Consider the following 60,948-nt stretch of genomic DNA (forward strand, 5'->3'; position numbering starts at 1 on the left):
AACGGCCGCGCAAATTGCAACCATATCATGAAAATGTTTGATCTACGGCCTTCGCTGGTATTACTTGCTCCGGACGACCTCTGTAACGTGAAGACGAGCCCAGATTGGTGTACTGTAAGACGCTATTATGTATTACTAGCTTTTGCCTGCCGCTTCGCCCGCGTGAAATTAAATTTTTCGCATATCGTCATTCCTGTATAGACAGGATTTCCCAAAAAGTAGTGTCAAGCCGAAGCCCACAGGTGGAGCATCACTAGGGCTACCCAGATCACCGAGTTATGGTTTTTTTTTACAACATACAGGATTTTAGTTTACATTCGTGTTATGGATGTAAACACTTTTGAATTAGCTAGGCCTAGTATTCATCTAATAATAATAAAAAAAAATCAAGCATGTAACTCTTGACTCTTCGCGCCACAGTGACCAAAAAAGTGCCTAAGCACAGAAATAATTAAAACAATCATAACTCGAAAACTATCAAAAATCGCTGAACATACATCATGGGGGTGATTTGGATAGTCCAAGTGATGCTCTACCTCTGGGCTTCGGCTTGACACTACTTTTTGGGACACACTGTATATTATTCTGCTGTTTAAACAATAAAACTGAAAACTTTCATCGAAATCCGTTCAGTAGCCTTGGCATGAAAGAGTTACAAACATCTTCACAAACTTTCACTTATAATACGAGTAGGTATTACTTACTAGTCTGTGGTATTATTCGTAACTTGGATTTCGGAGAATAAAAGTGCTTCGATAAATTTGTATGGTAAACAAATAAACACGATATCCACTCAACACTAAAAGGTTTCTGAAACATAATGAAACCTCTGATATTTTATTATTATTTTATAACATGGCTAAATAATATTCGAGATTTTTAGACCTTTACGATATAGTTGTAGTATACGTACTTACCGATGTAAATACAACGTGATTCACAACAATGGGAGTATTTTTCAAGTAATTTAACTCTTCTCAAATAAAGTTTAATTTTGAGTGAAATCTTTGTTAATTAACTGGGGCACAAACTTTTGTGAACATTTGTAGAACTGTCTCATACAATCCTTTTTGTTTGAAATGACCAAGTCATAAATATTTACTACAATCGGGTCCCGTTTTAATACACCTTGTGTCACTCTGGCGCTCATTTGCATAAATTGCAGTATATTTTGGTACATAAATTATGCAAAATCGTTTTGACGCAAGACTCGCTGGCACATTTAAGATGGGTACTCACGGCGGCATAAATATTCAGTTTAGGGGTACTCAGCTGACTTATGGACAAGACTGCCAGTAAAATTATGGGGACACATGAGTCACCGTCAATGATAAGGCTTATATTAATTTGAGGCATTAGCATAGTGCACTTCGACTCATAAGGGTATTTTGAGCTTCTTTTTGTATATTCCGTGTCATCAAAAACTATTTCTATAATTATGTATTTGAGGCCTTAGAGTACCTACCTACCTTCTTCAACTCATGAGGTTCTGTCACTTGTGGACTCTATCCATTTACGCCCGTTTCCCATATTCTATTCTTTTCCAAATCCGGATTTCAGCTGTCAAAGAATCTGTTTACGACCAAATATCCAGAATTTTGATGCGTTTACACTATAATATTGTTTAAATATTCTTATAAACAACTTGTGACCCGCCCTTACTTTGCACAGATCAATTGTACCTTTATTATCTTAAAAACCTTTCTCTTGAATCACTCTATCAATTTAAAAAAAAACACATCAAAATCCGTTGCGTAGTCTTAAAGATCTAAGCATACATAGGGACAGATGGACGGGAAAGCGACTTTATTTTATAATAGGTATGTATTGATATGTAAATATAAAATTAATGAACTATGTTGCTGGATGAAAGGTAGGTACTTACTGCCTTTCGGTACCAGATATGCCGACCCCAAAATACCCTTGTTCTAGCAAGCGCATCGTTAACATAGCAAGTGTTTCATGGACTCACATGGATTAAGATAATTTTGTGTGCTTTACCCTATGTAAATTCAGGGTATTATTTCAATAAGATCAACAAGAAAATATTTGATTTAAATATACTAATGTATAACCTGACTTATCGTCATAGCGACGCACTTTTACTTTTTGACATAAATAAATTTATTTCTAGCTTTAAGTTGACTGTAGATACAATGTATCTCTCTAAAAAATTAAAGAATAAATTAGCCTCTTTGATTGCATTCAATATTAAATGTAATCATATTCATAAAAATAATCATAATCAGGGTACTAATAATTTGATTTCTCACTATGTAAATAGTAATAATATTAAGACTGTACCTACTACTAATTGTTTAAACTGAGGCACTCGACAAAGGCCAAGTCTGGAACATTCAAGATTGTTCATCAAAATGTTCAAGGCTTGACCAGCAAAGTTTTAGAATTAGAGCTTTTCTTAAAAAGTTTTGACATTAATGTAATGTGTATTACTGAACACTGGCTTAAGAAATATGAAAGCTCTCTTTACATAGATAATTATCAGTTATGTAGCGCGTTTTACAGGAAGTCTGCCATTCACGGAGGCTCCTTAATATTTGTCAATAATAATATTAAATGTAAAGAACGCAAAGATGTAGTAGGGCTATCAGTTGAGCGTGTTATCGAAATTTCCTGTGTCGAGCTTGAGAGTTACATCATTGTATGTGTGTATAGACCCCCTTCTGGGGACTTTGGTATTTTTGAAGCGGCTATTGAGGATGCTCTTAATAAAACTTGTAACAGCAACAAAAAGGTCTTAGTTTGTGGAGATTTTAACGTCAATTTACTAGATAGCTCATCATCATATTCTGTAAGACTACTTTCCCTTTTTAAGTCATTTAATTTGTTTAGTCAATTTAAGGAGCCAACTAGAATTACGGAAACCACAGCTACTTGTCTAGATAATATTTTCTCTAGCTGTGTCCCTGACAAAAAAGCTGTCATACACAATCTTACGTCAGATCACTGTGGTATTAAAGTAGAATTTCTTTTTAATAATTCTAATAATACAAGTAACAAAAATGCCGTATGTAGACCTGTAACCATTAGTCGTCTAGAACGTTTTAAGAATAATCTTGGAAATAAATTGCATTTAGTGCCGTACGTGCAGGGAGACCCAGATGCTCTTTACAATAACCTTTTCGAATGTATTAAAACCGAACATGACAAAGTTTTTACTGTAAAGCCATTAAAACCAAATACCAAATCTAAGTTTAGTGACTGGGCTACTAAGGGAATATACAAAAGTCGAAATACGTTATATGAGCTTTATGGCATGAAAAAGTATAATAATAGTATATTTTCTTGAGCATGTGAAAAAGTATTCAAAAATTTTTAAGAAAGTTTGCTTCATGGCTAAGTCTTTTTATATTCGGGACAAGATAGGAAACGCCAGTAATAAAATAAAAGAAACTTGGAATGTTATCAACCGAGAGACTGGTAAACTAAAACCAAGAGATAATGACTTTTCTCTCAAAGTTCACGATAATTTGATATCTGCAGATAAAGATGTAGCGGAAGTTTTTAACAAATTTTTTGTTAATATAGCTTCAGCAACAACTGCCAACTTAAAGTCATCTCCCTCCGAGGCTGAAGAAATATTGAAAACCCACGTGACACCCTGTGACTCTCACTTCTCTTTTAAACATATTACTCCATTAGATATCACTAAAACTTTTAATCTTTTAAATGTAAAGAGTACAACTGATATCTGGGGCATCTCTGTCAAGATAGTCAAACACATTATTGATATAATTTCCCCACAGTTAGCGATAATATTCAATAATTGCATAGAGAAGGGAATCTTCCCCGACCTCATGAAACACAGTAGACTAATGCCATTATGTAAGTCTGGTAGCAAAACCGACCCTGGCAATTATAGACCCATTTCTATCTTGCCCGCTTTGAGCAAGATTTTTGAAAAAATCATACAGGAGCAACTTATGATTCACTTTGGCTCTAATAAACTATTTCATAGTGAACAATATGGTTTTACCAAGGGTCGTTCCACCACCGATGCCGGGGTTGCACTACTTAAACATATCTTCGAGGCTTGGGAAAATTCTCAAAATGCACTAGGGGTCTTCTGTGATCTCTCAAAAGCTTTTGACTGCGTAGAACATCAAACGCTAATTCGCAAACTGCACTATTATGGGGTAAAGGACTCGGCTTTGGATTTAATACAATCCTATTTAAACTTTAGAGTTCAAAAAGTCGACATAAATGGTGTTTTGTCTTCTGGGTCACCTGTGAAAATGGGAGTTCCGCAGGGGTCCATTCTGGGTCCATTCTTGTTTCTTATATACATTAATGATCTACCATATTTTGTTAAAGACTCTTGCGAAATCGTGTTATTTGCTGATGACACATCTTTGATTTTTAATATTGATAGAAGTAAAAATAACTTTGACGATGTAAATAATGCACTAACTAGAGTTTTAAGTTGGTTCACTACAAATAATCTACAACTGAATGCAAAGAAAACAAAATGTATAAAATTCTCTTTGCCTAACGTAAAAACAGTTAGTACCCAAATAGAACTTAATAATAATGCAATCGATCTGGTAGAATCTACTGTATTTCTGGGAATTACCCTGGATTCAAAACTCCAGTGGGGCTCCCATATAGAAACTCTGGCGGGAAAGCTCAGCTCAGCGGCTTTTGCAATAAAAAGGATACGGTCATTAACCGATGTTTCAACAGCTCGCTTAGTCTACTTTAGCTACTTTCATAGCCTAATGTCATATGGAATCATGCTATGGGGCAAAGCTGCAGATTTTGAAACAATATTTATTCTGCAAAAACGTGCCATAAGATACTTGTATAAAATGAAAGCAAGAGCGTCCCTTAGAGAATTGTTTAAAGAAATTGGCATTCTCACGGCCGCTTCACAATACATCTTAAACTGTATTCTATTTATTCAACAAAATATTAATGAATTCAAAAAGAAAAGTGATATTCACCAAATCAATACTAGAAATAAAAATAAATTGGCTATACCCGCTTTTAGACTTAATAAAGTGTTTGCCACCTTTATGGGACAAGGTATCCATTTTTATAACAAAGTCCCTGATAAATATAAAGAGCTACCGTACAATAAATTTAAAGGTATAGTTAAAGATCACATGCTTAAAAAAGCCTATTATACAACTCGAGATTTTCTTAATGATAAGTCATCCTGGGAGTAGGATTATGGTCCTCTCATGCTCGCACTAAAAAGAATTAAAATCGTGCTATGAAAAGTAATGTATAAACTAATCTAATTTTCTAAAATGTTATAGTGTCATGCTTCTCAATCTGGACTGTTACTTAACTTTATTATTGGTTTTTTTTTTCTCTAAGAGATAACTTGGTATTGTCATTCTCACTAAAATGTCTCTGGGGTGGTGGCGTAGTGAGGCGGGTCGTTACATTCCCTCTAATATGGTCGAGTGAAGCGATGGCTGGTTCACTCGTCATGTCTGTGAACAGGCGCTGCTTTCGGGGACTGGTCAATCCAAGTTATCCAACTTATGTATGCGAGTCATTTCTACTAGTATTTGGGTATGTAATCTGTAAGTCTAGATATTAGCACGTCACTACCTTGTTTAATACGCCACGCAATTTTGTATACCCATTCTTATAAGATACACTATACAAGAATGCATGGTAAATTCAGTGAACTGCTCCTGAATCGAATGTACCTGCTATTTCTATTTTTTTATATTAACCGGCAGACAGTGGTGACTGAGTTTGTTGCGGCGCTTCTTCTCAGCACTTGCCAAATGTTGGTCTCGAAGCGCTGGTAGGGTAAAAAGATTATGAGACATGTAGAGGCTCCTTAAGAGCAAAATGACGATTTGTAAGAACTATTTATTAGTCTAAACAAATAAAGAAATTTTGACTTTGACTTTGACTTTGACTCTACATATTTCTGTATTCTCATTAAGGTAACCTGTTAGTTGTTAAATCCAATTTCAGGATGACAACTCTTATACCCGTATTCACAAACGATACTGGCTTAAGTAAAGCAGCAAATCGAACGCACAGCGTTGAATAGAGCTCTGTGGTTGGTTTGTGTGTGACCCTGTGCGTCCACGCGTACTGTGAGACCTCATAGTATACGGACTTAACTTACTGAGAACATTAAAATAATACGATAAATTGTGGCAACATTAATTTTCTGGCTTTGCAGTTCTGATCAACGCGATCGGTGACGTCAATTTAACTTTTTCAGTGCTGAACTAACTTTGCTTGTTAAACCCAACTGGTAAAGTGTTAAACCTCTTTTATTCACTAGAAATTCGGAAAATCAGGAAACTAACCATCGTGTAAGCTCTAATAACTAAAGTCACTCTGGTATGGCTCAATCGAATTGATTATTAACGTGCTCTCTGAAGCTTAGAATGTATTTTCAATCAGTACAGGTTGATTTAAATCTGTATTATTATTATAACCAAATATGTAGAGCATTTAACAATGTGATTATTCAAATTGAACCACCTAGGTTAACTTTCCAACCACTTACTGACCTAATGAAGATTTTTAAGACCTTACTAACTTCACGAAGAACGTTCGCATCAATCAAAAGATTAAAAACTGTCTTCGAAGTGCAACTTGTGCTTCATTGCTTTCTGTTGAAGTAACTTCCTTTGCGAAACTCACTTTAGAACTGAAGTGAAATTAATTACGAAACTTTAAACCTTGTTGACGCGCTCCAAAAATATACTGAGGTGTTTCAACATACATAACATTGGAAAATATTAATATAATTTCTGTTAAAAGTTTTGAATAATATATTATTAATTTTATATCAAGTTAAAGTCTTATTATTTAGAACAGTATTAAGTAAGTGCTTATGTACTCAACTGTATTCCCATTTTAGTGATTTTATTCATTTCATTAAACAATTTAAATGAGTAGCTAAAGGGGAATTGTTTCGTATAGAAATATGTTAAGTACTATGTATTTTCTAGCCTAATAATATGTCAGCTAGATTCCAAAACGCTTAACCTGCTTATTTCACAAAAAAAATAAACTGTAGAGCACTTATTTTTGGTTTGGAATCAGATATTAGGTGTAATATAGAAAAATTATAATATCATCGTGAATAACTTCTAAAGCCCTCATAAAAACCACGTGAAGCTTAAGAGGCAATATAGAGCGCCCTATCTCATATGCGGTAAGATTTTTAAGAGAAAATTACTCTATAAACAGGTGTAAGGTCGATTTAAAAATAACATCCTAGGCTTGATGTCTTTATGGGATACCTTTTTATAGATACATAAATGTTTTAGTAGAGATACATCAATAGTTTGTTCAGAGTAAGCAATTCGAATAAACTTTCGCAAGTCATCCGACGGTCAGGCAACCATTTACCTCTCACCTGTAGCGCAACTTCCAAAAACTACAACAATTTCCAGCTTAACGCCACATTTTCCAAATTTTCACTTGATATTTAACGGATGAAACTCCATCCAGTGGCCGCAACTCATTTTGTAACACGAGAAGTTAATAATCTAACCAAAATCCTTTCATACTACAGTCTGTGTTATTTAATACTGGTAACGTGCATGATTAACACTACAGTACACGCGCCCCTTTTTTTACACCAATACACGCGCGGCCTACTCTGGTAAGCCAATTTAAAATCACTGTAAATCAGTTTGTAAGCAATTTATGAATAAAATTACTATGTAAATAATAAAAGTGTTTATTATAGTTCTTTTATAATCAAAGTTTCTTTATAATACTATTTGGGATCAAACATTATAAACGGATTTAAAATTTGTAAATTTTTTGAACCAAAATTGCACTCTGAGATCCATGTTTGCAAAAAAATTATTTACTGAAAAAATATGATTTGTTTTTTATTTTTCATAGTATTCAAGACTTTCTACTACCTGATACATGGGGTAAATCCATTTTTGCAAGTCTTCCATATTTTTTTTGTCGAGTGATTTCGGGCTTTTGAGTATACCCGCAGTTTTGATGGCCAATTTTAGAAAAATGCGCAGACGCTAGCGACCCAAGCTTTACTGGCTTATTGACAAATTTAGTAAACGAGGCTTTCCTGGAATGCCAGCTCTCTGGCGCAAGTTTTTAAAAAGTTATAGCGTAAAATGTTACCCTGGTCTACTATAGTAGGCCACGCGTGTACTCTAGTGTTAAAACTCCTTTTTTGACAAATTGTTTTTAAATTTCAGGTCTATTTTAATATAATCACAATTTATATTTGCGATTCGACGTTTATACAACTACCACGATCAATAAATCTCCAGTTAAGTATACGAAGTTAGTATTGACCATCAAACAAATTTCGGTCTATTGTAAGTTTAGGCTCTAGAGTCCATTAGCAAAGCTCCTATATTAACTTTACAAGAACTCAGGCGCCTCAGTTACAATTTCACTTGCTTACAAGGTCAAGTTGATAATTCGAATGCCATATCAGCGCTTATTCTCACCATCAATCAAAACAGAAACTGTCTGCAAACTCTGCCTAAACTATTATCACTATTGTAATAACACGAAACTGTATCTGGCAAATAACATAAACACATGTGGCAATATCCCGATTTGTACCGCGATTTGCATATAGCTTAGGGGCTCGGATTACATCGAGGTAGGAGTAAACTTCCTCCATAACTCTCATAGCCGATGTCGGTAAATAAGTAACTCCAAGTTTGAGGGAAACGCTATTAACTGTTTAGTAGTTGAAGAAACGGGCTCAATCCCTAACCATAATCTAGTTTGTGCTTAATCAAAATTCTGGGTCAGGTTCAATATGGTAAGGGCGGGATGTACTTCAATGAAATACAGTAGGTATTTTATGTTTCCCTAGAGACTGCGTAAAAGTACACACTTTTTCACCACAGGCAGTCGAGTCATTGTCGAGTGGTGGTGACCAAACACTGTTGGCGATATAGCACACCGTTGCTATATTCGCTAGTGGCTATCGGCTATGCGTAACGCGGTACACGATTTACTATGCTCGCTAAAGACTATGCGCAACGTAATACAATGCAAGGGTTAATGTTGCTTGTGTCGTTACTGACAAGTTTCGTTTAGACCACATACTCGTATCAAGTGGAAGAAACTGGCAACAAAAAGTTTCTATGTGTGCGCAGGGATTGGCTGAATTTCATATCATATTCACTGGTGGTTTGTATCCAACATAAGACACAAAAGTGTCTTCGTTTGCTCTTAACTCAAAAGCATATCTGCCTAACACTTGACTCAGGTGTAGGTTTCATTGACCGTCAATCTTTGATCCTGGTCGTAAAGAAGTTGAAACGGTGGGAACGAGAGGTGGGAACAGTCTCGTTTAACTCGGCAAAGTACTGCTCCCATTAAGTTTGCTTATTGATACTTAATAAGTCCATAAAACGGTGCACAACGACCTTAGTTTTGTACAGTCAGCGTTTAACCAGCTTTTCATGTTGGTCATTCACCCAACCATTGACGCCCTAATTCCCATTTCTATTACAAGCGATTTTCAAAGTATTTACTGACTTTTTCACAAATTAACGAAATAACATCTGCAATTGACTGCTAGCAGTAATAATCTGATTGACCTGTAAGGCTGAGTTGCACCATCTTACTTTAACTTTAAAAATCTGTCAAAATACATACAAAAAAGTACCAGTAATTGCTATTGTTACGGTTAAAATAAGGTGGTACAACTCAGCTTAAGGAGATACGCGCTACTATAAGATTTTATCGCGCCATTTATCGATTTTTCACGATAAGCCCATACGTTTGTCGTCTAAAATCATCGATAAGATATTGTCACGACGCGCATCCTGGTAGAATACTTTAACTTTTTTACCGGAGCGGATCTTCTGTCCCTTTCTGCCTATGCGTATAGGTACTTCAACGTATACAGGTAACACCTACGCATATATTATTCCCGTATCTACATACCCCGTTGTATAACATTTGAGGCCGTCGAGTTTATCCGTGAGTTATGTCCAAACAAAAAACCTTGTTAAACATTGTAATTTCTACTTTTTCGTTTGCATTAAAGTTAAGGAATTTGACAAACATAGTGAAAAATTCAAAAGTCCTTCTTTTTTTCTAGCCAATTTTTTTTAGATATGCATCTAAAAGATAAATCTTCACACTAACTATTATTCAACGTATTATCTGAATCGTGTCACTGGGTGTAAATTATAGCGCCAACAACGTAATTAATTATGCTAATAACAAAATGTGGTTATCTAATGAAATTCAAACCAATCAGGTCCATTGATGCGGAGCACAATCAGTGCAAATAACATTAATTATTTATTAGGTGCACTAAATCATCAAGTATTAGGGTTAGACAATGCCTCCGTGGTGTACCTAGTGGCATTTTTCTTTCGGTGCCGGGTATTCTCCAAGATATAATAATTGATTTATATCTGATAAAAAGTACTTACATGAACGAAATGTCATTATAAATAATTCTTCCTCATTTGATACGGACATTGGAATCAACTACGACATCACACAAAAATAGGCACCTTAAGAAGAATCGTGTCTTTAGTAAATAATACAACCCACACGATGGAGGCGAGGGACAACAAAGCTACGGAAAAAGTTTGTTTATCCTCAAGACAGGAATAAAGCGCTTATGTAGAGCAGCATCAGACTCGTTTTGACGTATTCATGTCTAAAAAGCATTGATTCGCCCAAAAGTCAAGATGTGTAACGCCGCCTAAAAAATTCAGCGCTTGCACAGTAGCGGGCGGTGTTTAAAATTTCAAGAGCGGGGCGCGGGCACCTCCGCTGAAGTATCACGAGTTCATAAATTAGTTACTTTACGAGGGAAAGGTCGCGCCCCCATAGAGAGGGGCCCGTGTATAATTTTCATTTAAACACGCGCAGCCACAGGTCCTCGCAGTAAATCAGCTCTCGCCCTTTGAGCCAGACCCAGTGACGTGTGAGGCCGTCGACGCGCGCGCCGCAACAATGTAAAGACATTTCCATTGTACCGTAATAGGGCATTGTTTGTGACGTAAATTTTACTGCTGAATATGCAAATTCCGCTTTCCGTCGACCCCCGGGAGAAATATTGCGAAAGTTTAGCGAAAAATTAAAATCACGAATCGTGAACAAGTTTTTAATAACGATTTGTAATTGCTTCGGCGGAATTGTCGCGTCTATACATAATGAAGGCTGGAGGCGTTTGTAATTAGAATAGTTGAGATTGGAAGTGTTGAAGCTTTCCAATGTAGCTTAACTGTTTCAGATACCGAAATACAATTTCAGTTGAAAATATTAATGAAATTTCACAAGTAGAAACTTTTAATGTATGTTTTAAAATACTTTGCCTTTCCGATGTTAATGTTAGAGACACTGACATACTCGTACATAGCAGGTATACGTTCCTTGTTACAAAATTAGCGCGACAGAAACCGAGGTACCTACAATAAATTCTTGCGTCAACCGCGCGTCAGATTAAACGCTTTAATGAGTGACGTTTACATATTGAATCATAAATATTCATGCCGAAGGTTCGCGCACATCTGCGGGGGTGGTTCCCAAACACGACGTAACTCCGTATTTGTTTGTCGCTTAATTACGCATTACTCCGGAAACAACCTGGTACGTCTCGATGACAATTTGCGAAAACATGCTGGAACACCAATTTGTTACCCGCAGTACCTTGAATTATACACAGCAAGGATTTGTGTTGTGGGCGTAACGAACTAAAAGATATTCGTTCCGACATAAACAATCGTATGGGATTTCGACGCTTGCAAAAGTAATTTAAATTCGTTAACTTTGGGAATTGAGTAAATATATTCATTGAGTTTTTGACAAGGTTTTCGTATTTTAAATTGAATCTGAAGACAATTCAAATAACTCACTTTGTTTGCTATTAAAACAAAATTAAGCAATCCATGAGGATAATATCATTAAATTTTTATAACTCTTAGATCAGCCACTGACCCCAAATAGTGCAGTGGTACCTGATGATTGCTTAGCATAACGGCTATAGCAGCAGCTGCATATTTATAAAACTTCATATAATATGAATCGCCGAGACCACCTTTATAATTAAGTGGTGGCTTAACGATGCGCCGTAAACGTAAATTCGCATAAACCCAACACCGGGGTATAACTGACCGAGTTACGGCCACTAAATCTTTAATAAATAACTATATGAAACTCATTATTAGGATATAAGAAACCTCATTACAGTGGCAGTGGAGCGATCTCGTTATCCACAAATAAAAAGCCTTTTGGGGAGGCTGAGAGAGGTTGGGTGTTAATATTTAAAGCAGCGAGCTGAGATGGCTCCTCTAATGTGCTATTAGCCCGCAACCGCGGCTGACTCTCGCACCTTAGTGTTGCCAGGTGCTTCTGTTTACCATGGGACAATTAACCCTTTATCAAGCTCCAAATTTTCATTGCAGTTTTCTACGATATTAAACTGACTGTGCTAGTGGTGTCTCAACTAAATAGATGCAAAGTGAGACTAACGCCCGTATTCACAAATGATGCTTGCTGTGAAGCAGCAAATCGAACGCACAGCGTTGAATAGAGCTCTGTGATTGGTTCGTGTGTCACCCAGTGTGCGTCCACGCGCACTGGCGTTGCAAATGGTCACGGTTTATTCATTGTATCTTTTAACAGTTTTAACAAGCTTTTTATTATTGACACAATGAACCTAAAATTCCGAGGCTACTTCTCTAATAAAACATTCATGTTATCCTTGGAACGCCGATTAGTTTCCATTGTCGGTCAAATTAGATTTTTCGTTGCTTTAAAATTTATAACTTGTTAAGGGAGAATTACGTTTTAAAAGCTTATAAAAAGTGGGTATGTATCGACATACCTATTATTATTTATAATCACAATTGATTATAGTGGTATCAAATACTAGGCATAGCTTGTTTTATTAAACCTGCCTTGTTCTGCATAAATTATAGGGCCTTATGACAAAAAGTTAAACGCACATTGAACACTAGTACCTAAATTTTCATGTAGTACAGAAATGTCATTTTAAACAAGTGTGTTTACCTTTTTGTAATAAGGCCCATAATGTATACTGTATTTCGAATAGGTATTCATACAAGTATTAGTCGTATAACTAAATTCCCGAATTTTCCCACACTTGGCATAACTCACAGTGTTTCTAGTAGACTTTAACCACACAACGCGTTCCCATCCGATGCAGCAACCACTAGAGTGCTGCATTTTTTCTATAGGCACCGCCAAACACTTTAAAGCCGGCATATTTTATTTAAGTTAAGCTCCTCTTTGCTTTCCTCGTGTTCGTAAAATATAAAATCTGAAGAGAGAAAAACGAAACAGTCTTAAGGCGATGGTAAACATTGCTTAGTTATGCTAACATTTTGAGATCTCGGTCTTTTACAGGAGTAAACGTTTGAAGCTATAAAAATGACTTTGCCATTGAATTTGGGTAGTGATTTACTTTTTATAATAAAAGTGTGCTATGTATAGAACAAGGTACTTTCGTTATTATAATTGAGAGGCTTTTATTTATAAACTTCTAAAGAATTACTGATTTGAAGACTTATTTTTGCTATAGAATGTGTTTTGAATAAGTAAAGGTTTCTATTAAAATCACGGCTACAGGCACGCAACTCGTAATTATAGGTTTATTTGTATCGTTTTAACAAGTGTACTTACAGATAGAATATGGAAATATATTTTAAATACTCTTTACAAAAATAAAAATGTCTCATAAAAATCAGACGCAACACGCTTTTCTCTTCCCTTCAAGATGCACTACGCTCCTATTTTAAAGAAAAGTATAAGTTGTATTACATCCAAGCATTCCAAGCTATTCGAAAGTGCGTCTCAAAAACTCTACCCAACCACCACCGTGCCACAATGCCATTCAGCCGTCATTATCACAGTATTATTGTACCAATGCAAACGAGTAGGAACTAATGTTACCTGCTTTAACATGCACAAAGCAGGTGCGAGGTTCATGTAACGCTTCCTACGTACGTAGATTTAGTACAGTTTAACCTTTTTTGCGCCCTGACCTCTAACCTCCCTCGTTCTTTATGTATTATGCTCTGTGGTTTATACATCGCTCGCCTTTGTTTGAAACGTTAGAACTGGTTATTTTATAGGCTTAAGTCACCTCGATACTTACATCACATACTTATTTAACTCGTATACTTGTATACTTACTTAGGGGATATGAACGTGTCTGTACGAGTATAATAATACATTATAAAACATTTTGGGAATGGTTACCCATCCCAGTTCTCACACGAGTAGGTACGAGTATATCCAAATTTCTATGGAAAGGATAGCTACTAGCTCGAACTTGTACTTCTCAGAATGGATCAGCAGTGTCTAAGACAAAAGTGAGGAACAAATGCTAAAATATTAAAGGCCTGACTCATATTTGACAAGTATTTGACGGCAATCAAAACTGATGTTAAATGAGACGCAGTCTAGGATGGTACATGACTATCCTGTATGTAGTGAATAAGCACTCTATTCACTCTCAACAGGTGCGATTACGGTCAAATACCTGCCTTGTCTAGCATAAAAAAAAAAAAAAAAAAAAAAAAAAATACCTACCTTGTATTGCATTAAAAAAACTTATAATGGCCTGGCTTATAGTGTTCAGGACAGACAGCAGCAAGCAGCAAATTGAAGTCCCTAGCTGTCTGCATTATAAAAGAGTTAGCAAAACTCTTAAAGCGAGCTGGTGAGATGTCGACATAGCGTACCATACGCTAACCTGCGTCTGATTTTCCGGTGATGAAATAATCTCACATCGGAAAGTATCTAATCTAATAAAAAGACTCGCACAATTTTGAATTTAATATCTCCAGCGTAGAAGCAGTTAATTGTTTTCGTAATTACTGAACACCAAGCTCGTTTCAGTTACAAAAACATTTTATCTCCGTTCATATTAGCTGTAGTTAACTGAAATAACAGAGGCTTTTTGTGGCAACACTCAGTTCTGAGTATTATAAAATATTTTACTGACAAAGAATGATGCAGTAATTCCGCCTATGTGTACGTACGTATCGCAGACATTTATATAAATTCTTTTGTGGATTCAAATGAAAGTTCAATTTGAATACCATTTCATCAGAGCGGGCGCTCTGAAAGATAGGTACCTACCTACAAAATATTTCGTTACTGATACCTGTATTTTAAAAATGATATTGTAAAATATAAACTACTATAGTCATTTATACAGGGTGTTAGGTAAATGGGTATATGAGCCGACACTAGCCCATGTTAACATGGACATATAAATGGTATGGTGAAGTCAGAAATTTGATATCTTCATTTTAATTATTTTAATTTTCATACAAATCGGATATTATAAAATTTATTTTGTATGAAAATAAAAATAAAAAAATGATGATATCAAATTTCTGACTTCACCATACCATTTATATGCCCATGTTAACATGGGCTAGTGTCGGCTCATATACCCATTTACCTAACACCCTGTATATTTATAAGTTACCATAATCAGCGAAAATAAACTTTGGCAATTTTGCTGAAAACTAAAACAAACTGAACTGTAATAGTAACTTTATTATTACTTCGCAGTCGAAGATAGATTTTAGTCAAGTAGATGACTATGAGTATAGTTACCTAATAAGTCGGCAGAAAGTTCAGTATTAATCTTAGATATTGGTTTAAAATCGTTTAAGATTATAGATTTATTTTCCAGCAAAGTAATTAGTAGAGAGAGCATACATTTTAGTAGGTATTATTCAATAAGTTTCAATATAAACACACTGACGTATTTACGGACTGACGCGTTATGCGATACGGCTCCGTTGACATAGGCGAGTGTGGGTGAGTGTCGCCCTAATAGCCATTCCCAACATTAAGGTCACGTTCAACTAATATTTGAGTGTCCACTATGCCAAAATATTGGCACACTACGTATAATCGGATCCTGTGTGAAAACAACGCGTAGGTATAAAGTCGAATCTGGGCGAACATGAATCGCATATTTATATTGGTAGAGATATTTTAATCGAGTGTACAGCAAAAAAGACCATTTCTGAAAAGCGATTCGACTGGTTTGTCGTGGACTAATATTCTGTTTGGAAACCAAATAAACATGAATAAAAGTCGCTGTAAGAACATAACTTTAACTACAGGCTCATAATGCAGAAAATAGCTCAAAGTTAATGCCGAAATAAAACACTTGTTCGACCAAATTTTATAGAGCAGCTGATTTATTTCTGTAGGGGACCGTAATGCGCACATAAAACTCTAAACTAATGCATACGAAATAAAACACTTGCTTGACCAAATTTTTATATAGCTTTAAACATTTTGATTTCAGTATTATTTTCAGTCATAAGTCTCTTTTTAAGAGGCATACGGTATAAGCAGTTAGGCAATAACTACTTACCCAGCAAACGAAGTTTTACTGAAGAAAATTAGTTTAGTTTAAAAGTAGGTAGCTAAGTTTGCTGCCTATCTACCTTGAATTACAAAGCCCGGGTCACCCTGTATATAGACTTAATCTGTTTCTCTTCTGTTCAATCCCGATTATTTATAAACTTCCATATTCATATTCCACATTCTGTCACTGAAAACTTTAGATAAAATAATCCCGAACCCGTCTAGTTTCAAAGTAAAATATGTGCGGAGTAAAATCAAAGGTGGCCTCCGGGCGAATAAAGTATGTAAAAAATCTCACGCTCTTTTTCGGATTCTCTTACATCCGTTGCCTATATTTATCCCCCTTAGATCGAGTCAAGACGGTGCGGAAATTTTCACAGGTATGAGAATGTCAGTTCATTGAAGTGACGTCAAACGGTTTCCGTACCCGTTAGAGTTTTTGTCATCTTATCATACGCTGTGATGAATAAGACACTGGGAACGTCTGATTATACGGCTGTTTATAAATAAACAGTTGTTTCTTTCATATGCGGCATGTCAGGCACCGGTACGTATGAAGTGTAGGTGGGTACCTACCTACCTTTTGTTTTTATTTAACTAAGAGTGTTCCGTCGACTGACCGTCGCTGTTAACTGGACCTACGTTTCCAGTAACTGGATTCTGTTAATTTACTAATCCAATAAAGATTTTTTTCCTATCAAAAAAACAATCCGGTAACTGGAACCTGGCGTTCAGTTCAAAGCGGGGTCAGTTGATGAAAGACTTGCATTAAAAGTGTATTATATAATCTGATGTCATGTCGACTGTATTTCAGTTTTAAACGTCTCAATGTATTTCAAAAAAATTAAATTCTCAGGACCTTTCTCTTTATAGTATCCCCGTGAATGATGGTCATAATGGAATTCTAATACCGCCGCCAAACACAAGCCAGTAATTGAAGCAAAATAAAATTTCCTCTCATCAACGAACGTTTTCCGAACTATTTTCCGAACAGTTTTTTCCTCGTCGACCAAATAATAAGTTGTTTTTACTCACGATTTTTTCCCGGCAACCTGCAATAAGAAACCCTATTCTACCTCAGCCATTTCATAACTTCGGCATAAACTAGTTATTCTATTTTTAAGTTTCCAATTACAGTTTCTAAGAGGAGAAAATATTCAAGAAATTCTCTTTTTTAACTGAAATCGTAATAAATATCAGCTTTCTAGTGATTTGAAAACCTAGACAAATCCATCGCTATTATTGTTTTAAGAATTTAGCAGTTTAAATAAAATTACTTTGAAGTTTTTCCACTAAGTGGTCTTTTTCGTTTAACAAGGCCTTGTTTATGAAAGATTTGTTAGTAAGTACTTATTTTATAAATATTTGCGAAGCTTTACTTACATTATTTTGATACAAACTACTTTTCTCTTAGGTAATAACTTATAATAAAATTGTTCATATTGGATATTATAATTGGATTTTTTTACAAAGTACCTTTCAACAAGTAATTTTTGATGTTAGAGAACAATTAATTTGTAAGAATTATATTAAGTGTGCGATAATATAATACCTATACATAGGTACTTACATATAAAATACCTATACCTTAAATGTTATTCTGAACTTTGTTACATCTTGTTTGAATAGTGTAATTGGTACTACCATTCTATTCATGAATAAATAAATAAATATAGCTGAGAGCCCACTGATAACGTCGTTTACAAAATAATAATAACAATTTGGTGTTCACTATTGCCTTTCATATAATTTGAAAGTCGAGGAGATTCCTATCTTACGTACTAATTTAAATAATTTTTGGGACTTATAAACATAGTCTTTAAAATCTCATTAGTATAAACTAAAAATATTTTAAGTATTACTTAATACCTCCTACCCGTGCCCTAAATAACACGAGCCATATATTACTTGTAGTCGTAGTTATGTAGCATAGTGGTTATTAACCTAGTAAGTTTGGGAAACACGACTTAAACTAAGCCTTTGCTTAATTGTGGGATTATAGCTAAGTTGGCTCACTTATCGTATTTACCCGACCCGACCAAACCACTGTGTTATCACTTAATTACACCTATTTTGTTATTTTGGGGCGCAGAATTTGAAAAGTATAATGAGCTTTTATTAATACAACTTTAATTGGGCCCTAGTTTGTAAACGCTAAAACTAATGACTTGCGTGTACCTATCAGTTTCATCATTGGTTTATTTATAACATAATTAAGAATACATACATACAACATATGCAATGATACCGAGCATATTAAAATCTATAGTGTAGACTAAAGTGAATCATGCGTAGATAGGTAAACATTCATAAGCATCCAGCTCTACTTTCGCTCCTAGTAGGATGACTACAAGACCGCAACTGTAACTGAATTTCAGAATGCAATCATTTTGAAGTTTACGGAAAGATTTGCTGAATAGATTTTACATTCCACATTGACATAATGCTATGTTACTGCATAAATATATTATTTCCCTCTTACCCATCATTACGCCTCTCACCCTATGGACTCTACATCCAAAATTTGGGTAAGTATTGAGAAATAAAACACAGATATAACGAGCAATTGATGAGAAGAGACTCTTGACTGTCTACGAATGCGCTCTCTTTCGTATGTGAAAAAATACTTCTCTACCAACTGAAATTCTAATGTTTCATGCATAATCAAAGGTTCCTCGCGAAACCAGCATTTTCCGTGTTTGTGAAAATACGTCTAATCCAGAGAAGTATTTTTACATTTCGTCGCTCGCACAGGAACTCATTTCGCAATTTCGCAAAAACTAATTTGCCTTAAAATTGCGATGAAGTTCCTTGAGTGGGGCACTTTGGTGTACATTCTATATAATCCTCCAACTCTGCTTAGGATCTTATTCAATTTCATAGAGACGGTGCACTAAAGATACCCTAAGGACTGACGCTGCAAACTTCGATCTTTGAGATATTGAGACCGACAATATAATGCTCGGATCTAGTGCCGATGTCCGACAAGACCCATGTACATCATCCTTTGTTGACAAAGCAAGATTTAACGATAGCTTTGAAAATTAATAACTCATGAAAAGTCAATTACTTAACAATATCATTAGACATTTTAAAAAGTATAAATGTTATACAGTTCCGTAACTGCACCTAAGTTATATTTTTGATGCCGTCTGTACATGACTAGTCATAATAGCAGCTAGTCATTATTTGGCTAGCCTTGCCGTAACACGAAGATTCCCTAAATGCAGTTCCAGGTAAATTATTATTTTAAATCGTAGTAGAATGCAAAACCTAACTTATGTTACTTGCCGAGTTTTTATGGCCGTGTAAAAACACGGCAGGATAATTACTTTTGTAAAACTAACTTAAATCTAGGGCTGTGCCAAAATATATCAGAAAATAGAGGCTCAACACTAAACTCCCGCCATTTTGTGTTCACGCCACGATAAAACTAGCTGCTTTTTCGAAGAGACATGACAATTTAGCCATATTGGTACATTTATCAGAAAGCAATTACCATTTTTTACTCTCAAAACGGGTGACGTCAAGACCAATATTGTCTCAAGCCGGTTCGGCTGCGGAGTTAATCCATCATTCAGGCGAACGCAGAGTGCCCTAAGTCGGCTGCGGGTCATGTTTCAACGTCACACCGCAAGTGACGGTTCCATGAATTTCAGAGTTACCTTAGTGCTGCTTCTATGAGTAAAACAATTGACAATCCACATCTTATGTCACGATATTCTGCCAACATTTCCAAGGATTACCAATTTTCACTCTCAGATGGATGACGTCAAAAATTGTCTCAAATAAGCTAATCTAACGTTCAGGTTAGGGCGTAGTGCCCTAGGTTGGCGGCAATTTATGTTTAATCATCATCTTAGTGCCGCTTCTAAGTCAAACAATTGACGATCAAGGTCAAACTCATGCTCATGCATGCTCTCATAATTTCCAACAAATTTTTTTTATCCACAACGAGGAAGCTCTTGGCCTGTATCTCACCTGATGGTAAGTGATGATAATTACCAATATTCACTCTCAAAAGGGTGAAGTCACAACCAATATTGTCTCAAGCCGGTTGGGCCGCGGAGTTAATCCATCGTCCAGGCGGCTGTGCCGTAAGTCGGCAGCAGGCCATGTTTCATCGTCACACCGCAAGTGACAGCTCCATGAGTTTCAGTATCTCCTGAATGCAGCTCGAGCCAGTGAATAATGCTCCGAAGCATTAACTTGTTATGTATTTGCATATGAATATGCGAGTGGCACCTTCAACATCGTTAATAACGCGCATTTTAAATGACTGAATCCTGACAATGTTGCACATTTTAATGACTATTGTGTGATTAATGTGTTATAAGAGCATTTGTTTTTGCAACTATGAATATTAAGTGTGATGTACTTATTAGGACGGTTACTGTTGTACTGTACTGTGACGTAGTTATACACATTTTCGTATAATAAGGCTGGGTTACGCCATCTTACTTTAACTTTGACAAACGCCAAAAATCTGTCAAACTCCATACAAAATACACCGGTTATCGGTATAGTTACGGTTAAAGTTGAGATGTTTTATTGTACCACTTCTTATTTAGAGTTTGGTGTCACTTTTTGAATACTAATTTATCTGCTTATTTTTAAAAAGAATTTATACTTGCATGTTTTATATTATGTATTTTAAGGCATGCAAATAAATGTTAGTTTTTAATTCAACTTATCTAAGTCACATTAAAATATAATGAGAGCAGACTCACTCAGCCTCTAAACATTATAAAAGCAGTCTGAACGACGGCTTAGTGTTTAATTAACAGTTATAATTGTGGCTTGAACAAAGCAAATGTTTTATTTATTTTTTACTTAACCCTGACTGGCTAGCAACAAGCATTATGCTAAACAAGATGATGAGTCTAATATTTTTACTTGAACTGTTTACTTGAACAGCGATTATAGGTAAATGTGTGTTCATACCCACGTGGAAGCTTACTTTAAATGGATTTTCATTGTAAATGAATTACGTGTCAGACATTTTTCCTGGCTGAGATGAAATTCTAATTTATTTTTTACCGAAATTGTAGACTGTTGAACTGTGTTGTTCAAATTGGTCAAGTTCGAATAAAAAATAAATTCAAGCGTTTCGGATTCACGCCATCCATTCAATTGGCATTAAAGTAATCAGTTAAATGTTTAAGCACTCCTGAAAATAATCTGCTGACATCAACATAAACGGATCGTTACCACCGCGCTTTAAAAGTTACGTAAAAAGATCTTGATAAATCGCTTTAAGTCGGCTATAGATCGCTTATCTTATTCTACTAAAGGTGCTAATAGCGTGCGGCATGTGTTAAGCACCTGATTCCGGATTGCGTTTTTGTCTAATTTACAAAGCGGGGATTTATGAGGGCCTGATGGAGGGGAATAAGGTCACGCAACGTCTGTTGCGGTTCTATTGGATACGTGCTCAGATACGTGGGTCCTCTAACACGTAGAGCGACGATTTTTCTCGAGTTTGACTAATCTCGAACTGTTACGAAGCGTTTTTTATTGCAAGACTGCAAAAGATGTAGAGGAAAATGTGCCATTTGATTCTAACACTTTTGTGTCAGCACAGAATAATAATGTACTGTATCAGGTAATGTATATCGTAGCCCGTAGCAATTGATAAAATAAAGACTCAAAGCCTTTGTAGTCCTATGACTTGCAGCGTGTAATTCAGCAAAACGATTGTAATAGAATAAACACTCCTGCATTTATTAAGTACCTACCTACATTTTATTACCTATTTTATGACAATTCCATAATACATAACTTGTTTTATTATTCTCTGCGTTGCAGCACAAATTACAACTGCAAACATAACCTAGCACAACATTTCAAACATGAAAACGTTTTTCACGCTTCGACACGAAACAGAAGACTTTAAAATACAAGAAAACATCTGATAACGTATAAAAACCTTTTCTCTGTAAATAAAAGTACCCACTCTGGGTTACAATAAAAAATATTCTCAATGGCTTTACATTTAAAAGCGAGTGCAACTGAACACTTCACCGTGCGCTAATGTAAGCAAGCAACGTCACCTCGCGGGAGGCACAGCTTTATTTCGTTCACACGTCGAAATAAAATAAATAAAACTCGTATTATCACTACAAATACGATCGTACATCTGGCGACAGTGTTTTATTTTTCTCTCAACCGTTTTAAGTGCTCTAGACTCTTGAAATAAAACTGTTGAAACGGAGCATTTGATACGTACGTAGTTACCTACTCGTGATTTTTTGTATGTTTTACTCAGTAATTCGTGAAAACCTTCCATATGTATAATCTGGCTTCTTTATTTATTATATTCAAGCATCAAGATCAGAAGCATCAAGTATCATTCAAGCAAGATGAACATCTTAAAAAAAAATGCTATTAAAAATGTAACACATTTTACCTAAATAAAGTCAAATAAAATGAAAAGTAGTAAGAGGAAACGACTTAGCGAAATACATTACGATTAAATAAGTCAAAAGAAATGTCCAAAATGTATTTAATCATTACATTAATAAGTTGTGAGACTAACTTTTGGGTTTCCGAAAGGAAAAATATTAATTGACACGAATTTAAAGTTGAAGCTGGCCGGCGCTCGGGCCAAATGAAATGTTGATTTTACGTCGCGCTCTACGGTTGTACAGACGAAACAAAATACACGTTCATTAGCGCAGACCGGGAAATTATATTACTTACAGTCAGTACTTGATTATGAAATCACCGGGCCGCCTCATATTGCGAGTTTAAGTACTTTCGGTGCATGTGCTCGCTTAACATCGCTATGACTGCACTCCACGTTGCTCGGATGCAAACGTTATCATGCATATTTTGGACTTTTACTGTACATGATTGCTTCATTTAAAGTACAAGTTAAGGCACTTTTTACATTTCCATGTAACCTAAATAAAGAGGTAGGTACTCGTTCATTTTACCACTTTACTTTCTTATAAAGAGTCTCATGGCTACTTATAATTTTGACCTTAAAATACTATTTATTGGGCTTGTTGTTTTTTGGAGAATCAACTCGGAAAGGGATCAACACCGTATCGCCTTTTGCGAGCTGTCATCGCCTTTCGCACGCTGTCAATCGCGAGGCGAGGCGTTTACGTTAGGATGCGGATAAGTCGTGTGCGTTGAAGTATGGAGTTTCATACAAATAATACTGACCTCGTGTTGCATTACGTTGAACATTACGATCCCTATCCGGGTTGATAAATGTGCTACGGCCTTTACATTTCGTTAAGCTATGAAGTTTTTTATTGAAATCATTGGTTTCTTTGTAGCGTGTAGGTGAATAAGGAATACTATTGAGCGTTAAAATATAAAGGTATTTAACTAACTTTGCAGAAATCCAGACATTACGGTCAGGTAACGTAATAACGTAATGAGATGATAATGAATTAAGGACGCCTCGTAATTCTGAGGTCATGCTCGCACGGTTCAAATTTAAAATTACGCACTCCAGTTATAACTGGCGGGTTACATTAGGCTGGAGTTGGCGACATGAAACAGAATCCACGGTATGCATGCCGACTTAATCCCAGGTAATGGGGCGTAATAAAATGTAAGAGCCACGACGTAACGACAGACGTGCGCGCGTGACCTGTTATCTTTTGCTCTTACGAGACTTAAGAAAACACAAATCCTTGTTTTGGCCGCTTACAAGGATGTATTACGGGCAAGTGGAGAGAATTTATTTCGCTAAACTGTTTTTTAGCCTGCAGGCGGCGCTCGGCGCCCGTATTCGTCACCATCAGAGCGAACTCACGTCGCTACTTAGAGACAGTCTTTGTGCAAAATAGCGTACTAGACGTCTTATTTTACATTTGATAAAACTTAAGGCAGCTTAAATAGTAAAACCTACTCCACTTACTGCTAAAGCTATTCTGAAAGGAATTTGTAGGTGCGTATTTGTACGTAGATTTAATAAAGCATTTTTATTGTAGCATTGTAGTACGTTTTTCCTTAAGGTACCTAAGTAGTAACTTAAGTAACGTGAGTTACAATCTGTATTTATGGAGGTTTCAATGAAATGTGTTGATTTATCAGTTGTTGATGTTGATACTTTCATGTTGGACTTTGATGGACATTTTGTCACTTTGTATAAACAGTGACGTCATCTGTTTTTACCGGTCAGTAAACTCTTTGTTGTCATTTTGTAGCGCCATTAACATTTTGACGGGCTCAGCAAGTCCCATATTTTCATTTCATAGAATATGGTGGCAACTCAGAAGTGTGTTTAAAATGTAATCTCTACTTTGTATAAGGTTAACTGAAGACACATATTTTATTCGTTGATTAAAATAATAAAACTAACAAAGCAGGTATTACCATCTTAGACTGCTAATATCACCTAACATCAGGTGAGATTTTAGAGTTGATTGATGTGAGGCATAAAAAAAATAGTTGGTACGTACGATAGCATTAATATCATGGTAAGACTTAGGTCATCTCACGTAGACGTAATAGGTGTGATTTAGAAACAAAAATGACAAATTTAATGTAACTGACTGAACATTAAGGCTGGGTTGCACCATTTTTACTTTAACTTTAACAAACGTCAAAAGTCTGTCAAAAAAAACACCGGCTATTGTTAAAGTTACGGTTCAAATAAGGTGGTGCAACTAAGCCTAAACAGCTTACTGTTAAAAAAGTTTGCCCCAGAGTAAAAGGCCTATTCGAACCCTAACTTCTTTACGGCGGGTTTTGACAAACGAACCGTCATCGGTCCACCGCGCAGCCGTCAATATCGGCGCGACGGCCATTACTCACCATCGCTCGGGTGGAACTGCCCAATTTACAGCTACATTTAACTGATTTGATTGAATCCGCTCAAGTTATCGCCTCAGCCGTCAATGGGCGTGTGGGACGATTTAACATTATATGATTACTTATGCTGAAATGAGAATTTGTTTAGGTTACCTTTAAGATGGTTACAAAAAGTGCACATTTTTGAGAATCTCACTCCAGAATCACTGTTCACAAACGAGATATTGATACATCTATAACTGTGAAATGAGTAATAGTTATCATAATTATCAGTTAGATATCAATACTGACATAAAACTTTCACAATAATTGAAAAAAATCTTTAGAATACCTTTACCAATATAAATGTGAAAGTAACTTAGTAGTGGTGCTTTTTCGTGCATATTTAAACCAATTATGATCAAATTGTATTACAAAATTGACTGTTATAGTAAATGCAGAATAGAATTGGGAAAGACAGTTCGGAGAACCCATCATTTCCAAATGGAAACTCTATTTGTCTCTATTACAAAATGAAATCTACAGACAAAGCCGCCAGCAAAAGCTAGTACCTATTTCTCTATAAATTGGTTCGTTAAATTTGAATTACATCAGTAATGTCGAAAAGTAAGTATAAATGTACTTATTGTTGCCGGTTCTGCTGAAATCTTCTAACTCAAAAGAAATAATAATGTTACTTGCTCAAAACTTTCTTGTGATTCCTAACTTACGAGCAGCTGTGAAGTTTTTATTGCATAAAAAGTTTTCACGACAACCGTTTATGAAGCGTCTCCACAAGATATTTATGAAGAATGATTACGTCATGTCGTATCTAAGGGTAATAACAGACACGCTAATATCGGCATCGGCTAATTTTGCGATTGAATCGATAGTTCATCGCGTTTTTGTGACTCTGCATCGGATTGCGGCATCGCAATCGTACGTTTGTGAGTCGATCAATGCTGTAATCGCATTTTTTGTGATCGAAAACTCATCATCTGAAGCTTCCGAAAAGCTAATAGAGTGAAGTGTTTGGTCAGTGCATCTATTTACTTTCCAAAAAAATGGCTAAGGGCTAGTTTCTTTGGTTCTTGATAGAGTTGTAAGATAGTTATCTAACAAATAGTGGTTGCTATTAATCTAATTTATTGTCCGTGGTGCATAATCTTTTTCTTAAAGGTTTTAAACCTTTGTTTGTCACCTGTCATCCGCTTTGCAATGGAGGGAAGTCGAACCTTAATTTCGAACTCCTCCTATGTTCTTCTGATTAATTTCGTTGCGGGTCCAATGACAGTTTAACTTTCCCCAGGGACAAACTTGACCTTCATTGGTTGGGTTTTTGTGGCGGTCAAGCTGTAGATCCTGGCTACACAGGAGTTGCAGTGGTGGGAACGAGAGGTGGGAAAATAGTGGTTGCTGCTTATCACTCAAAAGTATGTTTCTCGACTAAACCAGTAAAACTAAAAGTAACTAATGCCCGTATTCACAAACACTACTATGACGTCTCACCATGCGCGTGGACGCACAGGGTGACACACGAACCAATCACAGAGCTCTTACGCTGCGCGCTGTGCGTTCGATTTGCTGCTTCACTTAAGCAAGCATCGTTTATGAATACAGGCGTAAAAGTTATTGTTTATCCGACAATAACTTCACCAGGAACAATAGGGAAACTGGTCATAAATCAGAATTATAATTTTAGAATTAGAATTTAAGAATCGTATCACAAGTTGCTTAAAGAATCATGAATGTGTGTTATATCCCTATCTCAAATTTCAGCTTTTGACAGTGAAAAACTCATTAAATTTCAGAATGAGAGCACTCTCAACCCATTCTGTGTATAATTAAAGATTTTATTATTGCTTCGCTTCCATGTATTGTGCGACGTGTACTCGTGGGATATCGTCGTGTAATAAAATTGAATTTAAAGCTTCAGCAATTGTTTGACAAAGGCAAACAAAATTATGTGCTTAATTTTGCTCTTGCTTGAAAATAATAAATGTCCCATTTGTTATGTATTTTCCAACAATAATCTCCTTTTCCCAGAATGTTCTTATTTAAAAACTTAATCTCACTTCAATTTTCTTTCTCAGCTAATTAAGGCTGAGTTGCACCACCTAACTTTGACCGTAACTATAACGGTAACCAGCGTTTTTGTCTAGAGTTTGACAGAATTTTGACGTTTGTTATAGTTAAAGTAAAATGGTGCAACTGAACATAATCTACAAAATTAACTAGCAGAAAGAGAACAATTAGTTGTAATAATTGCTAGTTTAAATATTCATAGTTAGTACATTTACTTTCATAAAGCATTAAACAATAACAATAATACACTTGTTTCAAAAAGATTACTTAAGTACCTAAAAATGTAAAGCCGAGAATCGCACAAGTATATAGAGCCTTATATCTGCTCGCATAGAATCAATGCTCGTATCCAAACATCTATCTGCTTAATTTCTAACGTCTGAACAAGCAAGCGTTATTAAAATTCAAAGATAACAGACTAAAACATCTCATTTGGCACCTATTACAACAGTCAAATATAACGAACTTTATTTTTAGTGTAAACAAAGCTCGGGTTAGATTTGTACATTAATAACGCCCCCGAGTGATGTCACCAAGCGTACATAATTTCCGGCTCAACGTGGTTCTGTTTAAATTTAATTTCTAGTGGCGTGGCGGGTTAAACACGGCGAAATATCCGGGCCGTAAGGATGGACCTAGTGATGTGCACGATGGGTATTGACTCCAGGTATAAGTTCGAAACTTGACTCAACTTGGCTAATTGCCTCGTGCGTCAAAGCATAAACAGTGGATTGAGACGGATGAGAATTCAGTCACGAGCTATTGGCACACTAAACTAAGTAATATTAGCGTTTGTACTATTTGCAAATGAATTCGATTCGATTTGAGCTTAGTTTTTTATAAATGCCTCACTGTTGTTCCCTTGACAGCGAAGTTTTAATTTCAACAATTTGGTCAACTTTTTTTAACTTTAGGACTTCAGATAGTTTCCTCGAGCTCTCGGCTGAAAATCTAAGTAACTATCTTGCTTAACGTGGCATAGTTAAAAAAGACAATGTTGACAATCAACGGGAAAGAACACAGTGCTTTTTAAACGAAAGCTTTTCGTGAGTTTGTTTAGCGAGCTTCACAAATGTATTACGAGTAGATTGAAATCGCACTAGATGTTTTAGCTGCGATTCGTGCTCCTAATACTATTGTTTGATTTGATTTTAAAATCAATGGGCATATCACTGGATGCATACGATACAGTGCGTAGGCGACGCGACTTTGATGTATCGCGGCCTGTGTTGACCCTACATATTTACGAGCTGGGAGGATCACTGGCTCATCTCCTTCCAGCCAATGATCCTACCAGCTAAACATTATTCACCAATAACAACAAAAAAGAAGAAAATAATTACAATTTTATTTCATTTCGCACAAACACTTATTTGTGGGGTGTTAATGTTCATTGTTAATGTTCATTCCATTTTGCTTGAAAATTAACAGTATGTTTTCAGGACTCTGCTATTTTAAATTAAGCACAGATTCACAACCAGTTGAGTAGCGTAAATCCGAAACTCGTAACTGTATTTTGTTGTTGAAATGCTCTATTTAAATGTCAGCGAAATAGGATACGACTGGACGCACGAAAACGATCTAGTATGAAAGGTGACAAGAATAAAGTACATGCTAAAGTCATTATTTATATTTTTGTTTCTAAATTATAGACAAATGCTGTTGAACCCCATTTAAATTAAACATAAAAAAATTAGTTAGGTACATTCTTGTAACGGTGCTTGAACAGGTTAAGTAGAAAGACGTAAGTAAGCACAGATATACACCCAAGAGACACAACTCCGGTATGTTGTTTGAGGTTTCGATTTAAAAATCATCGAGTCAGCACATCACTGGATGCACACGATCTAGTATGAGAGGCGACGCGACTTTGATGTATCGCGGCGCGTCGTGGACCCTGAATATTTACGAGCTGGAAGGATCACTGGCTCACCTCGACGGTCACCCGCCCACATTATTCATGAATAGCAACTTTACAATACAACTGACTAAACGTGGAAGAGATTGTAATTTCGCTTACGGATGGGTGCGCAGGTTATTTCGGGGTGCTTAAACTTTAACGGTGTTATATTGACCTTTGAAAGTTCGGTTTAAATATTGATTCTGAATTCAAATTAAATTGTGCTCCTACTTATGGATTTTTGTCAAATAAAAAGTGTTTCGTAACTCTCAATTTTGGTTACCTAATCCAATGTTTTGTAATGTTCGGACGATAGAACATAAATCGTTCACAGTTTGAAGTTATAAATTAGTTATAAAAGATATCGAAACTCCCTGCTCTACTAGGTAGACTGAATAGCCTACCAACCGACGCGGCAACGCTCTATTTTTATTTCAGTGTTTTTTTATGTCAAAAGGGTTGATTAAATTAAAAAATATAAGTAATCAGTGGTTTTTTATTTTTTATCTTAATTACAATCATAATTCATCGACACTGAAATATAATTCAACACTTTCATAGACATCTTATTACTTTGTAGTGAGTACTTATTAACAAATCCCTTCAAAGGTACCTGACTATAAAGAGAAAGTAATTACGAAATCAAGGATAAAGTTGTCAAAGCGAGTCTTTAATTAAGTAAGAACTTAAAGAGTTCTTTCAGGTAAATTACAAATGCGCGATACAGCTCATGTAGTATTTAATTAACCAACATTTATTTAGCTGTCGAGCAGATTATCTGAAGCTTACTTTGCGAAAGTTTTTGCGCAAGTCATAAAGTCTTGTATAGAATTACCTAAATTACCTTTATTATTTCTATTCATGTCAAATAGCCTTGGCCTCCAGACAAATTGAACACCATTTCGAAATCGCTTCACGAACTGAATTATCTATAAAGAAACTGAAGCGAATAAATGTTAGAATTAAAACTGTCACGAATGCTACGTCCTTGTCTAGAAATACTATTTGCAAATATGTTATTTAATAGTTTCAATAGAAATTTAGCTGTACTTCACTTCTAATATTACCTGTGGGCTTTCTAATCTTAAAGAATTTACCTATCACATCAAAATGAAAGATGGAGATCCCTCAATATGGGGACCCTCAATTCTGCTGAACTCAAAATCGTATCAAAATTACAACATCAACGGGGTTGAGTTAAAGTTGTGTGTAACCAAAGTTAAGTTAAGGTGGGATCCCAAATAAATGAATAGACAAACTTTACGGTGCAGGATGCAAGTTAGACGGATAATCTTGGGAGAACATATTGCTGGTAAACAAAAGACGACGTATCGTTAACGATACAGGACGGTACTGATCCGCAGTGCAGTACAACTTTCGGATGAAGGATAGTTTCTTGCAGCGATTTTAGCAACTGATATGCAGCCATTAGTGTTACTGAGTTTTAGCTTTTTTTTTAGTGCACAAAATGTTACTTCTTTCATGATTCAGCATTCCAAAAATTTCGTAGCTCCCTAACTAACTAGAAAGCAACTTTGATTGATTATAACAGACAATTTACATCCATATGGCTTAGTGAATTTCGTATTCAAATCGACCAAAGTCCATTTAATTAGGCTCTTATAAATTTCATTTATGAATTGGGAAGAATTTAGTTTGATGTCCACTACTAAACATAGGTCTACCCCAATGATTTCCAGATTGGTCGTTTGGGAGCGGCCTGCATCCAAAGCTTCCCGCAACCTTTATAAGGTCATCCGTCCATCTTGTGGGTGGATGATCTTATTACTAGGGACTATGATAAATGTGCTACGGAGTTACGCTGCTGACATTGAAATAACTTTGTCTTACATAGAAAAGGCCCTAAGTAATAAGTCATACCTATTAGCCATGCGTAATAATGTATGAAGAAGACGCAAAAAAGCGATTGCGCAGTGCGGCCTAAAATAATGTCGACCCTCTAGAAGAGTTTAGGGATCGAGTATATTTTATTACTCTATTACTCACCCGGTATTTCCGGGATCAAACCCACATTATAGCTGTTATTCGTGTAACTAGTGAATTTACACAAACTGTTAAGGTGAGTATAGACTAGAATATTCGCGGCGCTCTATTCGGCGTAATGCTCGCAGCGAGTATGCATTTACCCATAACACTTCGTTGTACCTTCCGTTCACTCTTTGTTGAAATGTTCATCGCCCGCGCTCGTGCAAACGCATAAACGTCAATACGCTCGTTGATTTCTACAATTACCCCCTTGTTAAGTAATAAAAAGTTACACCCGGAATAAACACTGGATTAAAATGACATTTCCATACTAAATGAAAATTTAAACTAGAGTTCAACTAGGATGTAACTTTTATTAATAAGGGTATTTATTAATTGTAACAGAACGGTGAGCATGCTCGACGTTTGGTTCATGAAAGGGTGATACACTAGAAATGTCATAGAGCGGCTCGTTGTTCTGTTACAAGTAAATGCTCTAGTCTGTATTCACCTTTATATTACTATTTATATATTATAGATGCTATTTATGTCATGCGCTAGGACAAAGCTATTAACATGTCTAATGATCGCCACCACGCCCCATCCTTTGTTTTTCCTAAGTATCTTGACAACTAATGCTTTGCTGTGTTGTTATTTCACAAAATATACGTGATTATTCGAGCACTGTCATATTTTATAACGATACTCAAGTTTAGTAGTTTTGGTATGACAGACTTATTAATATTATTCAAGCTTTTACCTGCCGTTTTACACACATACGGGATGTCTCTATTTTAGTGCATTATAAAGAGCTCATATACAGGGTGTCCCGTAATGTAACGTCAAGCCGGAACTGGGTGTTGAGGCAAGTTGTGCTGGTTATCAGAAAAATATAAAAAAAAATCTATGTGGCATATTTTAAAAATAATAGGCATTTAAAAAAAATCAAAAAATTCTACTCCAGGTGACGGTCCTTTTACTCGTGTTGCCACAAATCTTCACTTTTTCCAAATTTTTTTTTTGTTATGTAACCCTGAATAATGCTTCTCTAAATTGTTATCAAAATTACAAAACCAGCTGCTCCAACTTGGATGAAAAAAATACATTATTCCCAAAAAAAATATCAAAATAAAAATTTTGCCTAGTTTAAACTGACTGTACTGAAAAAAAAATGTACTACGCGAGTGTGGCAAGTGACGTCATAATTTGGCGCATTTAGTAAGGATTCCAAAATGGTATAACACTTTGTAAAATCTTGCTGTAATTGTCGACAATTTTTGTTTATTGGAAATAATCCCGTTTTTAACTTTATCTACCTTGGTTAAAAATATTACTCTAATGTGCCCAAAATTCAAGTTTCGGGCTTAAGTGAGGTGGAGAAGCCATTTTAAAAGGTATGAGCGGGACGGAGAGGGCCATCTTACCAAGCAGGGAAGTTATGGATATCCGTAACCGTAACCGAAACTATCGGATATCCGAAATAAAAAAATGTACATACCTAACCGTAACCGAAACTGATTCAAAAGTTACGGATAGTTTCGGATAAAGGCCAAACTGCAAAACTCTATGAAATCTGCAGTATACACGCCGCAGCTGCAATGCCGCGCTGCCGATTTCATAGTTTTGCAGTTTGCGGTCTGCGGCCCGTCTTGGAATTGTACATTAAATCTTAATATTTGTTACCAACTTGTCTGGCATTCGCTGGCACCATCTAATATGCCAGCCTGTTTTACCTTTATCATACATAGGTGTCGTCTTAGTTGGTACATAAAGTAGCTATGTGGGTCACGCTCACGCAGCATCTTGCTATTTGTATTATACCTACATTTTTGAAATTCTAATAATTCCGTAACCGAAATTATCCGAGACTTTCGGATAATCTGAAATGATTTCATATCCGTGACCGTAACCGAAACCGGTATAATATTATTCTAATATCCGTAACCGTATCCATAACCGAAACTTCATATCCTTATTATCCCTGTTACCAAGTACAAGTGCAGGCAGAGCAGGTAGTAAAGGCGCGCGCGCACGGGTGACTTTTGTCACAGTATGTCAACTACTAATTACTGTCATGGTGACAAAAGTTTCTGTGACTGACTGTACGGTAGTCGGTCACAGAAACTTGAATTTTGGGCACATTAGAATAATATTTTTTAACCAAGGTAGATAAAGTTAAAAACGGGACTATTTCCAAAAAAAACAAAAATTGTCGACAATTACAGCAAAAATTTACCAAGTGTTATACCATTTTGGAATCCTTACTAAATGCGCCAAATTATGACGTCGCTTGCCACACTCGCGTAGTACTTTTTTTTTCAGTACAGTCAGTTTAAACTAGGCAAAATTTTTATTTTGAAATTTTTTTTGGGAATAATGTATTTTTTTCATCCAAGCTGGAGCAGCTGGTTTTGTAATTTTGATAACAATTTAGAGAAGCATTATTCAGGGTTACTTAACAAAAAAAACATTTGGAAAAAGTGAAGATTTGTGGCAACACGAGCAAAAGGACCGTCACCTGGAGTAGAATTTTTTGATTTTTTTTAAATGCCTATTATTTTTAAAATATGCCACATAGATTTTTTTTTATATTTTTCTGATAACCAGCACAACTTGCCTCAACACCCAGTTCCGGCTTGACGTTACATTACGGGACACCCTGTATATGATTTTTATGCACATAAGTAAGTATTGAGTTATTGTATTTTATATGTATAACAGTAGAACTTTAACTAAAAAGCATAATAAATTATTAGTATGATTCCTGAAATCTAAATATGTTTGCAGAATATGTTCGACCGCTATGAACATATTATAGGTGGCCCATAAACAACATTACCTATTACAAAGCGCAAGCTATGACTTCAACTATGGACAATACCACTTGGAATATGCAATATTATCAGTTGTCTTTTTACTTTATGTATCTTTTTATTTTATACATTTCGCTTTATGTAATTAATAACTGACATCGTTATTAAATAAAAACAAAAACACCATTTATAAACGTTCATATTTTAATTTAATTAACGTGCTACGTTCTGATTAACTAAAGTTCCCGAATTTAACTTAAACCTTCAGTGCTATGCAAGTGTACAAGTCTCGTACTACCTAGTAAAACACCGAATTAGAGTTGACGCACACCACGTGCAAGACAATATATTTCCATGCGGATTCCGGGGGGCAAGTGGGTCATTGGGTCAAAATACCCACCATTATGTTTACGGGACGATGTCCGGGTGTTTTGGAATTTTAATAAAGTAACCTGTGCAAAGGGTTTAATTGCAGATTGTTTTGGATTGGAATAAATAAATGAAGAGATGATGAAGTCAATTGTGAACCTTTTTAGAGAAGGGTCCATCACATTGGCAGTGATTTAAGAGGCGTTAAAATAAAATTTATTCATTAGTTTTAGCGTAAAAGAATAAAAATAATATTTTTTCCTGACATCTCATGATACCATGATACGAGTGGGGCGAGCGATAGGTATCATACCTCATGAGTTAGGTACTACTAGCAACTGTAATCTTCGAATCGGTAGCCCAAAAACCAAAAAGTTAAGATTCTTTGATGCTTCTCGTGGCTTCTCAATCATACAACCAAACAAAACGCTTTGCATAACAATGATTTACGTAGAAAATAAAATTCCAAGTAATTTAATACGAGAAGGTAAGTCAGAGAAACCAGAATAATGCCGTCCTTGGACATTTTGTTTTCCTTTATTGGTCATATTTATCAATGTGGGCCCGCGGCGTGCGGTCTGTAAATCGTTGCCTGTTTCATCCGAATCTCTTATTTTTCTCGCCCGCAATAAATAAACAAAGAATTTACACTGTTTATAGCGTTTACACCGCATTTGCGTTCCTTTGTTTTGGTTATCACGTTTCTGATGGGAATTCAGTACCTATTGTGATATACCTACCAAATTTTTTGTCTGTTAGACATTAAGGCTGAGTTGCACCACCTAACTTTAACGGTAACTATGACGAGTTTGACAGATTTTTGACGTTTGTCAAAGCTAAAGTAAGATGGTGCAACCCAGCCATGTATTGATTTATTAGAAGCTTTCTAAGTGGTTCAATCATTCTTTTAAAATACAAAAATCACTTATTATTTTTACCTTAATACCTTCATGCACTGAGTACGAGTTGGAACTCTGTCTGGCAGTTCGAGTTTATTCAAATTATAGGCCCAAACTTCACAGGTGCCGTTGCATAATTTTCGGATTTAATTTAGTAGAGTGAAATGATATGAAATGTACATTATGCATGCACAAAACCCCAATGGCTCCATCGCGCAGAGAAAAAGTAGGTTTCGCTATAACCACTTGGGAAATCAAATAAATACGGTAAGTAATATTTGATATAACTTAACCCTTCAATTCTGCAACAATTTTAAATATTGAAAAATGTCCCTGATATGACTACGAGTCACTCCAAAAATACTTAATTGAACTAAGTACTTATTGTTTTTTATAAAGTTTGTAAACTTTTTATTGCCATGCGAAGTTGTGTACAATTATCCTTGTCTCTTTTATATGACATTAAATCACAAAATATTAATTATTAAGCATCAAAGCATCAAGGACTGTGTTATCCATGATTAGCATATTACTTAGAAGCATAGTTTGTGGCATAGTTCCTCTCGCTCGTGCTCTACCTTTAGATTTATAGCAATCACAGCCTTGGTAAGTCACAATTTTATTCTGAACAGATTTTGCCCGCGGCTTCACCCGCGTGAATTTCGTTTGTAACAGATCGTCATAAATTATAGCCTATATGTTATTTTGGGTTATAAACAATAATACTGTAATGTTTCATCAAAATCCGTTCAGTAGTTTTTGCGTGAAAGAGTAACAAACATCCAGACATCCAAACTTTCGCATTTATAATATTAGTAGGATAGCTTGTCTAATTAGTCTACTATACGTACGAGCAAAAGTATGGAATGCCCCCTTGTGTTTTATTCTGAGCGATCTTAAGAACTGAATGACTATGACAATGTATCTATGGTATCAATTTAAAGTTTTTAATATTTCCTTTATAACTAAGGGTATTTTTTTTATTTATCTTCTTTTACTCATTTAGCTTATGATCGCTTGAATCAAATAGTCACCCTATTTCATTCCATAAATCTTTGATTCTGGCACATTTATTCCAGTAGTGTAAACACTACAGCAGCCAGTCTGGTCGGCGAGTAAGCGTCACCTCCGTCTTCCTCGCCAATGCCACCCGATCGAATTATGAGTTAAATCGAGTCACCGTCGCCGTCGAGCCCTCACGGTGAGCTCAGCCGGTAAATAAGAAATAAATTTCTCCTAAAATAAATTCTTCGCTGATGACGAGAACACGTTCAAGAGGAAAATTAGAACAACACACCTTATTGATACGCTGAAGGTATAAACGTTATTTGATTCAGAAATCATTCTGTCGTTCAAATGGCTGAGGAATAATTTGATTTGACGAAAAAATATCTCAGACAATGCGAAGCAGTAGTACAGTGAGCGTCAAAATAAATAGTTTGTAACAGTGACTTCAAAGTTGGCAACGCAACCTTATTCCAATTGAAACAAAGACGTGTTGAACTTTCTTGTCTAATTTAGGTGTCACGAACTATTTGACGCTGATTGCACTCATACCTATTAAAATTTCTTAGCGAATAGAGTCGCTTCTCAAACTAAATTTTAAATAAACAACTTGAAAAAATCGAGAGAAAAAAGCTCAGTTGGAAGAGCAGTCGCCCGGCAAGCGGAAGGTCGTGGGTTCGAGTCCCGCCTTAGGCAGTTTCGATTTTTTCAAGTTGTTTATTTATAAAATGTAATCGTATTGTAACATCTGAATCATCATGAATTATTTATTATTAGCTTCTGTCAGCGGTGTCAGTCTCGTGAAAATTGTAAAATGGTATGTTTACTTAGTAGTTCAATGGTGTACCTAAATTAAAGAAACCAATAAGTACCTTTGGTATTTGTAACATTTGAATGTTTTCCTTAAATCGTTTTTTATTGATCCGACTGATCCTTAAATAGTAATGACTACCGGTCTTATTCATAATCATTTTTCACATTTTATCAAATGCTTATTAGAGGTTTATAAAACGTTTGATAAAAATTGTTATTCATAATCGTCATTTAGCGCTAAAATCCTCTTATAACTGTGTGATAAGTTATCGAGAGCTCGGGCCTTGTTTAAAGCTCTAATAAACCTATTTTAACCTAACTTTTATAAATGTCATTTCATATGAATGTCACTTCGTTGGTTTATTTATTCAAAATATCCTTGCTGTGATCCTTGCTTGTGAAAATGAATGCTATAAATGCAATTGTGCATTTAGCCAATAATGCCGACCCAGCGCGACGTAGAAAGCTCTACCGCCAACGAAGCAACCCATTCGATTTGCGGGACCTAAATTTTAAAATAAAATATAGGTTCAATAAGGACACAGTGCGCACCATCATAGATTTGGTGGAAGATGATCTGGTTCAGAGCGCTAGAGGTGGTGGCACGTGTCCTGAACTGCAAGTTTTAGTGGCCATAAGATGTTGGGGACGTCGTGAGGTAAGCACAAAAAAGTGTTTTATTTTATCCCTTTGTCGTGGCTGCTATAATTATTTTCATACATTTTCAGGTACAAGATGATGCTGGTGACCTCCATGGCCTAAGTCAGCCGACAGTGAGCCGGATATGCGCCAGAGTCGCGCATGCAATCGCGAATAAGGCAAATTCCTTCATCAAAATGCCTATCACTATAGGAGAGCAGGAAAGAATTAGTGCCAAATTTAGAGCAATTAAAAATTTTCCTGGGGTGATAGGAGCCATAGATTGCACCCACATTAAAATTAAAAAAACCGGAGGTGACATGGCCCAGTACTATATTAATAGAAAAGGCTATTATTCCCTGAATGTTCAGGTAAAATATATTTTGATTTTATACAGTTTACAACAGAGAAAGATTTGTTTTAATAATGTCTATAATTTTTACTTTGTATGATCTAAATTTTAGCAACATTCAACACTATATTATTGGATGGATTACCTACAGGATACTGTTTTTTTTATTTTAGGTTGTCTGTGATGCTGACCTCAAAATAATGGATATAGTGGCTAGATGGCGAGGCAGTACACATGACAGTCGAATTTTTATGGAGAGCAATATAAAACAACGATTTGAGGATAGGCAGTTTAGAGGACGCCTTATTGGCGATTCGGGCTACCCTCTTCTGCCATATCTATTTACACCTATTTTAAGGCCTAGTCGTCCAGAAGAAGAAGCATACAATAATGCTCACATCTCAACTAGGAACACTGTTGAAAGGTGTTTTGGGGTGTGGAAGCAGCGGTTCCAATGCCTACTCCATGGCTTACCAGTAAGCCTCCAAAATGGAAAAGCTGTGATCATAGCATTGGCTGTATTACATAATATAGCCATTGATATGAATGACACATTGTTAGGTAAATGTTATCAATTTGACTGTACATAAGGAATACAAATCTTTATGACAAAATGTTAACAAATTCATAATATTTTTCAGAACAACATATGGAGCAGGTCCCTGTAACTCCGCAACTTTCGACGGAGAACAGTGTTCACGACAACCGACCTTCATTGTTGAGGCGTAGGTCGCAGTTGATACTACAAAATTTTATAAATCAACATTTTTGAATGGTACTAAAATACATTTTGATAAATTCCAACGATTTACTTTTATGTAATGTCATTTGAGTTCATGAAAATGTTGTATTTTAATTTTTCAGATACTGTTCCTGGCATCTTAATGAAAATAAAAAGAATATTTGATTGAAAAATACCTGTATTTCAATTTTCAGTCCAATTTGTTACTATCACAAAAACAAAACCTGTAGTTCTCTTTAAAAAAGCAATTATTCTGCAAAAATTCAAAACAAATTACTTTATATCACTAATTTAAGTACAATTAGTTTCAACAAACTTACTTATTAAAAATCACAGTTCAATTCTTTAAAACAAAGAAATTGCTTAAGTATAAACGTTTCTATTCGGAGGTTATCAACCTTCTACATTTAAAACAAAATAACCATAATTTACACTATTATTATAAAGGCGAATGTTTGTGACTAGGCATATGTGTATTTACTTTATATCACTAATTTAAGTACAATTATTAAACTTACTTACTAAAAATCACAGTTCAATTCTTATAAACAAATTAATTGCTAAAACAGATAGATTATATAGTCTCGAATAACATATAGGCTTCTTTTTATCCTGGAAAAATGCACAGATCCTGTAGGTTACAGAAATAGTAGTCTACGCAGGCGGAGTCGTGGGCAACAGCTAGTTAATAGTAATCTCAAACTCTTATTAAGTTATGACTAGTAAACATATTCATAGCCGTCTAAATATATTGCAGAAACACAATCAAAATGCGGATTGGAACTGCATAAAATACAAATTAAAAACAAACAGAAGTAAGGGAGGAACTAACTTATTATTTAGAATCTGTTAGTACTTGAAAAACTTTAACATCAAAAGACTTATTATTCTTTATTAATGTGAGTGTAATATTTAAGTTTTTCCTGTAATAATTGATGCTCAAGATCCAAGTTTCTCCCTTTCTTCCGTTCGTTTTCCATTTGAACTTCATGCAGTTCAATCCGGCATTTTGATTCTGTTTCTGCAATTTCGGAAATCCTAACTTTGCTTAAATCAATTAAGCCTTCTTTGTTTAACAGTTTCCTTTTTTTTTTGATTGCTGGTGCTTTAAAATTAGGTTTTGCTTTATTTTCTTTTGCCTCTACTTTTTTATTTTCTTTATCTTCCAATATGCCTCTAGTAGTACAAGCATGTGTATCTTCTATTTCTTCATCAAGTACCACCAATTCATATTGGATTTCTTCATTATTTATCAATTCCTGATCTTGCGTATTTTGAGTTGATTCCTCCTCTTGAATGTTAATTAATTCACTTTTATTTGAGTCCGAGTCAAATCTGTTAACATCGACTACAAATTCATTGGGCAACCAAGATGCTATATCATCAGCCCTATCGTCAGGCACTGATAATGGTGGACCACCGCCAGTTTTAATTTGAGCCTGCCTAGCAATGGTCTTGTCTTTCTTCGCACTGATTTTTATGAGGCTCCATTGCGATTTTAACTGGGTAATGGAGCGGTTCATACCAGCGCACATTGAATTAAACCTGAAAAAGAAATGACAGGATTTTGAATTACAGGTAAAGGCAAAATTTTATATTGAAGGCAGAAATCAAAAGATGTACCAACGTTGTTTGTAAATCAGCCCAAGCCGCAACCTTCCGTTTATTCGTGTTAGTGTCTGTATTTTTATTTTCGATTGCATTTACTCTTTCTTTCACCAACTCTTTCAGCAAATACTGAAAAGCAAACACTAGGCGTCAAACATAAATAAAACCATGCTACAAAAATTAGTAGGCACTTTATCAGGCTAAAAATAAGTACTACCTTATCTTCCTCCAACCAGTTTTCTGATCGTTGCCTTTTAGGCGGTCTGTTCTCCTTCGTCATGGACATAATTAGTATCCGATGTAACTAGCCGGGTCGTCGTAAGAGCTTATTGCAGAGTACAGGGTAAGAGGTACAGAATCCAGAACATACAATCCCAAGTTTTATAAAAGTTTGATAAAACTTGGGAGTTGATCGAAAAAAACCGAAAACTTTATTAAATTTTCGTGCCAAATGTCAATGTCAGTAAGTAAAACGTCACAGCTGCCAATTTTTTGTTTTTTTTTTTCTGCGATTTGTCTATGATTTTACATGGTCCATCAAGTTAAATCACCAAAAAAGCTGTTTTCGTTCATTCTTTTTGTATAGTCTGTGGAAAGAAAATATTAAACTCTGTTTTAGCTATCAAAGGTTTATAAACGATTATGAATAACGTTTTTTATCAGAGGTTTATAAGAGTGTTTTAAGCCTATCAAACGTTTTAGCTAATGTAGGTTTTAAACCTATATTAGCATTTTATTATGAATAAGACCGTTAGATAATAACGTTAAAAACCATTTAAAATTCCTATGAGAACTTTTTCGACTTCTACACGGACGAAGTCGCGGGCAAAAGCTATTTGTAAAATCATCATCATCATCATCATCATCATCATTTCAGCCATAGGACGTCCACTGCTGAACATAGGCCTTTGTAAAATAATTAGACTAAATTATTAAAAGTGCCTACCCAAAGTCATTATTCCACGCGGACGAAGTCGCGGGCACAGCTAGTTCCTTATAAGAATGAAACCTGGAAGAGCGTAGGCCGCGGACTCGAGGCAAGTATTGTGCCCTCGAAAGTTCTAACTTACGAATTATTACTTTCTAGGGCACAAATTACATAGTAGAAGTAATTAGGTGTTACGATGTTGGTCTACACGTACGGTCTTATTCATAATAAAATGCTAATATAGGTTTAAAACCTACATTAGCTAAAACGTTTGATAGGCTTAAAACACTCTTATAAACCTCTGATAAAAAACGTTATTCATAATCGTTTATAAACCTTTGATAGCTAAAACAGAGTTTAATATTTTCTTTCCACAGACTATACAAAAAGAATGAACGAAAACAGCTTTTTTGGTGATTTAACTTGATGGACCATGTAAAATCATAGACAAATCGCAGAAAAAAAAAACAAAAAATTGGCAGCTGTGACGTTTTACTTACTGACATTGACATTTGGCACGAAAATTTAATAAAGTTTTCGGTTTTTTCGATCAACTCCCAAGTTTTATCAAACTTTTATAAAACTTGGGATTGTATGTTCTGGATTCTGTACCTCTTACCCTTACTCTGCAATAAGCTCTTACGACGACCCGGCTAGTTACATCGGATACTAATTATGTCCATGACGAAGGAGAACAGACCGCCTAAAAGGCAACGATCAGAAAACTGGTTGGAGGAAGATAAGGTAGTACTTATTTTTAGCCTGATAAAGTGCCTACTAATTTTTGTAGCATGGTTTTATTTATGTTTGACGCCTAGTGTTTGCTTTTCAGTATTTGCTGAAAGAGTTGGTGAAAGAAAGAGTAAATGCAATCGAAAATAAAAATACAGACACTAACACGAATAAACGGAAGGTTGCGGCTTGGGCTGATTTACAAACAACGTTGGTACATCTTTTGATTTCTGCCTTCAATATAAAATTTTGCCTTTACCTGTAATTCAAAATCCTGTCATTTCTTTTTCAGGTTTAATTCAATGTGCGCTGGTATGAACCGCTCCATTACCCAGTTAAAATCGCAATGGAGCCTCATAAAAATCAGTGCGAAGAAAGACAAGACCATTGCTAGGCAGGCTCAAATTAAAACTGGCGGTGGTCCACCATTATCAGTGCCTGACGATAGGGCTGATGATATAGCATCTTGGTTGCCCAATGAATTTGTAGTCGATGTTAACAGATTTGACTCGGACTCAAATAAAAGTGAATTAATTAACATTCAAGAGGAGGAATCAACTCAAAATACGCAAGATCAGGAATTGATAAATAATGAAGAAATCCAATATGAATTGGTGGTACTTGATGAAGAAATAGAAGATACACATGCTTGTACTACTAGAGGCATATTGGAAGATAAAGAAAATAAAAAAGTAGAGGCAAAAGAAAATAAAGCAAAACCTAATTTTAAAGCACCAGCAATCAAAAAAAAAAGGAAACTGTTAAACAAAGAAGGCTTAATTGATTTAAGCAAAGTTAGGATTTCCGAAATTGCAGAAACAGAATCAAAATGCCGGATTGAACTGCATGAAGTTCAAATGGAAAACGAACGGAAGAAAGGGAGAAACTTGGATCTTGAGCATCAATTATTACAGGAAAAACTTAAATATTACACTCACATTAATAAAGAATAATAAGTCTTTTGATGTTAAAGTTTTTCAAGTACTAACAGATTCTAAATAATAAGTTAGTTCCTCCCTTACTTCTGTTTGTTTTTAATTTGTATTTTATGCAGTTCCAATCCGCATTTTGATTGTGTTTCTGCAATATATTTAGACGGCTATGAATATGTTTACTAGTCATAACTTAATAAGAGTTTGAGATTACTATTAACTAGCTGTTGCCCACGACTCCGCCTGCGTAGACTACTATTTCTGTAACCTACAGGATCTGTGCATTTTTCCAGGATAAAAAGAAGCCTATATGTTATTCGAGACTATATAATCTATCTGTTTTAGCAATTTATTTGTTTATAAGAATTGAACTGTGATTTTTAGTAAGTAAGTTTAATAATTGTACTTAAATTAGTGATATAAAGTAAATACACATATGCCTAGTCACAAACATTCGCCTTTATAATAATAGTGTAAATTATGGTTATTTTGTTTTAAATGTAGAAGGTTGATAACCTCCGAATAGAAACGTTTATACTTAAGCAATTTCTTTGTTTTAAAGAATTGAACTGTGATTTTTAATAAGTAAGTTTGTTGAAACTAATTGTACTTAAATTAGTGATATAAAGTAATTTGTTTTGAATTTTTGCAGAATAATTGCTTTTTTAAAGAGAACTACAGGTTTTGTTTTTGTGATAGTAACAAATTGGACTGAAAATTGAAATACAGGTATTTTTCAATCAAATATTCTTTTTATTTTCATTAAGATGCCAGGAACAGTATCTGAAAAATTAAAATACAACATTTTCATGAACTCAAATGACATTACATAAAAGTAAATCGTTGGAATTTATCAAAATGTATTTTAGTACCATTCAAAAATGTTGATTTATAAAATTTTGTAGTATCAACTGCGACCTACGCCTCAACAATGAAGGTCGGTTGTCGTGAACACTGTTCTCCGTCGAAAGTTGCGGAGTTACAGGGACCTGCTCCATATGTTGTTCTGAAAAATATTATGAATTTGTCAACATTTTGTCATAAAGATTTGTATTCCTTATGTACAGTCAAATTGATAACATTTACCTAACAATGTGTCATTCATATCAATGGCTATATTATGTAATACAGCCAATGCTATGATCACAGCTTTTCCATTTTGGAGGCTTACTGGTAAGCCATGGAGTAGGCATTGGAACCGCTGCTTCCACACCCCAAAACACCTTTCAACAGTGTTCCTAGTTGAGATGTGAGCATTATTGTATGCTTCTTCTTCTGGACGACTAGGCCTTAAAATAGGTGTAAATAGATATGGCAGAAGAGGGTAGCCCGAATCGCCAATAAGGCGTCCTCTAAACTGCCTATCCTCAAATCGTTGTTTTATATTGCTCTCCATAAAAATTCGACTGTCATGTGTACTGCCTCGCCATCTAGCCACTATATCCATTATTTTGAGGTCAGCATCACAGACAACCTAAAATAAAAAAAACAGTATCCTGTAGGTAATCCATCCAATAATATAGTGTTGAATGTTGCTAAAATTTAGATCATACAAAGTAAAAATTATAGACATTATTAAAACAAATCTTTCTCTGTTGTAAACTGTATAAAATCAAAATATATTTTACCTGAACATTCAGGGAATAATAGCCTTTTCTATTAATATAGTACTGGGCCATGTCACCTCCGGTTTTTTTAATTTTAATGTGGGTGCAATCTATGGCTCCTATCACCCCAGGAAAATTTTTAATTGCTCTAAATTTGGCACTAATTCTTTCCTGCTCTCCTATAGTGATAGGCATTTTGATGAAGGAATTTGCCTTATTCGCGATTGCATGCGCGACTCTGGCGCATATCCGGCTCACTGTCGGCTGACTTAGGCCATGGAGGTCACCAGCATCATCTTGTACCTGAAAATGTATGAAAATAATTATAGCAGCCACGACAAAGGGATAAAATAAAACACTTTTTTGTGCTTACCTCACGACGTCCCCAACATCTTATGGCCACTAAAACTTGCAGTTCAGGACACGTGCCACCACCTCTAGCGCTCTGAACCAGATCATCTTCCACCAAATCTATGATGGTGCGCACTGTGTCCTTATTGAACCTATATTTTATTTTAAAATTTAGGTCCCGCAAATCGAATGGGTTGCTTCGTTGGCGGTAGAGCTTTCTACGTCGCGCTGGGTCGGCATTATTGGCTAAATGCACAATTGCATTTATAGCATTCATTTTCACAAGCAAGGATCACAGCAAGGATATTTTGAATAAATAAACCAACGAAGTGACATTCATATGAAATGACATTTATAAAAGTTAGGTTAAAATAGGTTTATTAGAGCTTTAAACAAGGCCCGAGCTCTCGATAACTTATCACACAGTTATAAGAGGATTTTAGCGCTAAATGACGATTATGAATAACAATTTTTATCAAACGTTTTATAAACCTCTAATAAGCATTTGATAAAATGTGAAAAATGATTATGAATAAGACCGTAAATGTTTGAATACTATTTGATCGTTTAAACACAGTGAATGATTCAATTACATAAATTTTTAAATATTATAAACAGTTCTGTAAATGTAATATTTAATTACTAAATTATGACTAATGATACGTTTCACGGCTTCGCTCTCATGAATGTTAACGACCGTCAAAAGCACGTCGATAGATGGCGGTCACTAATTTAGACTTTGATTTGCTCGTTTAAACACAGTGAATTATTCAATTACATAAAATATCTTTATTGATTAAATTTTAAATATTATGAACAGTTCTGTAAATGTAATATTTAGTTCCTAATTAGGACGAATGATACGTTTCACGGCTTCGCTCTCATGAATGTTTACGACCGTCAAAAGCACGTCGATAGATGGCGTTTTTAAAGATATTTCTCACTTCTTCACTATTTATTGAAATTTAGTTTGTCACATATCGTCATAAATTGTAGCCTATATTATTATGTTAGCCTGGGTTATAAATAATAATACTGTAAAGTTTCAACAAAATCAGTTTATTAGTTTTTGCGTGAAAAAGGAACAAACATCCAGACATCCAAACAAAAAGGTTACAGTGAGCCAACCATAAAAGATAGACATATGCTGTTGCGGACTTTTTTGTAGAACTTTTAAAGGGGAAAATCCTATCATACATAATTTATGCGAAACTTTAACCGTTTACGCAGCGTCAGCTCTCAAACGGAAAAAAATCACTGATTTGCAACATTCTTTATTGGTGCTCCGCTCCTAGTGGTCTTAGCGTGATGATATATAGCCTAAAGCCTTCAGGGATTAACGGACTATCCAACACAAAAAGAATTTTTCAAATTGGTCCAGTAGTTCCTGAGATTAGCGCGTTCAACCAAATAAACAAACTGTGATTAATAAATTGCGCCACTACAAACCGTACCAACAGATGGCGCTGTTACGATCTTACTATGGCAAACTCCACCGCGCATACAATCCTGCATCGCGGTGACGAAGTTTTTTACCCTGCCCAGTATATATATGTCACCGTAAAATTGTGAATTCCGTCAGATTACAATCTGACGTAATTAAATTACAATCTAACCTAACCTAACCCACTGTTAGTTTACAATCTAACGCGTTATATTATAAACTGACAGAGTTCACAATTTCACGTTGACATATAGACAAACCAAGATTGTGCAAATTAGATGCACTAACACCTAAGCTCTTTATGGTGGTTGAGCGTCTTATTATATTAGTATAGATGACCGCACTGGTAAAGGTGGTGGCGGTGTTGCTATCTACCTTCGTAGTGACATCCCATATAAGGTGCTGTGTATGTCACCGTCTCCCTATAGTGCGACGGGCGAGTTTATTTTCATCGAAGTAAACGTGAAGGGCATCAAGGCTGTCCTTGGGGTGGTGTACTGCCCCCCTGGGGTGGACTACCTCCCCAAGCTCGAGTCTGCTTTGGAACCGATTTCCGCAGATTACATACATCACTTAATCATGGGCGACTTCAATACCAATCTTCTTGTAAATTCCTCTTCCTCTACCAAACTTACCTCATTGGTCACTTCCTTGAATCTCTCTATTCTTCCGTTACAAGCCACCCACCACAATATTGATTCCCCTGACACCTTACTCGACCTTGTAATCACATCCGCACCTGACAGTATTATTGCGCATGGTCAGTGTCCTGCACCAGGTTTCTCACGACACGATCTTGTTTACGCGAGCTACAGGCTACACACTAGCAAACAGAAACTAGAGACCGTGCTTATGCGTAGTATGTCTAAGGTGGATGCAGACGCCATTAGGCGCGATGCAGCCTCACTCGACTGGGATCAAGTTGTGTCTGCAACAACTATCGATGACAAGGTCGCCGTCTTCAACTCCAATCTACTAACCCTCTACGACGTGCACGCGCCGCTGCGGCTTGTGAAACTTAAACGTCCACCTGCACCATGGATCTCGAAGGGTGTGCGTATGGCGATGACTCGTCGAGACAGGGCCTTCCACAACTATAAGCGTGACCGCTCTGATATCAACTGGTGCAAATACAAAGCGGCTAGAAACCGCTGCAATCAAGTGGTGAGATCTGCCAAACGTCGTCACATCCATGACAACATTATCGATGCCTCTTCAGCTGATGTTTGGAAGTTTCTCAAAACACTGGGTATCGGTAAAAATCCTACAAAGCTCACCCACTCTTCTTTCTCTGGCGATGACCTCAATACTCATTTTTCCTCTGCTTCCGTATTGGATCCACTCATTAGATCACAAACCATCTCCGAGGTAACTTCCACAGCTCTTTTGGTTCCAGAAGTCTTTGTTTTCTCCGCGGTGTCTGATGATGGGGTCAGGAAAATTATCCACTCCATAAAATCCAAAGCGGTTGGCGTCGATGACATCAGCCGTACCATGATCCTTATACTCCTTGAATTCCTACTTCCTTTCATTACTCACATTATAAATTTTTCCCTATCCTCTGGCACATTTCCCCGTATCTGGTGCAAGGCTTTTGTCACCCCTCTTCCCAAAATTCCAAGTCCTGCCACATTAAATAACTTTAGGCCCATATCAATACTACCTTTCCTTTCCAAAACCCTAGAGGCAGTTGTTCATTCTCAGCTGTCTAATCTCATTTTCACCAATAACCTTCTAAGTCCTTTCCAATCCGGTTTCCGTCCGGGTCACAGCACCAGCACTGCATTACTCAAAGTAACGGAAGACATCAGGATGGGAATGGAGCATGGCCAACTTACTTTACTGGTACTTATCGATTTTTCCAACGCCTTCAACACAGTTGATCATGAAGTCCTCCTATCGATGCTATCCCGTTACAATTTGTCACCGGTTGCTATGGATTGGTTCGCCTCTTACCTCTGCGGGCGCCAACAGGCGGTACGCATTGATAAAACTATTTCCCACTGGCGTGACCTTCTGACCGGTGTCCCGCAGGGTGGCATACTTTCACCTTTACTTTTCTCAATTTTTATTAACTCTATTACCCACAAAGCCCACAATATTGGCTCACCTCACCATCTTTACGCCGACGACCTTCAATTGTACCGACATTGTCACCATGATGAAATTGATCAAGCAGTACAGTACATAAATGACGATCTGGAATATATCAGAAAATGGTCGAGTCGCTACGGGGTTGCTGTAAATCCCAACAAATGCCAGGCAATAATTGTCGGTAGCCAGCGTCAACTTTGCCGCTTGAATATGGATGATGTCACCTCTGTCAATTTTGATGGGGTTGATATCCCATACTGTTCGTCCGTCAAAAATCTCGGTCTTTATCTAGATTCTAGTCTCAGCTGGACAACCCACGTATCTGAGATAAGTCGGAGGGTCATCGCCACATTGCGCTCCCTTTGCAGACTGAAATACTTCCTTCCAATTAAGACCAAAATCTCCATTGTCCATACCCTTATTCTACCAGTCATAGATTATGCTGATGTATGTTATCCTGACCTAAACCAAATTCATGTCAATAAGCTAGACCGGCTCCTCAACAACTGTATCCGGTTTATATTCTGCTTGCGCAAATATGACCACATTTCCTCATTCCGGTCTAAGCTTCAATGGTTACCTATACCTTTTCGACGAAAAGTCAGAATCCTTTTAACACTTTTTTCAATCTTAAACAATCCAAATTCTCCTTCTTACCTAAAATCCCAATATACGCTCCTCAGTTCAACTCACTCTCGTCAACTACGTTCCTCTAATACGCTTCTTCTTTCCACTCCTTCTCATCGTACTGGTTTTCTTTCCAACTCTTTTCTTCTACATTCCATTCGTCTTTGGAACGGTCTCCCTGAAAACGTCAGGCAGGCTCCCAGCAAGTCCACCTTTAAATTTCATGTGCGCAAACATTTTCTCGCTGGTGTTTCATCTTCATGATTTCTGTTCAACCTCCTTTTTTTTTTCCCTTTTTTTTTTTCCTTCTCTTTTTTTTCTCTCTTTGTCATCCATCTTATTATTATATTATATATGTATGTATCTATGTATGTATTCATATGTTATTTATGTATTTTTTTTTCTATATTCATAGTAATTTTATACCGCCTACTCTCAGTTTGGCCCTAAGGTTGACTGGAGGAAAATGCCGAAAGGCATTAAGTCCGCCTTATGTACACCGTTCTATGTGCATATAAGTTTTAAATAAATAAAAAAAAAAATACGTGTTTCGTCTCAACAACGTCCAGAAGCAATCTTGAGAGTTAACTCAGAGAGTTATTCAGCCATTCTTCATATTGTTAGAACCACGATACCTTTATTTGATATGATTTATTAGTAAATAGCTTGACTATTCTTAGTAGATAGAGCTATTTATATGAATCATAAATATTTTAAAACGTGAAGTTTTTAAGTAAATAAATTAACTTTTCCATCTGAAAAACATAGAATCAACTTGATAGTAATACAAGTAAGTATCTGCAGTGAGTGCTTTGTCTTTCTGCTAAACTTCAGACACAAAATTCACTGATATAAAAGGATAGATTGGTAAGAAGTCAAATAAACAATTTACTCAGATTATCCCGATTACCTTTCTTTAATTCCTGAATATTAATGACACGCGTTTCCCTAAATATGTATTGAAACTATTATCTATAAAATAATAAGGTTCAAAATAAATTAATTAGTGGAGGTGTCTGACTGAATAGCACGATGTGACATTACTGTTTAAGTTTTCTCATAAGATAGCGTTGGCACGGTCTTTTTTCCAACTACTAAAGGAACCTCGCATGAATTTATGCCATAAACTTATAATATGAGCTGGACCGTAGGTTCGGGGACATATGCCTGTGCCTTATAAAGTAACGGCCCGATTTAGAAACGTGACAAACATGCGCATTTGCCCCAGAACTTTACCTGAAATATTATCAATTTTCTCCAAAAATATTCCCCAATCTTAGAAGGATCGTGTTACTACTTAGGTGCTACAATGTTGAAAAAGCAATCTCGTGATATTGGAATTACATTTTACTTGAGTAATATTATTGTGCGAGTATGTTCTGTGCTCGAGTTTGTATTATGTTACGAATTGAATTTGGATATTTTAAAATAAACATTTAGACAGAAGATGCCTAGATAATATTTACTGGCTTATTCGAGGTAAGTATTTATATTTTTAATGTAAGTTTTAAAATGAATGAAGTTAAATCATCATCGTACGAGTGTAGACAATTGACAACGTTCATACACCTTAAGCTACTACGACGAAGTAGGACATTCATATTATGGTCAAGACTAGTGCAAACTTTGGGCAACAGTTAATACCGTACTTTGAACCATTAAACGGGAGCGTGTAATAAAGCTAATTGTCTAAACTTTTTTCTCACATCGCACCAGCCAGGCGCTAGGTGACGTCACCACTAATGAGTCCCGCTCGCGCTCCTGTTGCAAAAGGAACGCGCACCTAACACGACTTCACAAGTAGCCGAGTCAAATTTCGAAACACGAAAAAGTTTGTGTAACAACAGTGCGCCGGCGGTCTTCCCCGAGGACGCGGCCGCAACAAATTACTGGCAAACAACTTCGAAATAAATTAACTCTCAACTTTCAAGCGTTTTACTTTCTTTTTGTCCGACGAAAAACAATTTCCTTTGTGTTTTGTTTACGTTGTAGCGTGCTTCGGCGCGGAAATCGTTCATAAGAAAAATAAACAATTTTATTAACTCTTAAAGTCATTACCATATTGTTGGAAATTAAACAATACACGTTCCAACAATGACGGGATTAACACTCAAGGATAAACGGGGGGAAAATAAAACAAAAATACAATTCACCACAAAAGCATATACAAGCCAGCTTACCATACCTACTGTCCATATTTATAAATGCGAGTTTTTACTGCTTACTGCTCTTAAATTTTTACACTCATCTCTCAAAACCTATTCATGTAATATCGTGATTTATTTATTTATTTATTTAATGAGCAACATAATAAGCTTACAGAAAACCCAAAGCGCTTACATGTTTAGTCACAAAATCGATTACAATAAAATTATAAGTCCAAAAATTATACAAATTATTAAATTCTGTTTAAACAGAATTAATTAATAAACAAATTCTAAATAATATACAAATCTGGTCTGAATGAAGGCTAAACGTTAAATTTTTGGACCAATTACAAGCTTCAATCGAAATTCTTGAGAGATCGAGTTCAATTTCATTTCTTGATCGAGTTTAATATTATACTTAGACTCGCGTACGACTAATCAGAAGACTTTAAGTTGCTAAGAAACTGAGAAAAACTAACTGAAACTTGATGAATTTCTCAACATCGTAAACTAACTTTTCTTGTCAGACAATTCGAAAGGCTGCTGTCCTGACAATACTGGAAACATTGTACCTACCATACCTACTGTATATGGTACTGTATGATACGTAGTTTTAATTAAAATGACGTTATTATAACTAAGACCAAGACGCGTAGTGTACTTAAAAGTGGAACTATGTAGTTGTTGCTATTCCCAAATAATAACTACCAATTTACTACCTTACTACTAAGCGAAATAAATACGCCTCACTGGTAAGAAATCTGTATCCATAAATTATTAATCCACCCTAATACAATTAGCTATCGTAGGCTAATTAACAAATTGACACGGGTAAGGCCAATTTACTGACAATTTGATTTCCTTTGATTTGTTTTCATTTAAAGTAAACTCAGCTTCTCGTAATTACGTTTAATGAAAGCTAAAGACGAATGTTGACATAATTTATGAGAAATATTAATGAAAAATAATATCTTACTAAATAAATTAGGTATCTAAAATTGAAAACATCAGTCCCATGGGAAAGTACCAATCGTTCCCTAAGTCCAACACAACATAAAACACCTAATGTCTTCAAGGAAAATACTGTACCATTTTAATTGCGAAATGACACTTATTGCTTAGTTTAACGTTTTTATTTTGTGATTGTCGAAACCGACATATTCTCTAACGAACTAAAGTATTAAATTAAAACCACCCAAAAATTACTTACTTGTTGGAACTTCGGCGAACTCTGTACTTATTCCTCCAAGTATTCTCGTTTGTCGTTACAAGAATACAGCTGATTAGAAAGTTTTGGGCACTCAATTACAATTGTAATGAATACTTTCGTCGTCCGCCGTGAGGCATCGACAGCCGGCCGTAACGACATCATTTTGGTCCACGACAATACGGATTGACACATAAATTGCGGTACAATTCGCCTTTATTCTGGAAAATTAGACATTCAAAACTCAATTCTCAGGCAAGAGCCCAATTTTGGATGCAATTTACGGCTAATTAGACTCTTAAGTACAGAGGCCCGGGCCGTATTCCCGGGGTTCCCCGGGAGCGCCGAGGAAGTTGGAATGGTGGCGTTAACGCGGCCCGTCGCGCCGGCCGGCCCCTAATGTGCGATAACTAGCACTAGCTAGGGGGTAGAACAGCCAAAACATGTAAAAAAGTAAAAAAAAAAATAAGTTGGAAGAGGTATTAGCTTGGCATTCGCTGGTAAACCACCCTTGAACTGTTTGTTTAAACATTCCTTTGGAATTAATAGTTTAATGGATCATACTGATCATACTTAGGCATACTATACCGTACCTGATACTGAAAAGTCGTAAGCGGGGAATATTTCAAGTGGTCGCCGCCTGTTTATCCGCGTCACAATATACTAGCCAAGGGCTAAGTTACGCTACAGAAATATGAGTACTCAATAACCAAAATTCTGCTGTCCCTTTCCTGGTGGATATAGTATTTGGAACTATATCAAACTACTGTAAATAGCTTGTACTCAAAGGTGAAATGGGAACAAACGTCTTACCAGATAAAGTTAAAATTACATCCATGATTCGATCTGTGGTTTATTTTTTTTTTAATCTAGGCGCCCATGTATTCAGTCTGTGTAATCTTATTTATTTTTTTCGCATAAAAAAGGGAACAAAAGTTTAAATTCAAAATGAACCCAGCCGTTTCTTTTGAGGTGTGGTATTGTGTGCCGTGCCTGTCACCAGCTCGTACGACGAATAACGGCACCAAACTAGCTCGATCACGACAAAATCCAGTTAGCAGTTTAAACCAACGAAATATCTACTGCTTAATGCAATTTCAGATTACATTTTAAATAACTAACAAGCTCTATCTCTGCGCATTAACTTTTCCATAAATATTTACATTTCATTTTAGGAAGTTTGAAAATATAAATTCTTGATTAATAATGGTGTACCTAATCAACAAGCTTTTAAGGATTCAAATTGTGGCGTATCAATGACTTAATAAAGTCGAGTAATTGTTGATTGTAGTAATATAGTTCCCATTGACCGAGATTACGATCAAGCCCAATCAAGCAACCCAATCCAATTTGAAAACAAAGCTATTATTTAGACTGATCCGATCAACAAACCTCTTTACTTCATTACTAGGCCATTTAGAATCACCCTCAAGTGTAGTTTACACTAAATTATTACGTCACTACGACACACAAAAATGAAGTTAGAACACTGAAAACATTAATAAAAACAAAACACTGTCGCATGTTATCTTTTAAACTGTCAAAAAAGGAACACGTGCTCATTCATACTATTCACCTTGAGTTTGCAGCAGCAGTGTAATTTCAAAAGGGCGCCGAGAGCCTCCGGCCCTTTAACTAGATTCTTTTGTGAGGGAAGTGCAAAGTGCTCGAGTCAACTCGCTTGTGCCGCGGCTCGCCAAACAACATAATAATCCTTCACCGTAGTTTGTAGGTACAAGTACCTTTCGTGAATGTTTAATTTGTAGCTTCAATTTTGAATGTTAGCGATTTAAACTAGTTGGTGGTTGGTTTTATTTTTAAAAGCAGGCCGACCTCGCTACGCTCAAGTGCCTATTTCGCGGCGGTCATTTCAATCAAGCACGTCCGCTATAAACATTTTTGGTTAACGGATTTATTTTTAGTTCGAAAATTATTACATGCAATTTTAACAAGTCTGATAAACCAAAAGGTGCAAAGTTTTTACTAAAAATATGCTAAGTCCAAGTCTCAAATCTTCAGTGTATCACCACTCCTTTTCAAATTCCTTTACTTACATAAATATCTGCAATAATTCAACCCGAATAATATTTCCTCGAAATGTTCCACCAAATTATTTCTTCCTTTCAAAATTTCCCGTAGCTACATTGACGCTAAAAGCATTCCGGGGCTACTTAATCAACGGTACGAATATTAATTTAATTAGTTAAAAGTTTTTATAACTTTTAAGTAAAAAGGTGGAGAAGAAAAAAGCCGACGCGGGTAAAGCTATAAAGAAAGTTTGGACTTTTCAAATCGGACAAGCCGCATTATTTATATTGGCTACTTCGGTAATCAATTAGGGGAATGGGTCTGCGGAGAGCTCGCAAAGCTATAAGAGCGTGCGTGCGTTCCGAGAACCTACGGGAATCATGTTTGTATCGGTGGATCTACGAGTATCATGCTTGAAAGAAAAGTGTATCTAAATATAATAACTCAATGATGACTGACAGACTGACTGACTGACTGACTGACTGACTGACTGACTGACTGACTGACTGACCGACTGATTGAATGACTGACTGACTGACCGACTGACTGACTGAATGACTGACTGATTGACTGACATAGTGATCTATCACAGCCCAAACCACTGGACGTATCGGGCTGTGGCATGCAGGTAGATGTTATGTCGTAGGCATCAGCTAAGAAAGGATTCTACGAAACTCCACCCCTAAGGGGCTAAAACGGGATCCACGCGTATGAAGTCGCGGGCGGCCGCTAGTCAATCTATAAAATCGCACACTGATCGTGCCATAGACATACTAGTAAATACCTAGCACTACAACATGGCAATAAAGATGTCAGTTTAAACTATACATGAACTCTTATCACTTCGGGTATAAATCGGAGCTCATTACAATATTATTTTCCCCTAGAGGGATACGAACCCGTGACCTTGTTGTTGTGACACACGGCGTATTAGAGCCAAGACATATTGGGAACATAAGAAATTGTTATATTTAAAAATTTTGACCAAATTGAGAATCTCCTTCTTTTTTCGAAGTCAGTCAAAGATTATCTACAAGTTTTATTCGTATTAAATTAGTCGGTTTTTTGCGCTGTTTGAGCTTAATGTATGTTTTAACTTGCTAATAAAATCTACCTTGTAATTTCCCGTTACTGTAGTTTCAAAGACACGGTATCATGCTCGCATAATGTTGGCACAAATTACGTAATGACTAATGTTTATGCAAGGAAACTGCTTCTCAGAAACAAGATGAATTGCTGGCAGCACCAGTCGCGATGCCGTAATAGGATGGTAGGTAGGTATGTAGGTAGGGTGAACGTAACACTAGTCGACCATTTAAGCAGTTTTTTAGATGCATGGAAAAACTTACATTACTTGCAGTACTTTCACTGTCGCTTTCTAGAGTTATACTTGGGAATGTACTCATAAACTAATGATGTGCTTGTAATTCCCCAAGTATGAAAGATTTAATAAATATTACAGATAGAGTTTACTTTTTACAAATGCTCCATTACCACTATATGCAAACCATTAAAGGCAGACTTTGATTGACACTTCGTATCGATTATCTTTCTACTAATAAAAAAACAATATACTATCATCTAGTCGTATTTGTAGTTTCATAATTTCCGTTAACATTTAAATGTTGGTTAGGTTTGGCCGCGTAGTCAACTACTGGTACTTTTACCCTATATCTCGTCGTCGTCTCCCCTATCTTTTCAGGGCACATAATAGTCTTGAAACATGACGAGCTGTTAGCGCAACCGAAAATTTTATTTCAAACCGTAAAGTCATTTGCGCAAACAATTTACACTCGTGTGTTTTATTGCAAACTTGAAATAATATTAATGGTCAATCATTTATTGGATTTAACTGAGGATTGAACACTTAATATTTTTCTGGAATTTCTGCATTTACACGATATTAATTTATTTGAGAATTATATGAGACAGTATTAAGAATTTCTTTTATCTCCACAAAAAATAGTGGGAAGCTTGTTTTTCAAAAGGTTCGTTTCGTTTATGCACAACGTTAAATCTGCTTATAGGTCAGGTAGACCGTTTTTATAGTATAGTACCTTGTAACAGATAAAATAATACTAGGTATAGTGAAGTCAGTAAACTTTAATTTTTAATACTTAAAAGGTTTTTGAAACACAGGTTCATTAATCAGAGACATTTTCTCGATATTGTTATTTCTCATACACATATAAAAAATATATAAGAAATTAATATTCAGTGTACGAGTAACACCTAGTTTACAGTTTTGATTCAACTAAGCTTTGAGCTAAGCGCGATGGGAGTAACTTTACATTTGAATTTAAAATTTGGCTAACCTAAGGCTTCAGAAACGCCTCTCGTGAATCGTCTAGTGTCAGGCAATATTTACGTTTCTCATTAAAATTTTATATTCATGTTATGTTTTAGGATTGAGAAACGTTGCGGTCACCTCAAAGGTTTGAATTTCAAAATTTGAACTTTACATCGACAAAGGTGACAAGGTTAACAACCTTTAACGTATGCTAAAAATACATTTTACTCAAAACCAAGACGTAAAATCTTAAGCAGTACCAAAACCAAGAAGCTTATAAGCCAAGGGCGAATTAAATAGTAAGTGGGGAAGTGTCGTGAATACCCGTAATCCGGCTTTTAAGTAAATAAGCGTGGGCCCATACTTTAAAGTCGGCCTACTGGGCTCTTTGAATACGTAATGAGGCCCTCTTGATAATTAAAATGATTATTTCCATTATTAATCTGAGCACACTTCCTTACTCTTAATTATTGAGAAGGAAAAATCCAAACCGATTTGGTACTAAGTATTGCGGACGTGACGATTTAATATTTTTAATCGTGTCTATTACCGTCTGTTGCATTTGTATTTTTATCTCCTTGGTGTCTTTAAATAGAAGGCAAAATATATTTTAAATGATATTATTAATTGATACAAACACCTAAACGATAATGTTTTCGTTCGCCAATCATGATTAATGGAATTAAACATACCGTTGCCGTACTACGGTGCTACGATTTACTACGATGCTACGAGTACTACAGCGAAGCGCAATGGCACATGCTACGCGCTACGACAAAAGCGTTCTCTTGTTTCCGTAACTGATTCAATGGCGATTCAACAAGTGCCACTTTACGATGTATGTTACTGCCACATCTTGCGCATGAAATCTGATAAAAATATCTGAACCAACGACGGAAAACGATGTTACATAGAGATTCGCACGGAGCGCTGAATAGAAAAACATTCGACTGAATAACGTTTAGACAGAAAAGAGAACATACCCGTCGAGTATATTCGAATAAGTTACAGGACTGTGGTTATTTTAACTCTACAATGCCAGGAATAGGTCGAAAAATTACATTTTCGATTAAAACTATGGATTCTTTTTTTTTTATGTGACAGGAGGCAAACGAGCAGACGGATCACCTGATGGTAAGTGATTACCGTCGCCCATAGACACCCGCAGACCCAGGGGCGTTACAGGTGCGTTGCCGGCCTTTAAGGTAAAGATACGCTCTCCTCTTGAAAGCTTGCAGGTCGTATCCGTCCGGAAACACCGCAGACGACAGTCCATTCCACAGTTTGGTTGTACGGGGCAGGAAGTTTCTAGAGAAACGTACTGTTGTGGACTGCCAACCATCTAAGTGATGGGGGTAGAAGTGCTGTCGGGTAGATCGGTGGCGAAAAGTGGCGGCAGGAATAAGTCCGGATAATTCTTCGGAGCACTCTTCGTGATACATGCGATAGAAGATGCACAGTGAGGATACATCTCTACGCAGCGCCAAGGGGTCAAGCCGATCCGAAATGTCCTGGCAGTCAACGATTCGAGCTGCTCTCCGTTCAATGCGGTCCAGAGGGAGAAGCTGGTACTGGGGCGCACCTGCCCAAAGATGAGAACAGTATTCCATATGAGGCCGAACCTGCGCCTTGTAAAGTTGCAGACGATGGGCTGGAGTGAAATACCGTCTCGATCTATTGAGCACACCAAGCTTCTTCGAGGCTAATTTAGCCTTACCCTCTAAATGACCACGGAACTGGACTTCGCTCGATATGTCGACACCAAGTATTCCGATATTGGCTGAGGCAGTTAGGGGAGTGCTCTCGAAACAGCGGGATACGACAAACGGCAACTTTTTGGCGGTGAACGCGCAAACTTGTGTCTTTGTAGGGTTAAATTGGACCAAATTGCGTCGACCCCAGTCTGAGACCTTCTTCAAGGAGGTTTCAATTTCGGACACAAGTTTGTTACGGCTCTCAATGACGTTCTCCCGAGAGATACTTGCGCGGCCGGTATAAGCGGCATCAACCGTGCTGTCGTCCGCATAGCAATGCATGCCGCTAATTTGCAGCATATCATTGATATGCAGAAGGAAGAGCGTAGGCGATAGCACACAGCCTTGGGGGACACCAGCATTCACAGACATAGAATCTGAGCATTTGCTGTCGACAACGACCTTAATGCTTCTGTCTGCTAAAAAGCTGGCGACCCATCCGCATAATTTCTCGGGAAGCCCATAGGAAGGGAGCTTCGAAAGAAGCGCTTTGTGCCAAACCCGATCGAAGGCCTTCGCCATGTCCAAACTGACCGCCAATGCTTCCCCCTTAGTCTCGATCGCCTGTGCCCAACAATGTGTCAAGTAGACCAGAAGATCACCAGCCGAGCGACCTCCACGGAAACCATACTGTCGGTCACTTAGCAACTGGTGGGCCTCTAGGTACCGAAGGAGCTGGCTGTTGATAATGGATTCCATTATCTTCGAGAACAAGGAGGTGATTGCTATCGGCCTATAGTTGGACGGATTTGAGCGGTCACCTTTTTTAGGGATCGGGTGCACCAAAGCTGTCCTCCATGAGGTCGGGACTATGCCAGAGAGGTAGGAGAGCCGAAAAAGGCGCGTTAAAACCGGTGCTAACTCTGGAGCGCACGTCCTCAGCACGATAGGAGGGATTCCATCGGGCCCACTCGACTTATGGATATCCAGGGAAAATAGAGCTAGGCGTACTGAGCTTTGGTGGAACCGGATATCCGGCATACAGCTATCACACCTCGGTATAATCGGTGGCTCATGTCCCCCGTCATCCAGTGTCGAGTTGGACGCAAAGAGTTTGCCCAGAAGATCGGCTTTCTCCTTTGCATCGTGGGCCAACGAACCGTTTCCCATGTGCAGGGGTGGAAATGATGGCGTGCAGAAATTTCCTTGGATAGCTTTGGCAAGAGACCAGAACGCACGAGTTCCAGAAGGAAGACGCTCTAGCTTCCCACCAATTCTACCAATGTGCTCCGACTTCGCCCTTGCAATGACTCTTTTGAAAGACCTAGAGGCAAAGTTAAACTCCTTTTTTAATGCGCTGGTGTTTTCATCCTGTAGCCTCGCTGCATTTGCCCAGGCTTGGTAGGATTCCTGCTTCCGGCGTAAAACCTTTTTGCAGGATTGACCAAACCAAGGCTGAGATTTGCCACCAATGGGAACAACAGAAGACGGTATGAAAAGTTCCATACCCTGCAGCACCACATCAGCAACAAGATCAGCAACGACGCTGGGATCATCCTGCGTGAAGCAAACCTGCCTCCAGGGGTAAGATGCGAAGAAGGACCGCATCTCATCCCAGTCTGCTGACTTGTAGTGCCACACGCGGCGACTGCATGCAACTCGTGGTCGCGGAGAGCACATGAGTGGCACCGTACTCCGGATAAGGCAATGGTCCGAGGAGCCCAGAGGGGCGCCAACGGATAGCTGATAGCCATCCGGATGGGAAGTCAGCAGAAGGTCCAACAGTGAAGGTTCTTGGCTCTCTACATCTGGGATTCGCGTGGGCGTAGTAACCAGTTGTGTCAAGCCATATGCGAAGGCGAAGTCGTGAACAGATCTCCCTGCATGATCGGTCGATTCGTATATCTAATTGGTGTTCAGCAAGCGGTAATCCTCAAAGCACCTAAATAACTTAGCTGAATGTTTTGAACGATCCGCCCACTAATATGTAATGCATAGAAGCGTCGTAATTCGACAATTACCGTACCCGCGTCGCATGTGTTGTACAATTATACGGAAAGTTGTTATTGTTCCCGTCACGCAAATTACTAATTATTATTTAAGCGAGTATTATACGGAGCTGTACAAATGTGCGCGTCGTGTGAAGGAGTTACACCGGTGTATCATTCGTTTGTTTATTGCCAGGTTTTGCGAAATATTGAAACCATTAATAAAATTGTCATATGCGTCATAATTAATGGTTAATTAACAGGTTTACACAGTTTGCTTAATATAAATGATACTGTTTTCTGAATCAGGTTAATCTGAAAACATTTTGGTTGAACTACTTATAAAATGATTGACACTTGCTGCTTGCATCTGTTTTATAAGATACGATGAGATTAGATTGGCGATACTTAGTATAATCACTTTTTTAACCTAATCACGGCCTTGAGGCGGCTTGATAACGTCTGACAACAGGCCATTTGCCTTATTAGTCATTTGCATTACACCCGGGGTGGGTGCCATTAATCTGCACTCGGATTCGGATTACGATATGAAGAATTGCCTGAAATATCATG

At 36.5% G+C, this 60,948-nt stretch overlaps 3 protein-coding genes across 3 annotated transcripts; all 3 read left to right on the plus strand.

Moving 5' to 3' along the window:
- Positions 1 to 37,107: 37,107 nt before the first annotated feature.
- Positions 37,108 to 38,871, plus strand: LOC135074965 (putative nuclease HARBI1). Its single transcript, XM_063969329.1, has 5 exons — positions 37,108 to 37,623; positions 37,694 to 37,975; positions 38,130 to 38,517; positions 38,598 to 38,731; positions 38,821 to 38,871. Exons 1-4 carry the CDS (start codon positions 37,369 to 37,371, stop codon positions 38,726 to 38,728), a joined length of 1,056 nt encoding a protein of 351 aa, XP_063825399.1. The 5' UTR covers positions 37,108 to 37,368; the 3' UTR covers positions 38,729 to 38,731; positions 38,821 to 38,871.
- Positions 38,872 to 41,920: 3,049 nt separating this feature from the next.
- LOC135074966 (uncharacterized) lies at positions 41,921 to 43,256 on the plus strand. The gene is made up of 3 exons (XM_063969330.1): positions 41,921 to 41,978; positions 42,067 to 42,176; positions 42,259 to 43,256. Exon 3 carries the CDS (start codon positions 42,269 to 42,271, stop codon positions 42,917 to 42,919), a length of 651 nt encoding a protein of 216 aa, XP_063825400.1. The 5' UTR covers positions 41,921 to 41,978; positions 42,067 to 42,176; positions 42,259 to 42,268; the 3' UTR covers positions 42,920 to 43,256.
- Positions 43,257 to 46,708: 3,452 nt separating this feature from the next.
- On the plus strand, positions 46,709 to 60,013 carry LOC135074832 (uncharacterized). Its single transcript, XM_063969214.1, has 2 exons — positions 46,709 to 47,789; positions 59,826 to 60,013. The coding sequence occupies exons 1-2, from the start codon at positions 46,709 to 46,711 to the stop codon at positions 60,011 to 60,013; spliced, it is 1,269 nt and encodes a 422-aa protein (XP_063825284.1).
- The last annotated feature ends 935 nt before the right edge of the window (positions 60,014 to 60,948 follow it).

Source organism: Ostrinia nubilalis, chromosome 9 (assembly GCF_963855985.1).
Source record: "Ostrinia nubilalis chromosome 9, ilOstNubi1.1, whole genome shotgun sequence".
Taxonomy (NCBI): Eukaryota; Metazoa; Arthropoda; class Insecta; order Lepidoptera; family Crambidae; genus Ostrinia; species Ostrinia nubilalis.

Excerpts from the sequence above, each read along its gene's own strand:
- LOC135074965 (XM_063969329.1), top strand. The coding sequence starts at position 37,369 with ATGAATGCTATAAATGCAATTGTGCATTTAGCCAATAATGCCGACCCA. Across the intron at positions 37,976-38,129 it reads ATTATTCCCTGAATGTTCAG|GTTGTCTGTGATGCTGACCT; the intron begins GTAAAATATATT and ends TTTTTATTTTAG. Across the intron at positions 38,518-38,597 it reads TATGAATGACACATTGTTAG|AACAACATATGGAGCAGGTC; the intron begins GTAAATGTTATC and ends AATATTTTTCAG.
- LOC135074966 (XM_063969330.1), top strand. The coding sequence starts at position 42,269 with ATGTGCGCTGGTATGAACCGCTCCATTACCCAGTTAAAATCGCAATGG.
- LOC135074832 (XM_063969214.1), top strand. The coding sequence starts at position 46,709 with ATGTCACCGTCTCCCTATAGTGCGACGGGCGAGTTTATTTTCATCGAA. Across the intron at positions 47,790-59,825 it reads TGGCGTCGATGACATCAGCC|GATTGACCAAACCAAGGCTG; the intron begins GTACCATGATCC and ends ACCTTTTTGCAG.